At 32.6% G+C, this 72,089-nt stretch overlaps 3 protein-coding genes and 1 long non-coding RNA gene across 4 annotated transcripts; 2 read left to right on the forward strand and 2 right to left on the reverse strand.

The window, feature by feature from the left end:
* Positions 1 to 2,651: 2,651 nt before the first annotated feature.
* LOC133185007 (uncharacterized) lies at positions 2,652 to 21,755 on the forward strand. Its single transcript, XM_061320071.1, has 16 exons — positions 2,652 to 2,696; positions 4,143 to 4,292; positions 4,670 to 4,746; positions 5,250 to 5,321; positions 5,752 to 5,935; positions 8,108 to 8,245; positions 10,244 to 10,317; positions 10,713 to 10,784; positions 11,018 to 11,132; positions 12,281 to 12,342; positions 12,897 to 12,921; positions 15,228 to 15,275; positions 16,784 to 16,921; positions 17,480 to 17,497; positions 20,423 to 20,581; positions 21,721 to 21,755. The coding sequence occupies exons 1-16, from the start codon at positions 2,666 to 2,668 to the stop codon at positions 21,753 to 21,755; spliced, it is 1,398 nt and encodes a 465-aa protein (XP_061176055.1). The 5' UTR covers positions 2,652 to 2,665.
* A 9,251-nt stretch (positions 21,756 to 31,006) lies between these two features.
* LOC133185943 (protein crumbs-like) lies at positions 31,007 to 34,003 on the reverse strand. The gene is made up of 3 exons (XM_061321232.1): positions 33,713 to 34,003; positions 31,783 to 31,899; positions 31,007 to 31,259 (listed from the first exon to the last, which is right to left on the reverse strand). The coding sequence occupies exons 1-3, from the start codon at positions 33,933 to 33,935 to the stop codon at positions 31,108 to 31,110; spliced, it is 492 nt and encodes a 163-aa protein (XP_061177216.1). The 5' UTR covers positions 33,936 to 34,003; the 3' UTR covers positions 31,007 to 31,107.
* A 252-nt stretch (positions 34,004 to 34,255) lies between these two features.
* Positions 34,256 to 41,125, forward strand: LOC133185944 (uncharacterized). The gene is made up of 2 exons (XR_009720979.1): positions 34,256 to 34,309; positions 40,935 to 41,125. It is a non-coding gene; the product is annotated as an uncharacterized LOC133185944 (long non-coding RNA).
* Positions 41,126 to 46,440: 5,315 nt separating this feature from the next.
* Positions 46,441 to 48,107, reverse strand: LOC133185945 (tenascin-like). Its single transcript, XM_061321233.1, has 3 exons — positions 47,833 to 48,107; positions 47,392 to 47,508; positions 46,441 to 46,683 (listed from the first exon to the last, which is right to left on the reverse strand). The coding sequence occupies exons 1-3, from the start codon at positions 48,047 to 48,049 to the stop codon at positions 46,535 to 46,537; spliced, it is 483 nt and encodes a 160-aa protein (XP_061177217.1). The 5' UTR covers positions 48,050 to 48,107; the 3' UTR covers positions 46,441 to 46,534.
* Between the last annotated feature and the right edge of the window lie 23,982 nt (positions 48,108 to 72,089).

The following is a 72,089-nucleotide window of genomic DNA, read 5'->3' on the forward strand; positions in this document are numbered from 1 at the left end:
AGTTTGTATGGAATTCCATATACGACAGCCAACTGCTTACTGCTTACTGCCAACTGCGAGTTAATTACTGCCAACTGCTCACTGCTAATGCGAACTGCCACTGTTGATAGATGATATTGCCTGTTTTGTTATCTTTAATATCTTTAATACGCATGCTTGAATAAATCCTATGATAGCAAGAATATTACAATAATAACAAAAATTGGAGGATTCGGGAATTTTAAACGGCGAAGGCGAGGGAAGAATAAACAGGAGGAAGGAGTATTTCTTCTTAAATATTTCCACATTTTCTGGCAGACAAATAATTTAATAGCTTTTTCTGACGGGGAGAGATTGAAGGCTTATATAACGTCAGAAAAATGGGGTTAATAGGATCCTGAGTAACATTTGTCGGTATTAGCATTTCTACCAGAAATACTAATGAAAAATCATAATACAAGGCATTAATTTTAATCCATGTAAAAACAGCTGATCTAAGGCAAGGAATCGATTTCCGTGCGGGGGGTGGGGGGTGGGGGCACAACCTACAGAAATCCCTTGACAAGTAATAAAAAAGGTCACAGGGACCATTATTAAGGAAGCACTACAGTAACTGTATATTATATATTGGCAGTTTATTGAACACACCCACAACCACCACCACCAATGTTTTTTGGTTTTTTTTTTAATCTAAGATTTTCCATTAAAACGATTTAAATAAAACAAAAAAAAATTCACAAATACAGGTACCTTTCATAGGGTAAAAAGAAGCACTAAAAGATATTACTAGATATTTTACCCTAGCAAAAATTACGTTATTATATTTTTCAGTAATATTTCTAGTATGAATTATGTTATTATAATATTTATTTATGTTTATATTTATATGAATTATATAAATTATATATTTAGTAATATTTCTAGTATAAATACATATACCAACAAATACCTACTAAAGGTTTGTTATTTTGTCGTATGTGACCCCGCCCCCCCCCCCCCCCCAGGTCAAAACAGCTATTGAATTGTTTGCCAGCAAGGACATGTGGGAATTAATAAATGTTTTATTTTTAAGAGGAAATACTAGTTCTTTTTATTTACTCCTCCCTCCCCGTCAAAATTCCTAAATCAGCATTTTTTTTTAAATATTGAAAGAACTACACACGCTAACACTAATTCCTCTTTACATATTACATCCATTTGACACTTGATAACTCATTTGAAATTGGTAATAAAATACATGTAACTATTTTTATTGTTTTTGTCTGTACCCCTCCCTCCCCCCCCCCCCCCCGGTGAACCAAAAAAAAAAAAAAAAAAAAACCTTTGGCATGAATTTGTGAAATAACAATTCATAATATCTGTAAAAAGAAATTGTTGTTTCACCGGGGGGGGGGGGGGGGGTGAAAATAGATATCATTTTCCCGTTGATTTATATAGTGATAAACACAAGTTTTACCAAAATTTTAAGTTTAACTCACTTCGCCTTTCCATATAAGTCATGTTTTATGAAAATTCACATAAATTTCTACATAGATATAAAAAAAGGTCATTCAAATATGTTCATAGGATTTATTCAAGCATGCACATAATTTTTAGATATTAAAGATATCAAAATACAGGCAATATCATCTATAAGCAGTAGCAGTTGGCAGTAAGCAGTGAGCAGTTGGCAGTAAGCAGTTGGCTGTCGTATATGGAATTCCATAAGTTTGCGTAAAAAATATACATATTTTTTTGGTTAACAAAAACATAGAGCAATGACCAACTATACCTTAACAATACACTTTTATGAGACAACATTTGTATCTTAAGTTTCCGTACAAAAAATGAAGTCCATTTACTCAAGGGTCATATCACAAGCATGATATAAATGCCAGTATTCATCAGGAGTTGTGTGCATGGAGTAGTGGTTAGCGTGCTAGTCTCAAACGAAAATGATACTCAGGATTTTTATTGCTAGGGTTCGAACCACACGAAAACCACATTATCCGGGCTTTTTGAAAGTAACAGAATGATTTTTACCGAGAAAATTTTCTTCAGAAAAGTTTTGTTTTGCATAATTTCAGAAATTTTAATAATGAGAACTTTACTCTAAATACTAAATTCACAAACTGAATATAATTTTTGTATATCTGAATCTATAGGATATTCTGCACGCCTTTTCACCCATATCCTTCCTACTGTTTAATTTCCTATTATTTTGAATAGGTTACTCGATCCTACTTTCCTACACAAATCACTTAAATTGCAGAGGTATCCGGGAATCGGTGCTGAATTTTATAGAAAATTCATCTGAAATTACTTATGCGTTTGCCTATTCCGCATGCTCATGAAGTAGAGTATACTCGAATAATTGCTGAATACGTAAAAATGCAACATTAGAAAAGAATAAGTGAGCAATTTTCGTTTTACTCAAAGGATCGATAGAAAAAAAAATTCCTCGATGTTGTCGTCAACCAATCTATTAACAGCTTCGTCAATTAAGTTTTTTTGTTTTGTTTTTTGTTTTTGTTTCTGTTTTTCCCCTTTCTATCCTCACAATCATCAATACACCTTCATTTCTCACGAAATCTGAGGTGTAAGCCATGGTGACCCTTTAAGAGGATCACTATTTATCTTGAAGGTGGCATTTAGCGGAGATCGTGTTATTGATAAAATTGCCCATACCACTTTATCAGGAAACAAAATGGCAGCCATTTATAATGTTTTAGCTTTAGGTGAGTAGTTTTTTTTTTTAATTTTCAAGGGCAGTATTTGAAATACCGCAAACTATTTAAACAACTATCTTGTTTTCAAAAAGTGTAATATTCAAAAGAAAACTCTATTCTTTGCAAAAGAAACACACAAAGCTAGAGGAAAATCCATGCGTTCTGCTATCCCAGTTTCCTCTTACTTCAGTTTATCATACTACGTGGGCCTGTTCAAGGATAAGAATATCTCGATTGTATCAAATATTTCTTTGATAGACCTGTGCTTAACATGCCACTCAAACTGTTCATCCATTTAGAAGCAATACATTTAAAACGATAGACTTACATTAAACAGCTTATTTACATTAAACAACTTATTTAAATGAGTTTTCAAAAAGTGTAATATTCAAAAGAAAACTCTATTCTTTGCAAAAGAAACACACAAAGCTAGAGGAAAATTCGTGCGTTCTGCTATCCCAGTTTCCTCTTACTTCAGTTTATCATACTACGTGGGCCTGTTCAAGGATAAGAATATCTCGATTGTATCAAATATTTCTTTGAAAGACCTGTGCTTAACATGCCACTCAAACTGTTCATCCATTTAGAAGCAATACATTTAAAACGATAGACTTACATTAAACAGCTTATTTACATTAAACAACTTATTTAAATGAGATGATCTCTAAATTCAAAATTCAAAATAAACTTTCCTTTCGAAAGTGATTTGTGGAATATGATCATCAGAAACAAATGTTTAGATTGATCATTTTTACTTATACGACAATAAAAACATACCTAAAAACTGTTAGAATTGTGAGAGAGTCATTTTTGTTATCATGCAATTTCGATTTAACAATGTTTTGTGTGGATGCCTAATATCTCAAAGGTTCACACTTATCACTTTAGTGAATCGAAGTTTTCGAAGTTATTACTATAGTTCATAGTGATCATTATAGTAAATCCAAATGTTAATGTGTCAAAATTATTTCTATGGAAAATCAAAGTGTCAAATACCACTATGTCGTATACCATTTTGGTATACAAAAGTTTAAGAAGTAATAACTATAGTAATTCAAAGTTTGAAATTGATGACTACAGTTCATAATATTCTGTGCATGATAAAAGTCTTATTTAATTTCAAAATATATGTATTATTCAGTGTTGCAGATTTTCTCATTTTACCAAAGAAATCTGTTGATGTCAATTATTAGCACTTCTAGCACATTAAACACATTTCATATTACATACGTATATGAGTTTGTGACAATAAATTCTTTGAGAAGGTCATTCCATGTTACAAAAAGAAAATTATGTCCCCCCATCTCCCCCCAAAAACGAGTTTGAAATGCATGCACTTTGATTTTTTTTTTTTTTGGTTCAAATCTATCCTTACCACAGACGAGAAGTTGATCGATATACTACAGTGCTGGTACTGAATTCATACAAGGGATGACATTCATTAATACCTTTCAGTTCTGCTTTATTCTTCCTTTGCCAATGCTGCCGAGAAATTCTGCGAAGACATCGATAAAAATGCTTGTGATTTACTCCAGAGAATGCGGCCTGATATGTGCCAGGATAGTTGTTTCGCAGATGTTTGCAAAAAGACATGCAACATGTGCCGTGAGTATACAAAATATTGGCTACACTTAAGCAAATCAGTATTCCCTTTTTTGACACTTCTAAAATTGGAGCAAAGTAGTTTATCAGATTATTTTAAGAACATAAAAAAGAGCACACTTGAATGTGAATAATTACTAGTACTCATTTCAATATATTCAAGAAAGGTACATTCTTTCTATTTAGAATATATAATTATTGCAAAATATCTTTTATTCTAAATTTCTAGTATAGAAATAATAATTTCCTTTTTCTTTCTTTTGCACAAAAATAAAAAAAAATACATATAGTTACCTCTATCTGTAAACTCACTAGGTTTAGTAAGTATACTTGAAATGAATTAAAGTCTCCAGTAAGCGATGCTCTGTTTTCATTTTCAGCTTTAGTGTGTTATCAGTGCAATAGGGAATTCTATCCTGAGCTGTGTAAAAAGAAAATTCAGTGTAATGAAACCCAGGTAAGACTCAAACAGCAGCGGCAGTTAGGGGGTTAAGGAAATCAGCAAAAAAGAAAAGAACGTTATCATATACAGTTGAACTTCGGTATCTCGAACACTGATATCTCGAATACCATGGATATGTCGAAGTGATTTGGAAGTCGCTTATTCCTTAAGTATTTTACCCCGGATGTCTCTCTCGGTCCCATCGGGTTTGAGATAATGAGGTTCGACTGTATTTCAATCTGGTTACTTTATACCAGTTCTCCATATTTTATGTAGAAAACTGTAGGATTTTGTGACATTTTCTGTAAATAATTTTTGAAAAATAAATGCAGAAAATATGACAATGAAAGACGTTAAAATACAGCATAAACATTAAGCACAATTTTAAGTTACAAAAATGATATGCATTCGTTATGATTGAAACGAGAAATAGAATGAATTTCCAAAGAAGTACTAGCTTGTGCTAGATATTTAGTCATTAAAACAGAATATAAAGTGGTGTGCATTATTCTTTGCAGATGTGTGTTGCCTCTCAGGAACTTTCGGTGGATTTCCTCCCTGTTTATGTTTCTGGTTGTATGGAAAAACAGGTAACTCTATTCAATCTTTCAGGTATGCGTTTATCAAGTTTCGTTGATGGCTTGAACGTTTTTCAGGGCTTTTTGTTTTCTTTGTTCCCGTTAAGTATCAACTTTTGTTCATTGAATGTAGTGGTATACGATAATGTGGAATGGAATCGTTGACTTAAAAAAGAGAACTTCGTAGAAAGTTCTCAAGACTTCAGAATTAATATGTACTTTCTTGTTGATAAATTAATTAAATGGCTGCATTTTAAATCAAAGTTCATTCTCAAGCAAGAAACAGAACTGTTGTGTTGAAGGTGACTAGTTCAATTTTCTTAGATTTTCCCACAGCCATTCAGTTCCCTATATGTTATCAACAACTTTGGTATATGTCATATGATACATGTATGTGAATATAGCCAGCAAAACTAGATGTAATTTATCCTTTTTGTTGCAGACATGCCTTGATATCTTTGGGGAAATCAACACGGGTGCTACAAGAAGATCTAAACTAGTATTCGGACCAAAAAGAGACTACGCCTTAAACGGAAGTTGTTGCAGTCAAGATTTATGTAACGAACACGATCCTCAAAATACCGCAACTGCAGCACCGTCAACTATAACAAGACCGACAGCTTTACGTACGCATTAAGTATCGTTGCATTTGAAATTTTATGAATTAACAATCTTTTACTGAGTACTCACTATAGCCAGGTACAAACATTCCTCCACAGATACAGATCTTTCTAATGGCCACATGCAAGTAACAATATGTATCAATGATATAATTTTTAGATAAAAAGTAAACGTTTTAATACACAAGGATAAATATTTACATCCACTGAATATTTCATAAGAAAGCCCGATTCCGTAAATCAATCTTTGACCCTAAAATTGTTAGAATTTTTTTTTATTTTAAAGAATCATCTGTATGAAAGATTTATAAGAAATGGACTCTTCCATCAATTAAACATACGTATCATAAAATGCAATATTATACGTACGAGGGGTGATCAAAAAGTTCGCGAACTAATTGAATAACTTCCATAAAAGAAATAAAATTAGATTTCGATGTTTATTATTTTTTAAAGTTGTCCTCTCCGATTTTAATGTACATCTGCCACCGTTCTGCCCATGTGCGAATCACGTGATCCAGGCGGTCACGTGACATGCTCTGTAGCGTTCTGTTCACAGAAGCTAACAAATTTTTCGGAGTCTTATATTTTTTACCATGCAACTTATTTTTTAAAACAAGAATTGTCCATTTGTCATAAATGGCCAAATCTGGGGGAATAGGATGGGTTGATAAAGATATCTTTTCCAAGAATGAGCATGGTGACCATCACAACCCGACTTCTCTGTCTTGGGTGCGTCGTTTTTCCATTGTGGATAAAGTATGGGCGCCTTCTTTTTATCATATCTGATGTGTTTAAAGTCTGAAGTAAAAGGTGCTTTAGTGATATAATCATTATGATATTCCTAAAATATTCAACTATATTTCTAACTGTAACTTGGCGATATTTTATAACAAATTGCTCAACTAAGGACACATCTTACTTTGTAAGGACACCAGCTTACTTTCACTGGGCACCAGAATAAACATGAATTTTAACAATCTCCCATCCTTCACTAAAACAATCAATCAAATTAATGATTGAACCTCTGACAAGTCTTTTGTCTTCATAAACCTTGAACAAATTATTATATGCTACTGCAAAGGAATTTCCAAGATATACTTTAAACTTTATAGCCGTTCGTTGCTCGAGTACGACTGAGTCAGCCATTTTTTGGTACAAGTCACCTACATATTGACGTCATTTTCACATTGTGACGTCACATATGGATGACTATTTGTGTGCCAAATTTCATTATGATCTGAACAGTGGTTTTGTTAATATAGAGAAAGTTCGCGAACTTTTTGATCACCCCTCGTACATGTATTTACACCCAATTTATACGAATAATTTGTACATAATGCAAATCTTCCTTGTTTGTTAATACGGGGATTGAATTAAAAATTTGAATTTAAAAGAGAAAATTATATTAACCACTTATGGGGTATTTTTTCTGCAATTGTCGCAACCGTTTATCTCCGTATTAACAAACAAAGAAAACATTCTATTGTTTAAATCACTCCCCGCAATTTAATTATTTTATAAAGAACATAGATAGATAAAAGGACGGTAATCATTTTTTTCTCTATTCTGTTAGAAAAATATTGTTATTGTAAAATATAATAATTTGTTTTAGTTCACTTATTACTGATATTTATGATATCATAAAGAAACGCTTGCTGTTTTATGATAACGAGATAATGTAGGATACCGGTAAATATCCACCTGTACAGATTTCTTGAGCAGGGCTCTTCCATCAATGAAACATACAATGATGTATATATCAATAATGCAGTATCAATATTTTACTTACATAATTCTACTTTATTTGATTATTTGTATAGATATAAATATAAACAATAAAATATCTTTCTTTGTTAGTAACGGAATTAATGTTGCAGATTTTGCAGAAAAAAATTAACAACAACATTCATATCACTTAAAAAGAGTGATATTGTCATGCATTATGATGAAATCTCTACCATTTATGATGTTGCCTTAGTGGATTTTGAAATTCTAACAATGTTTCAATAATCAATTGCTACACAGCGTTGTGAAAAATCATTTCGATGGATCCCTTATTTTATAATTATTATATGGAAAATGTTGAAATGTGGTACATGTATACCCTACTTAAAAATGTTTGTGCATATGACGTTTACTTAGTGACGTACAGAAATGTATATTTATTATTTGCAGCTGTAAAATACGACGAATTGTGTGAATTGTCAGACTTAAATACAGAAATGTGCCAGAATCTCTCGAAGGTGGACCGAAATCTCTGCTCTCGTCCATGCTTCGCTCAAAAGATATGTCCAACTACATGTGGAACATGTCGTGAGTTTCCCATTTAAAGAGTATAATATAAGAACTCCGTTTGATTCATATCAAAACAAACTACTTCACACCAATTTTTCATTAGCACGAATATATTTTTATTGGGTTCAATGATTAGTTTGTTTAAATTTGTATATATATTTATTTCACCCAAGGTTCTCCAAAATCAAAAATTGATGATCGAACCAAAAAAGAAATAAAGTTACTTTATTTCCATTTCGTAATGAATAAAAAATTTCTCTATGTTACCCCCATTTTTCTCAGTTTTGTTTATTATAAATAATCTTTAGTTTTCATTATGCAGCTTTTGTCAATAGTTCTATCTAATCATTTATTGAAATCATGTTACCGTGAAATAGTGAGATAACGAACAATATTCAAGCTCAATATCCATTAAAACAATACAAATCGGTAGCAGGGCAAACACGAACCTTCATAAACATCAGGGGTGGGATCAGGTGCCACGGAGGAGTTAGCATCCCCTGCCAACCGGTCACACCTGCCATGTGCTCCTTGTCATGATCGGGAAATAACGGGAAAATCCGTCAACAATTCATTTTGTAAATAATGGCCTAACAATAAGTATGAAAAACGTCAGTCAGCATATGACTTAATGAAAGATTGTATATACGAAACCCCCGCTTTAAAAGTGGGGGCACTAGTATATAGTGACAGGGGTGTACGTCCATACGTCCGTCCGTTACACTTAGGGGTAGCCATCCCTTATCTTAGAACAAAAGTCTTAAAACAACATCTTAATCTAAAAACAAAATATATTATGGGTTTTCCATAGCAAAACATGGACTTTGCAATTATACTCGATTAAAGGGGATGAACCCCCGCTTTAAAGCGAGAATATATAGTGATAGGGTTGTCCGTCCGTCCATTACACTTAGTGGTGGCCATTCCTTATCCCCAAATCCTTCTATACCACTGGATGCAATTTGATGAAATTTTCATAAAATCTTTATAACATAGTGGCATTGTGCATCTTCTATTTTACGTTTCGATCGGACACATATTTGAGGTTTTCCATTGCAAAATCTGGACACTGTCATTCTTTCTATAATATTGGGGTACTCATCTCTCATCCGCAACTCCTCTTATACAAGTAATAAATTTAATGAGACTCTTACGGACTCTCTATTAGATAGTGTCATTGTGCACCTCCTGTTTCACGATTGTTTGGGGTTTCCCTTAGCCAAACATGGACTTTGTCATTCTGTGTACACCTGAGGATATCCATCACTCCTCTTACACCACTGCACACAATTTAATGTAATTTAATGTAATTTTCAAAGAAACTTTATTACATATTGCCATTTTGCATATCCTATTTTACGTTTCGATCAAAACGATATTTTGGTTTTCCCATACCAATACATGGACTTTGCAATTATACTCGATAAGGGCGACTGAGATTTTGTTAACGCAACTCCTCCGATGTGACCGGTCGACAGGGAATGCTCACTCCTCCATGGCACCTGATTCCACCTTTGATGTTTTTGGAGGTCTGTGTTTGCTCTGCTCCTGATTTGTATTGTTTTAATAGACTTTGAGCTTGAATACTGTTCGTTGTCTCCATAGTTCACTATACCCCTGAATAAAATTCAATGGAATTTTCACAGAATCACATCAACATACTACCAAAAAAAATACACTTTGCCATTATACTCATATGGGAGGGGATATCACTTTGTGAGCTCAGTACTGACAGTTTCTCTAGTTTTAATTTCAAACATTTATTTCACTTAAAAAAAAAAAGAAACGACCCAAGAATAGAAAAGTTTGTTGTTAACAATATCAATAAATATGTAGTAATTATTTACTTTTAGCAAAATATGTATCTTTTTCAAGCACTGATAGGAGACATGTAAACATTTTTTTTTTTTAAAATTGAACATTTCGGTTGAAATTTTAGCCTTGAATGAGATTTCGTTTATTCTTTCTTCTTAAGAATTTCTTTGAGACTAGAATTCCAAAATGTTCAAATTTCAGGACTTTGTTACAAGTGTGTTAATGTTAATGATCCAACAAGCTGTGTCAAATCGCAAACTTGCCGCAAGAACCAGGTAATAACCAATAGATAACATTTTATTGACAAGTTTGAATAACAGATTTTTAAAGAGTATATGTACACCTACGACATACATAAAAAATATATTATTTTACCTATCCGAATAGACATGTGAGCATATTTCTTCAAACACAATTTTTCACTTAAGTTGTTCTGTATGATAAAATGTTCAGTAAGCTACTGACCATATATGTATACTATTTTTTTTTAAATAAGTGTACATTTTATAAACTTTGTACTGCATTTTAATGATTTGAATTAAATCTCAAACACATATCTTAGAAAAATAATAAGGAAACATATATAATAGAAGACAAAAGACATCTTATTACAATTCAAAATGTTGAATATCAATCTGATCTTCACTATATTGTCTTACTACTATTGCAGCAATGTATTGTTTTGCACACACTAGATGACAATTTCAATCCAACGTACAAACTCGGTTGTGCCGACGTTAATGTAAGTATTTTAAAAAAAGAGTTAACAATTATATTACGTAGAAATTAATTCTTTTCATTTCACTCCTGAAGAGGTACTTTGACATATGGTATCATGTCGTCTTAACTTTGAAAAAGAAAACATGTTTCACTTAATTAAAGCAATTTCGAACTCAGTACAGATTTATCTATATTTGATCTCAATCCTATTTATCATTTTTGATGGTGGTATAATGCGACAATTTCTTTAATCAGATATGCCAGGCTTATTTTGGTGGAATAGGAACAGCAGGAATTGCGGGTGTGGCTGGACGCAAAAGAAAGGACGACGGACTGGCCGGACATTGCTGTGACAAAGACTACTGCAATGGTAAAAATCAATAATCTTATTTCATTAACTGCAACATGATCTTGGGGATCCTTGTATCTATCAATCACAGTATAGACAAAATGTAACAGAAGCAAACAAACAAACGAACAAAAACAAAAGCAAAAGAAAAAAAGTTATGCTTCTGCAACTGATTAGAAGACGTTTGAAATCATGAAAAAGTAGGCACAGAAGAAAAATTCTGTGGCTTTATGTAATTGTAATATTTTTTAGAATGTCATATGGGTCACTTAAATGTCCTATTGCTAACAGTTAAAACAGTCTGAGTTCTTGCGTGACCTGCATATATATACTACCTCCTTTGAATATGTTTAATTTCTGTCTACGACCCACTCTGTCAGATCTCTCTGCAAGATAATATTAGAAATAATAAAACGTTCGTTAATACATATACCCTGAACACATTGATCATGATGTTACTTCAAACCGAGTCCAATGTCACAAAAAATGTATTTTTAAAAAATTCAGAATCTTCTTTTTGTAAAAATTACAATATTTTATTTATAATCATATACAAGCGTATGGAAGTAAAATTTTGTACCACTCCATCCCTTTTCCTCTCTGCAGATATTTCTATCATTTAAATTAAATTTATATGCAGTGCCAAACATGCATTTAAAGATATTTGCTTTTCATAAGTAGATTTTTTCTATAAATGTAATTTGAGAACTATTTATAAAATTTAGTGGTTAGCGTTTGCTGAGAATGCTTAAAATGCTCGTGTTCAATTGTTTGTTAACTGATGCTAACGCTAATGATTTTAAATATGCCTATTTCCCTAATGTTGATGCTAATAAATTTATAATATGTAGGAAAACAAAATAAATATGTAATATTTAATTATAAAAGTCATGGCCATATAAAGTTTAAAGTTTTGCAAAGAATTGGAATAAAAAAAGTCAGATTAGAAAGACCCAGATGGCATATCTGGAAAAAATACATATACATGTAATACTCAGGGGAATCGTTTATGCAACTGAAGCTCTTATATTTTATAAATCTGAAAGTTTATTGACATTTGATTAAAATTTAAGAATTCAAAATTCAAATTCAAAAATTTTAAAATTATTTAAATGTAATTTAAAATAAAAAATACTGAAGTAATTTTAAACAAGAATTTTTATTTACAGGTCCTCCTCCAACTACGACGACAAAAGCAACGACGTCACACAGCACCGCGGGAATGAGTACTGTCACATGTATGTCATGTTTCTTGTATTTACAAGATCCCATCTACACGCATCAAGTATATGATAATTAGCGAAGAATTAAAATAAAAAAAAAACGGTAATAAATTCCTTAAATTAAAATCTTAATTCAGGAATTTACAGTATGTCATCCACCTTTAACTTTTCCTAAAGTCACTTCAAGATCACATTATTTTTTTTTCAACTATTGTTACAGTAGAACTATTAAATCTAGTTTACAGCGTATCTGTGTTTTATGAAAATATACTCTTTCGAGTTTGGAGAGAAATTTAAGACAAATATCTTTATCATTTCCTATTAAATAAATATTTCTTTCATATATAAATACAGAAATTCAGGTAATAATAGAATACACACAAGTCAAATAAAATACTATATAAACGTTTTATTTTTTAAAAAATTAAATTAAATTTCCATGACCACCCTTTTTGTCTCACTTGAGCCGAAGGCTCAAGTGAGCTTTTCTGATCAAAGAATGTCTGGCATACGTCTGTCATCCGTGTCTCTAGACTTTTCATATTTTCGACTTCTTCTCAAGAACCACTGGACCAATTCATCCAAACGTGCCATAAATCATCCTTGGGTGAGGGGGATTTAAGTTTGTTCACAGGAAGTACCACGTTCTCTTTCAAGAATTTGTGAAAATTTGGTGGCATCTTTTAGAAATCTTCTTTTCAAGAACCACTGTGCAAGAAAAGATAAAAATTGAAAGCTTCATTACATACTCTAGATTCAAATTTGTTCAAATCATAACCCCCCCCCCCCCCCCCCCCCCGGGTAGGGCAGGTCCACACAAGGGGGTTAAAGTTTAACATAGGAATATATAGGAAATATCTTTAAAATTTTCTTCTCAAAAACAGCTAAGCCATTATTAGTCATATTAATACAGAAGTATCCTCAGATAGTGTCAATTCAAGTTTGTTCAAATAATGACCCCCAAGGATAGGGCGGGGCCACAACAGTGGGTCAAAGTTTTACATAGAAATATATAGGTGTATTGGCTAAGGGGCATTTGCGTAAAACGCGTTGAAGACTTCAAATAGTGGAATGACCTGAATTCCCTTTGGAATGGACTAGCAATTAAAAAGATAAGGGTTACAGAAAAATAAAAGTAGAAAAGTTATAAGCACTAGTGGCAAGTATCCTAGGGAACTGATGTTAAGTTCTGGATGTAGTACAAGATTGAGACACCCGGTTCTTATCTATCAATAGGAACCTAGAGGATAATGCGATGCAAGTAGTACGTTACCCAATTCCCGTCTCTAGATAAGAGAAAATTTTTAGAACTGTGTGATTTATCCTCAGAGCAGTCTTAATAATCATTCAAATCGTTAACATAGAGTAAAAGGAAAACCAATATATCCCTTCTATGAACCTGATAATACATGTTACATAGGAAATATCTTTAAAAATCTACTAAAGAACAACTATAAGCCATTATTAGTCATATTTATACAGAAGCAACCTTAGGTATTGTGGAATCAAGTTTGTTCAAATTATGACCCCAAGGGGTTGGGGAGCACAACAGAGGGTCAAATATCTACATAAGAATATATTGAATCAACATTTTTTTTTGTTTTCATCACTTATTTACATTAGACAAAATTTCAAAAAAAAAAATGCAATTCGTGTCTGTGGTTTTGTTTTATTTCATTTGTTTCTTTGTTTGGTCAAATCCTTATATAGAGCAAAGAGTAGAAATTAGACCAAAATAAATAAAGCAGTCCTTATATACGAAGAGCTCATTGCCATTCAATATTTTTTGCATATTTGTAGTAACAAACGCAACCCAGAATGTCACAGTCCCTGTTACTCAAACTACTGCTGCAATTGGTGAGAAAATTTTCCTTTAACAATTATATCCAATACCAACCAGATGGGAAATTCTTCTAACCACTTTTCTAAAGTGATTGATTCTCAAGACTTTTTACTGACCAAAACGATATTTTACTATCTTGATTCTCTCTCTCTCTCTCTCTCTCTCTGAATGGTTTAGATTTTCCACCCATGAAAGTTTCTTTAAGGCGGCTGCGTGGTCAACAAATTAGCTAACAGATTCACTTAAAAATATGAAATTTTCTTCTTTTAGCCCTAACCTACTTTTTAGCAAAGAAAAAAACCCAACATATTCCAGCTAAAATACTTGATGCAACTTTCTATATTTTTATACAGTCTAAAAATGGCCATGAGCAAGGAGCCCTCTTAAGACATATTCGCCTTCTCGTCGTCTGTCTTTCTCCGCAAAAGTGATACAGGATAAGTCTTTGTTAAAGTGAAACGTGTTATTTCAATTACTAAATTAAATATAAAATTCCTAAAGTAATGTTTTTGAAAAAGACTTTTTACAAAAAACTGATTATGCACGAAGCATTGCTGATTTGACCACGTTAAAAAATTAGACATATATGAACAAAATATTGCGTAAAGAAAATCTCTTTAAATCTCTTATTTATAAACAGAAAGTGTTTTTACTTTTAAAACCAGGAGTTATTCTTTTTTATATAATCTTAAGGGCAGAGGATACAAGCAAAAAAAAAAAAAAAAAAAATAGATGCATGGATCGGTATATATTTTTGGACTAATTTTGGATATAAATGATGCATATATCAGTTCTCTGAAATATTAGGAAATTGTTGACTTTCTAAGATGTTTAAATTTCTTCCTTTATGCCATCACCTTTGTAAATCTACAGTGTTAAAAAGAGTTATTAAGTTGTTATTTTCATGATATTTGATAAAAGTTTGTATTATCTATCCTTATATCAGGATCAATTGCAAACAATATTTAAAAAGTAATGAAAATTGTTGATAGAATCTGAAATTTTCTTCTTCTGGTGTTTTTCCGTTCTATTTATTTACAATGTTTGCAGTCACACTCCCAACATTGCCAGTCCCAACCCAGACGACTCCTGCACCAGGTATGAAAGCTTTTAAAAAAGTACGAATAAATTCAAATTAGTATCTGCAAAACGCTGATTCAAAACTTTTTAATTTATTTTACAATTTTTAGTAAATTTAATGTAAATTAGTTCATACCTTTTTTGACATTCTGCCATGAGTACATACCATTTCCGGTATTTTCGTGGCGTAGAGGATAGAGTCGGAGAGTAAGGAGTTGAACCTTATGTCGCAGGGTCGAATCCAGAATGTGACATATGGAGACCTGTCCTTCGGGTGAGACCATAAAAAGTGAGGTCCCGTATTGCAGTAGGTGCTATCACGAAAACGATCTCTCGCTGCTCAATGGCCTTAAGTGCCGAATGCAGCCCTCTAGCGGCAAATGTTGGCGTCCCAGCATGAGTGAAAATCTTCGAAAGGGCCTCTGGCAAAACAACTATTTCCCACATCTTCAACTCTAGCAGAGTCCGATGCGAAATCAATAAACCTAAATTCTCCAAAAAATTCATTGAAATCCCTTTAACTTTTTTTCAATATCATAAGGATAGACAACAGAAAGATAAAAAGAGAAAGAAAAGTAGCTTGATTGTATGAGAAAGAACAGAGAGGCACACGAATACATATTTAGATGTTTAAGTGGTTATGAATTTAAGCAAGAGGTTTGTCACATCCTCCTTTATGAAGAATTGTGGAATCCAGTTAAACTTTTTATTTCAGCCAAGATTAAGGCAAATATAATTACAATCAGTTTTGTACATTTGCATATTCTATGCCATATACACTGATGCTATAAACTAAATCTAAATTATTTCTGGAACAGACTATACATGTAGTTGCAAGGGTAGTGTAACATTTAATGTAACTCCATTTTTAGGTAGTAGAACGTTATCACTGTTAAATATGATATAAAAAGGTAAAAATATGACTTTTTGTATTTCTAGGAGAAATACTGAATGTTTTATGCATCATCATTAGTTATTTGGGTGATTATGCCAGAGAAACTTCGTTTTGTCCTTAATCCAAATACTGCATGCGAATGTTTGCTTTTGAATTTACTTATGAACTCCATTTTGTTCTTGAGAAGAGGACTTTTTCAATTTATTTTCATGCAAAACTTGAATATTCACTGTAATCTCATCAAACCATGGGATATGTGCAAACGGGAATATTTTCGAAATTTGCCTGTATCGAAATGAGTTTACCTTTTGTTATAGTGAATAGTGAAGGGGTGTCCGTCCATAATAATCTCACCAATTCAGGGAATGCGGCACTTTATTTGCACTGTGCGGACGAAACTCAGTTAAATTTGTTGAAAATATATAAACTGTTATTGTAGAACAAAATATGAAAAAAATGTAGACATACAGTAAGCGGTAAACTATAACCATTGGACAATGTACATCAATATCAAAAAACTCCAACAAGCATTTATTTCAAGACCGAGTTTTTGTCTCTGAATTTTTTAATCTTTTCTTGGACACTGGCATTTGTGTTACATTGCGTTAAAATAATTATCATCCTTTTATAGATCCAGCATGTGCAGATGTTTCAAACAGTTGTGCCATTGTCTCCCATAGCATCCTATGTAACACAAAGGATAACTCATCTCTTACCTACGCCATTGAAAATTGTCCCAGTACTTGTCACCTTTGTAAAGAGTATGAAGGTAGGTCATGTCATGATGATGAAATTTACAGGCATTAATTTTTCAATTTCATTTGATGCTTAAATAAATTTGATATGACTTTGTGAAAAAAGTTGATGAATCAGAAATTAAGTAAATATTAGTATGTAAAATTATTTGTGTTTGCTTCAATTGATATTACATAAGAAAATTGAAAGAGTAAAAAGATAAATTCTGGAATAAAGGACTCTCATATTTGTTAAGAGGTACTTAATCGGAAACATTCTATTTGATGATTAAGAAGGAAGAACGACTAATAATTTTATACGAGCATGATATATTTAAATGTCTTTTATAAGTAAGATACAACTGTATACTTGAATGTACGTTTAATTTGAATGTAAAGAAAAATGTATAATTAAGGTGATAATAATATAATGCTTAAAGTTTGCAATTAAATTAAATGAGAGTTTTCCCTTTTAATTATTGCCAAACTTTATTAATGCAATAACCACTCCTACATGTGAAATGGATTTAATTTACTAACTAATAATGATGTTGGGAATCTTATTTACTGCTTGATATTTTTTTTCTTTTCAGCATGGAAAAATTCACAAGGTGAGTGGATGATTTTGTGTGTGGATTTAGAAAATATTTTTGGTTAATTGTTTTCATATTTTTATTTATGATCAACTCAGACGCAATAGTACGATGTGTTCACTCATTCCCTCAAATGCTTTTGCATACACATTGTCAAGGACTTTTTGGCGGTATCATTATTAAACATTTGGAGAATTTCTGTGCATAATATGTAAGTCATATTTGGATGGTTTTCATTAATAACTATACGAAACCTGAAATATATACACGTACAATATCTTCGAAAAATATAACTTCGAGATTTTGTATATAATTCTATGGTCCCTGTTGAAGTGGAAGTTTGTAGACAACGAACATAGATCAATATCATAAATATAGTAGACAAAACGAATCGTGAACAGGCACCCCTGGAAACACCAGAGGTGTGATCAGGTGCCTAGGCAAGACAATATCAGAAAAAATAACGCTCTAGAAAAAAAATCACTGCTATTAAGAGAATAAAATAAAACACAGAATTTATGAAAGATACAAATGGATTCTGCTGGTGAACATTACAAATGATCTTGGTGAAAAGGTCCTGTGTGTAGAATGCGTCATAAATACAGAAATCAATTCTGCAAAGATTACCAAACATACCAGCAGCTTAAGTTATATATTATTTTCAGAACGTTTTTTTAAAAGAAATATGCAGTTTCTGACGGTTAATGATATACTAGTAAATCACGAGAAGGAATAATAATTGATTCCGTTAAACTTATGATGTCAACGTTTCAGTTGAAAGATTTTGGAAAAATGTAATCTGATAAAAACTTTTGTCCGTTATCCTTTTGGATACCTTATCCGCACTCCTCTTAAATTGCTGAATAAAATTTACTGAGACTTTCAAAGAATCTTTGTTACATAGTGCATTGTGCACCTTCTATTTAACTTTTTGTTACGTTATTTCGGGTTTCCCATAGCAAAACATAGACACTGCCATTCTTTCTATAATACTGGGGGAACCCATCTCTTATCCGCTACTCCTCCTATACCACTAAACAGAATTTAATGAGATTTTCACAGAATCTTTATTACACAATGTCATTGTGAAACTCCTATTTTACCGTTTTATTGGACACATATTGCAGGTTCCCCATAGCAAAACATGGGCACTGCATTTCTTTCTATAATGCTGGGGGTAGCATCCTTTATCTCAACTCCTCCTAAACCAATGAATAATATTTAATGATACTTTCACAGAATCTTTATTACATAGTGCCAATGTGCACCTCCTACATTATGTTTTGATCGGACCAGGGGTATTTGGGTTTTCCAAAGCAAAAACAAAAAAAACAAAAAAAACACGACTTCACCATTATAAACATATGGGAGCGGCGGGGGGGGGGGGGGTCATTTGTGAGCTCAGTGCTCACTGTACAGATCGTGGTTTTCAAGATACGAAGACATTCACGAATAGCGCGCTAGACCGCTCGGCTATCTAGGCAAGTCCAAAAACTTGCTTTCGATGCCGATGGAATTCTCGTGGCGATGCCCTACACTACACGGTCATTGAGAATGGAAGTGAGATACAGTTATTTGGACATTAGTTTATTAGAGGATCGTTGCCAATACACGTTGTAATGAAATTAATTTTTATTTATAAAGCACATTTTACAACAATTCTTATACTAACATAACTGCCCTATATATATATGATCTCACGTGATTTGTGGTTGGATATGATTTTTTAATCCAACGAGTTGTGTGTTTTTATCCCCGAGCCTTTGCTAGGATAAAAAATCATATCAAACCACAAATCATGGGAGATTCTTTTCATCACATTTTTTTTTACATAACCATCAATGTTTTACACCGTTTGAATATATAACGTACATTATTTTACTTCAATAATTTCCCGCGAAACCCATTTTGACGTCACAGAAGTGGGATATGAAAAAAAAATCCAATGAGTGATATCCACGGGATAAGGGGTTAATATGGATATATATAAGAAAAACGACAAATACTACTCAACACTTCCCCAACTACAAAATCGAATCCCGCAAACCAATATATTTTCAAACCTCGAAAATTTGAACCCACGAGGATATGTGATTTTACAGTATTAGTTTTCATCACTATAAATCTATGTATGTCAGCCTCTGTGTCCATAGCAACATAATATATGTTGTTTGATGACGTCAATCGACTCAATTAATGGTTAAAAATCCACGAATTATTTGAAATAACGACAACAATGCTAGAAATGCACATTTTAGATAACTTAATGTCTAGTCTCGCAATATTAAATGAAATTAAACGGGGCTTTCTCCTGACATTTCACTGCCGTGTATGATTAAAATTATAACTTTGATGTGATTCTTCCTTTGTGTTGGCTTGAAGACGCGACCTCTGTATATAGAATGCAGTGGACTATGTAAAGTTCCAACATATGATGTCATAATCGAAAATGACTTCGTCAACTTTGAGTTGTGATGACAAGAGAGTGTCATAAACTTTACACCTGATTTCAAACTGCGTGTAAAACATTGTAAGGCTATTACAAGATTTATTTGTCTTTATTGTAGTTTTTTATGTCAAGGTGATGTTATAATGGAATTATATTTTTTAAAGAAAATAATTTGTTTAATTACCCTTGATAAAAATTCGATGATTTAAGTACAATAACGAAAATGTATGCTGTGAAACGTTCATGGTTAGAGGTAGAATTTATTATTTGTACATAAAATGTCTGGAGCAGGTGATCAATAAGGATTTATTTAAAATCCTTTGAGGTAAAGTATGTAATGGCAATGTTGTAAAATTGATAACTAGTATAATTCAGAGTGGGAAATACCCTCAAATGTGTCCGTAAGTTGAAATTATTATGAAATATTTGCGAGTAAAGTTGCTAAAGCTTACACGAATAAATTATGGTTAACGTCTTATTTTGAATTATTTTAGTCTCTACAACCCCTGCAGCTACTCCGTTTCCCTGTGTTGATGCTCTCCCAAGCTGTTCGGTTTATGGTCCAGTGTTCTGTCTGGACTCTACTCCTGCGACCCGTCAATACGTCATTCAGTATTGTGCCCTGACGTGCAACCTGTGCACAGAATACTTCAGTATGTATTTTAAAATATCCATATACATGTACGTTACCAAAAATATAAATCAATGTCACAATACTCAATTACTTCATATTCTTCTCAATGATATCTAAAAACTATTCTGTGCTAAAAAATAAATATTTTATAAAACACTTCTCAATTTTTAAAAAAAAAAAAAGATCCTGGTGTGATGCATTGGCATTTGATTAATGTGATTTACCACACTAATAAAATTGACTGTATTGTAAGAGATACATTTGAATGCAATTAAGTTTAAAATTTGAGAAATTAATATGAATAAAAAATCGATATATAAACTTTTGTTAATAGATTTACTTGCAAAACCCAGCATTCCTTGATTTTGTATGAGTGAGAACAAGTTCGTTCATGAAAATTTACAAATAACATAGTATGTATACTTAAAACATTTGCAGAAATAGATGGTGGCTTAAATCATATTTCACTTCCCTCACATACAATGCGATTTTTCAGGTATACAAGTATCCATACTTGTCTGTCTGAATTGCTTGCTTGCTTAACAAAAAATACCTGAAGCTGATACTTGGTATAAAAATAGGTTATGATAAGAGAATATTTGTTTCAGAATCTCACACTTATTTACAGTAAATGATCACAGAATGTGTCTTGTGGTCAAAGGGCATTTGACTGGTGATGGGGGTGGGGTAGGGCAGAGATTGAAAGTGTAAATTATTTTTCATTGTCCATCACCTTATAAATACAAAAAACTATATAAATATATAGAAAATGAGATGTGATACAGGACCAAGTTCAGTCGTCAAAATTACCATCCAAAAGATTGCAAATATTAACGTTTTGTTTGATCAATGATATGAAAAATTATATGGTCCATCACCACCTTTATTTTGACAAAGATTGTCTTTCATACACATACAAAAAGAAAATTTTATGACCCATGTTGCAACCTCAAAATAGTTCTTGCATACTATTTTTCAAACAAGAACTATTTTAAGGTTGCACCAAGGGTTATTAACTTTTCTAGGTATCCTCATATAACTTATTTGAACAAAGCAACTATTTTGATAATTATCGGAAATTAGAATTGAAGATTGAAAAAAAAGACCTGGGTTGATGACACTTAATTAAAGTTTCATAAGTTGTTTTCTTTATTGCAGAGTACAAAGAACAACATGCGGCAATTAGCGGATAAAATTTTCTTGAATATTTTTTTATGTCAATAAATAAAATGTTTTTGATAAAAACCTTTCTTTTGTTATTTAGGAAAATAAGTATAATTCATTGAGATATAAACACTGTGACTGATTTATATCAAGTATTAGAGTATTAAACTTTTAAAAAGGGAATGTATTCAAATTAATGGTCTAATAAAAATCTATGAAAAATAGATTTGTTTAATAAATTAATGCATATCTCTCTCTCTCTCTCTCTCTCTCTCTCTCTCTCTCTCTCTATACGCGTCGCACCGTACATATTCGTTAAATGACACTATGATTAGGTTAGGTCGACAAAAGAATTGCCATCAGTTATTTATTTTTGCCTTACTGTGGGGGACTTCACTAGCGGCAAAATTCAATTGAGATATGTTTTGATAAGGATTAAGACATGTAGTTTAAATTGCAGATTCTTACATTTAACAGTATGATCTGGGGTTTTTTTTTTTTAGCTCACTTGAGCTGAAAGCTCAAGTGAGCTTTTCTGATCACCTGTTGTCCGTCGTCCTCTGTCTGTCCGTCTGTCCGTCTAGTTGCCCGTCCGTCTGTAAACTTTTCACATTTTCAACTTCTTCTCGAACTAGGCCAATTTTAACCAACGTTGGTACAAAGCATCCTTGGGTTACGGGGAGAGTAAAAGGAGAGATAATAAAGATGTAACAGAAATAAGGTGGGGTCATTAATAATCTTCTTCTCAAGAACCGCTGAAACTTATATGGAAGCATCCTGAGGTAGTGTAGATTTTAAATTGATCAAATCATGACCTCCGGGAGTAGGGTGGGGCCTCAAAAGGGAATCAAACTTTTATATTGAAATATATAGGGAAAATCTTTTTCTCAAAAACCACTGGGCCAGAAAAGTTGAAACTTATATGAAAGCATACCGGGGTAGTGGTGATTCTAAATTGTTCAAATCATGACCCTCGGGGATAGGGTGGGGCCACAATACGTATTACAAGGGGTATTACAAGGGATGAGATGTAGTGAAAAACAGTAGGGTCAAAGTTACTCAGGTGAGCGTTGTGGTCCATGGACCTCTATTTTTTTTTTTTGTTTTTTTTGTTTTTTGTTTGCGTGGTGTCACAGTAAATACAATCTTGGCTCCACTTCCTTAATGCAGCCTTAGAGATGATTACGATTCGTAAAACGCAGAGATATATGCTTGTCCGCTATATTACTCTGCATTTTCGTTACCTGTACGGCGCCTATATAAGCCGTTCTCTAGGTCAAAGTTCAGTGTATCAGTTTTCACCGGTGTGTATTCTATTCTACGTATTCTACATATCTATTGTTAAACTCTCTGTAGTGATAGAAGTAACTGTGTGCTTCATCCACGGCATAAGAGAAAGTTACCAAAGGAACTTAAATAAGTTGCACACATTAGAGCAGTGCAATCAAACACAAATGCACGTTAACTGCAATAAAATGTGAACGAAGGTAATGTAAGATAAGCAACACGAACACGTGTCGTCCATTCCACGCAGGTACCCGTGACAAAAAAACAGTCAGGTATATCGAATGCGAATGTAGTGCTGATATAGGAAATAGGAAAACTAATATGGCCTATGCCTATTTGTGTTCTGCTTTAACAGTGCTTCAAATAAGAAAGAGTAACAGAAGAGAACAAGGGGAAACTATCAATCTGACAGTATGTTGTAAAAAAAAAAAATCTATTCCGAAAACAAAGAGAAATAATATCAATGTACTTGAAACAAATTTTTGCTGAAAAAATGACGAAAGTTAACAATTTATATTTTTCTCGTAAAACGTAATTTATTAAAAAAATCAAAATCCAACTTGGATTTATATATATATATATATATATATATATATATATATATATATATATATATATATATATATATATATATATATATATATATATATATATATATATATATATATATATATATGTATCAATTGTTTCATCAACTTGTTTGTCAATAACTTACCTCGTTTTAGAAATTGTTCATACGTAGCACATGCTCTTGTGTATCGAATATTTGTGAAATCAACCATTCATTTGATTAAATGAAACTTAGAATCTCGAACACGCATCTGTGAGTTCGATTGCATTTTGCTTTAGCGCAGCTTCCTACATGGTTAAATTTTCAGATGTGGATAACCCTGGAGTAGGCTATGATCTAAAAGATCAGCGGAGGGGATCTTTTTTATGTAGTCTTTGGTGTCCTTGAGATTGGTTGACAATTTCTCTATTAAAGTTGTTTACAATATGAAAGTAGTCTTTAGAAGCATAACTTTCAAAGAAACAAAGTTCATTAGATGCGGATGTGATTTAAACTTGTTTATTGACTTAAGGTAGGAATAAATCAAAGGAGACATTTTGAATTCTGTATTGGGGATTAATTCCAAGGGTTTTAATTTTCACGTTTTTCTCTCAGCTGACACGATCGCAGTTCGCGTAACTGAGGTAAAAAGAATTTTAAAAAAAAATTGTCAAACCACCTACAACGGCAATATTTAAATAAAAAGAAGACACAAGTTCCGTTTAATTGCTTTAACGATAAATGTCGAATTACTTCCCTGCTTGCTATTAAAATAAGTGGTGTTGTACTACTCCCACAGTTGCTATTCCAAGGCAAAACTGGTACATGTACATGTTACGTAAAATTCTCTTTTCAAAAAAGAGAACCATGTAAGCCATCAGAGGGAAAATCTTCAACATGGTCAATGCGTTATTTCGACGATATAATATTATCCCGTATCAAAGGAAGTCCGAGAGTTATTTGAATAAATAGAATTTGAATGAAAAAAACTTGGATACCCAAACTGTCGATAAAATTAGGTGACAAGTGCTAGGGCAGGGTAATGTTATGACCCTCTGGTAATGAACACGATCCTTGTTTTTTTTTTTTATAGCGTTGGCTATTTAATCGGTATTTAATGAAAAATACAAGTCAATAACTGCAATATAAATCTCAGAAAACGTGGTAATTAAAATATAATTAAATGACGTGTACAACTTGTAATTAGTAAATGACTGCTTGATATACCCACCGGTAGCCTGTACTCATATTCTCCCCACCACAAAAAAGAGGAACATGATTTAATCTTATTCACTGTCTCTTTGAATTTATTAAGAACTTGAATACAGGGAATATTTACACCGCGAGTTATTTTCCCCTATAGAGTATTAGGTTAATTTTGACCGTTACAACTCTTACGTCTCTCTGTTTTGTAAAGATAAGGGTCCCATCAAATTCAAATTGCAGCACTGTTGACTTGTTTCCCTATACTATCGACATTTACGTTGTAACCATGTGGAAAAGAGCAGTGCCTGGTATAATTAGGGTCTTCCGTCTCCAACGGAAGACCCTTCTATTATTCTATTGTTTCTTTTTCACTTTTATTATTATTAAGGTCTTTCGTCTTCACGGAAGACCTTATAGTGATTCTACTGTTTCTTATTATTAAGGTCTTCCGACTTCCTTCGGAAGACCTTATTGTTTTCCATCTGTTTTCTATTATTATTATTATTATTATTATTCTTTTTTCATAGTACGGCCGATATCTCAGCTGTTAGTGGACGGGTTTCAAAGATTTTTTCAGGGAAGATGCATCGTGAGAATATCTCCAGACGTGTTTTTCATTTTTTGAAAAATCAATTCCGTTCGCGATTTTTGGGGAAATTTGTTTTTTTAAAATGGAATTTTGTCCGTTAATTTTCTCGAGAACGGCTAAAGATATGAAATTGAAACTCACTGACGTGATAGAGCATCAAATGGAGATATGGTGATCGACCTTTATTTTTCGTCGTTCGGACTTCCGGTCGCGAACGGAAGTGAATTCAAAAATGTTAAATTTGCAACTTTTTTGTTTTTCAATATTTTTCTTTGATATTTACAGGGTTAATAGAAAGTCTTCCAAGAATTCTATGTATGGTTTCATCATTTTGATTGATGCATTCATTGCAAAGATATGACCGATCCAAACTTTGTCGTATGTTGCGGGTTCGAATCCTGCTGGGGCGGGAGATTGTTTCTCTCTTTTTTCAGTTATAAATAATATTTTTCTCCGTGAAGACATGTATGATAGTTTTTGCTTATTTTTTAAAGCTTTGTTAACAGAGATTCTACAGAAATCCTTTAATAATTATGATCTAAGTTGAAAGACTGTGTTATATAAACGCAAACGAAAAATACCTTCAATAAAGTATTAAATGAAGTGAGATAGCATAGCGTTCTGGAGAAAAGTTCGGTCGGAAGACCACTTGTTGCCCTAGCAACAAGAAACGCATCTAGTTATTCTTATTTTTTAGACAAATTTTGTGCACGCAATATCTCGAGAACTATTCAGTGGTTTTACATCAATCTTTCAGGGATAATGCGCTTTAAAATGCCATTGTTACATTTGAAAGAATTTTGGAGAAATTCGCTTCCGGTTCCAAGTTATGGACATTTTTCTGATTTTGAAATGACATTTTATCCGCGCGAGATCTAAAGAACGGCTAAAGATATGAACTGGAGACTTGTTGGAGAGCATAGAACATGACTTCTAGATATGCGGGTTTGCCTTTTCGTGCGTCGTGAGTACTTCCGGTCGCTACCGGAAGCGAATTAGAAAAGTCAATTTTTTCAACTTTTACGTTTTTCAATATTTTTCTTTGATTTTAATAGGGTTAATAGAGACTCTTATTTTAATGCATAACATATAATTTGTTTTTAAAATTGTCTACCAGAATACATTTAGAAAATAGATTTTTTAGACAAATCTTGTGCACGCAATATCTCGAGAACTATTCAGTGATTTTCCATCAAACTTTTAGGGATAATGCGCTATAAAATGCCATTGTTACATTTGAAAGAATTTTGGAAAAATTCGTTTCCGGTTCCAAGTTATGGACATTTTCTGATTTTGAAATGAAATTTTATCCGCGCGAGATCTAAAGAACGGCTAAAGATATGAATTGGAGAATTGTTGGAGAGCATTGAACATGACTTCTAAATATGCGGGTTTGCCTTTTCGTGCGTCGTGAGTACTTGTCGCTACCGGAAGCGAATTAAAAAAGTCAATTTTTTCAACTTGTACGTTTTTCTATATTTTTCTTTGATTTTAGTAGGGTTATATTCCTTTTTAGATGTAAGTTACCGAACATAATAGGTATCAGATTCCTGGAGCGTCATATGGTGTTTTGTTGCAAAACATTCAGGACTTTTCATTAATGTGTCACTAATTGGAATAGTCCACTTTGGGGGTTAAGAGGAATATAAAATGTGTAAGAAAACTTAGCGCTGCCTTTATGTTACTTGCCCGTATACGATATGTTATATGTACAGTGTGATAAATAAACATTCTTGGGCTCGAAAATCAGGCTATATCAACATTTTTTTTTTTAAATTTCCTTGAAGTTATCACGTACATTTATTCAATTGAAGACACATTTCAAAGAAAAGGTGCGAAGATTTACTCGTGACGTTTGGCGCGAAATAATGTATCTTGACCCGCCTTTCACAAGTGGTCTGATGCAGTAGTGTAGAAGTACAGAAAAAGATTACACGGACATGTCTGTATTTGGAATTGCATAGAATAGAAAGCTGAATGCATAAAGAATAAAGGAAGTAAAAACAATAGTTTTTTTTTAGTTTTTATCAGTAAGAGATTGTTTTCTCTGCTATCAGTTATTGTTAAAACTCAAGTAACAAATCCGATGTAATCTACTAGCACTTGCACAAAATTTAGCTGGCTAGTTTTCATCCTATAATTCCGCACTATAAGAAAAAAAATAATAATCTGCCTGACACTCGTTACTTCAGGGAATGAGTGCAAGGTAAACATCGATGATGGCTGGTACATTGCGCTAGTGTAGTGGTTTCAATATTAAAGAACAAGGTTCACTTAGGGCCTTTTTTGGCCCTCTGAATTTCAGAAAAACTGAAACTGCTTGGTTTTAGTTGACGATGCATTAAATATCATTTAGACCTTTGATGACTGCGTATCTATAAAAAATGACGTAATTTTCTGGCTAGCCTATGCATTAAGACGTCATGAAATGCGTCATTTTCCTCGTATCCTGAAAATTTCTACAAAACAGCCAATTTTTAAAGCTATTTTTCGATATTTAATATAGGACGTAACCTGTGATCTTAAATATGCAACTATTAAATGATAGAAGTATTTCTGAGGATTACAAAACCTGTTTTATTTTTTTAAATCAGAGGATGCGCTCATATTATTTCTCTTCTTTTTTTTAAACTAAAACTTGCATCACTTTATTGCATCTCTTTCGCTGTTTTAAAATATGTTAGTTTCCACCGGAATTAATCGTCAACTTCCGGTCTATTGCTCGGCAACAGTAAACGACTGAAGTCTAAAACTTTCAGGACTGATAGTCAGTCATCAGTTTATTTGAATCGTGACAAAATCTTGTATCGCCGTTACTTCCGATCGTGAAAGAAAGTGATGCAAAAAAGTGAATAGTTAATGGTTAGCACGTTGGATTTTCAGGCTGACGACCAGGGTTAAATCTCCAGAGTGTCTGAATTTCTTTTATCACTTTTCAGCTTGAGTTTTTTTTTTCAGAATCGGACGGAAGACCTCTCATTGCTCGCAATGAGTTTCTAGTTATTATTATTTTTTTCTGTCCAAATTTTGTGCAGACGATTTCTCAGAGGTGGTTGGATGGATTCACTTGAAATTTTCAGAGATGATGTATCATGATCTAAACCTTATTCATTTTTTTTATTTTTTGGAAATTCACTTCCGGTCGGAAGTTATCGCCCTTTAATCGAATTTTTAGTGACCATTTTGTCTACACAAAAACTCAAAAACGACAAAAGCTAGAGTGCTGAAATTTTCAGTGATAATAGAGGACATGTTCTAGTTGTGCACCTCAGTTTTCAAATTTTCTGAAAGTGCCTAGTATGGAAGCTCGGTAGGGGTCAAAATTTAGGACATGAATCAGGAGTGAATTTTCGAGACATTTTTTATCATATCTTCAAAACTATGAATATTTTCTTAAAACACATTGAACAGAAATTGTGCAGAATTACTAGATCTTTTATATGATATCAAGAAAAAAGGGCTGACTCATCACATTAGGGGCCAAAAGGCGCAAAAAGTCTTAAATCCATAACTCTTTAACGATCAATATTTTGTTATACATTACTGAAGCAAAAATGTTTATCTGAACAATATACAACTATATATTATAATAAAAATCTCATATGTCACATAATTAGGGGCCATAAGGGGCCAGAATGCTAAATCTTTGACGCTTTATATCTCGAAAGTGGGAAATATTTTGATAAGCAATATTGAACAAAAGATGTTCAAAATAATGTTCTAAACAATATCCAACCTTTCAATATTTGCTAAACATCCCCATTAAGGAGTTGAAGGGCCAACCCCTAAATATTTCTTTTGCATATATCTCAGTAACGAAAAAGAATTTCTGAATAGTTGTTGAACAAAATGTGTTCAAAATCATAAGAGCTTTAAGGTGAAATCAAGAAAAAGGGGCTGGCCCCTCAAAATCGGGGCCGAGAGGGGCCGAAAGTCTTTCATCAATAACTCTTTAACGATCAATATTTTGTAAAATATTACTGCAGCAAAAATGTTTATCTGGGCAAACTACAACTATATATTATGTTATTCAAATCACATGTTACATAATTAGGGGTCATGAAGGGCAGAAATACTAAATCTTTGACGCTTTATATCTAGAAAGTGGGAAATATTTTGCTAAGCAATATTGAATAAAAGATGTTCACAATAATGTTCTGAACAATATGTAACCTTTCAATTTTTGCTAAACGTCTCCATTAAGGAGTTGAAGGGCCGGCCCGTAAATATTTCTTTTGCACATATATCGGAAACGAAAAAGAATTTCTGAATAGTTGTTGAACAAAAAGTGTTCAAAATCATAAGAGCTTTAAGATGATATCAAGAAAAAGGGACTTGCCCCTCAAAATAAGGGCTGATAGGGGCCGAAAGTCTTTCATCAATAACTCTTAAACGATCAATATTTTGTAATACATTACTAAGGCAGAATAGATCATCTTCACACTCCTTAACTATATAACGTTGTTGGCATCATATGTTTCGTTATAAGGGGACAATAGGGGCCAGAATGCTAAATCTTTGACGTTAAAAAGGGACATTAGGGGCCAGAATGCTAAATCTTTGACGCTTTATATCTCGAAAGTGGAAAATATCTTGATAAGCAATATTGAATAAAAGATGTTCACAATAACGTTCTGAACAATATGTTACCTTTCAATTTTTGCTGAACGTTCCCATTAAGGAGTTGAAGGGCCGGCCCCTATTATTTCTTTTGCAGATATTTCGGAAACGAAAAAAAAATGTAGAATAGTTGTTGAACAAAAAGTGTTCAAAATCATGAGAGCTGTAAGAAGATAGCAAGAAAATAGGGCTGGCCCCTCAAAATAGGGACCAAGACGGGCCGAAAGTCTTTAATCTATAATCTTTAATGATCAACATTTTGTTATAGATTACTGAAGCAAAATTGTTCGTCTTAACAATTTATTTATATCATTATATTTGAACGAAAGTCTCAGTCAAATTCTTATCTCATCTTATCAAAAATCGGACGGAAGACCCACTCGTTGCTCGCAACGAGATCGCATCTAGTTATCCTGTATTCTTGTAAGTGTTGCTGTTCACAAAAAGGTATACCGAAGATGGGGTATATAGTATAATGGAATTTTTTTTCTAGAATGCTCACTCTCAAAGACAAAATAGGATGGTCAGGAAATTGGAATAATTTTAAAGAACCTGCTGGTCTCTGTTAGTTATTTAATTCCATGTTCAGAGATTCTTTTTATTGAGTGACCTCTTGTTTCCCCGGTATAAACAATTCCACCAAATCTTTCGTAATTTGATTTTCCTGTTGGACGTGGTGTTGATGATTAATGTAATTGAATAACCATGATTTGTTTATTTGTCAAATCTCAATTAAAAACACTATTAACACACTGTATTTATTCAACCATTGATAACATAACATTACCTAAGTTAATTATAGTTTTTTTAAATTTAAACAATTTTTTGCACAAAAAGTGATTGGGATTGGGCACCAGGCAAAGCCTATTTTAGCCCTATCCCTAAGTTAATTATAGTTGTTTACTCGATGTAATTAGTCTATATAGGTGCATCTTCATTCCAGAATAAAATTTAAAAAAAATCATTTTGTGTTGAAACGACTTCTTCTTATTTTCTCTTTCTCTTCCTAACAGAACAGATAAAAACAATTCATAACTGCTCATTTATTGTTACTCAATCTGACATATGCAATCCAGATATTGTGTATTATTTATTGTGTTTTATCCAATCAGAATGCTTCTCGATACACCTAACCACTGGAAGAAGCGAGTGCAGCTGCTAAGGCAGCAAGAGTGAGAAGACCAGCACCACCACCTATAATTAAAGGTCCGCCCCTGAAACGTCTTCTGGTAGTAGTTGAAGTAGTTGTGGTAGACATAGTTGTGGTAGTCATGGTCGAACCTGAAACATATGCAAATTCATTAATTGTTCTTGTAGAATGATCCTTCAAAGCTATCTTTTTAAATGTTTTTAATGTGTAAAATCTGATCTACACTTGAAGTACAGGTAATGCCTTTGACACGTGATGTAACACATTGCAACACTTCAACCTTATGGATGATTGCTTTGGAATAAGTGACTTATCTCATTTTATTATATATAAGTTTACATGAATAATTAAATGCGAAGAAATGCACTGCAATTATGAACTATTCAGGACATGAATTTCATAAGCTTATATATACTGTTTGCTTTAAATAACAGATAGTGACTTATCATCATGAACAACAACAACAGCAACAACAAAAAATAAACAAACAAACAAAAACAAAAACTGAACCAAAACAAACAAACAAACAAACAAACAAAATGAATTTCAGCACGTGAAATTATTATCGTTTTTAATGAGGTACATGAGGGCGTTCATTTTACAGTCAATAGTAAACAATTTAACAGGTAAGCCTAATGAACTACTGATACATACTTCCGCAAGTGATCCCTGTATATCCTGCCTCACAGTTACAATAGATTGCCCCGATTTCAACTACACATTCTCCGTTTTTACCACAAGCATCGTCAGCCAGGGGGTTACATGGAGCCGCTAACAGAGAGAAAAAAAATCAAAAGTACATTGAAGAGAACTGGTGAATATATTAAATTGTGCAAAATTGGGATATTTTGTCTTTATGTTGAATTATCTGAAATGAAATTAATGAAAGGATTTGTATTTAATCGTACTTAGAATATGCGATTGGAAATGGGATTTCAAAAGAAACCCATAATACAGGGCGATTCAGCTTACATGTCCCGACTTTGCAGTTTCCAACAAAAAATATTAAGAATTTATAAAAGGAAAATTTTGCAAGAATGCAAAAAACATATCTATACAGTTTTATTAATATTACAGTTTACATAAAGCTGGATTATTATTCTTAAAACAGATATTTTTATACCGCCGAGGCAGTTTTTAATTTAATTAACGTCATTTTATAATATATTCCAAATGGCTGATATGTTTCTCAATTATTATCAGACTAGTTTTGTTTGTAAAGACCCATATTGCTCACTTTTCTTCACAATTCAGACAATCTGTTTTCTAGAATGATGCTTCTCATCTGTGTATTTTTTTTTTCAAAATCCTATTCACTAATATTGGCAATTTTCCGTTTGCATTGTACAGTTTAACAATATCATTATTTATTCATTGCTTAAGACATACATCTTATCACATTTCAACAAAAGCATATAATACAGAATAATACATAATGGCATTGTATGGCGGTTTTTATAGATTACAATTATTCAATACAATATTCAATTCAATACAAAAAATGATTTAATGGAGAATTACACCATGAGAGAAAATTTTCTCTAACCTTAAAAGCATAATGAATCAATTTCTCTAAATTACAGAGATTGTGGATGTTGTGAGCACTTAATAATCGAACAAATTTAAAAACAGATGGCTTCTGCCAATAATACTTCTTGATATATTTTTTTTTTTACAAAACTTTTCAAAATGTGGACAAATTAAAACAAAATGGTATTAATCCTTTACTTCACTTTTACATATTACACATTATTCTATTCTCCCTGAGTATTTTATTATGCCGTCCTGTCTCAATTTCAAGATTATGAGAGGAAAGTCTAATTCGACTAATTTGCTTTTTGTACATAGAAGGTATAGCGCTCTCTTTACCACCAATTTAGTAAAAAAAAAAACTGACTACATAAATTTTGATGATGTTATCAAAATTTTGAAAAAAAAAATATATAAACAATATGATATATTGTTTTTTTTATATTATAATTAGAAATATTGTTGGAAAAAAAACATTATAGATAGTTTCTAAATCAAAAGATTAGGAATACTTTTCATTCACTCATATTTCACTTTTAGCAAAGAATAAATTGAGAATAAATAAAACTAGTTTGTACGTAATATTTTCGTAGAAAAGTCGTTACAAAACCTAAAAGAAAAAAAATCTCATTGACAATTCACTACTTTACCTTCGATTAAAATGTTTGTTTGAAAATCCTATTAAAATATATTCCTGTTTCAAGAAACTTAAGATATCAATGTTATATATGTTTGTTGGTTAATAGAAAAGTCTGTCCTTATATAAAAGTTTTCTATATCATCGAGTTTGTGTCATCAGGTGAACATCTAATGCCCCACAATGTTGTTGATTTGTTATATAAGAAACATAGTGAAGGTTATTAAACAGTGTGCTTACATTCTCAGATATAAATTTATCAATAAATTTAAACGTTTTCCAAAAACAAGTGAGCCTTTATTTCGAGGATCTAAATAAAGATTCCAATGAATACCTTAAATGTTATGTCATATCAAGTTTATTTGCACTTCATATTGAAGTACATACATATATAAGTGTATCAAAAGGATTCCTTACGAATACAAAGGGTTAGAGGAAGTCCATCAACACCAGCTGGAGCATCCTGTGGAAAATAGCCGGTATTACACTGACACTGGGCATCAGCTACGACGCATGTTGATTGTGGTACACAGTCATTGTTCGTGGTGCAATTTCCAAACAGGATTTGTGCTGAAGAGAACTGGAACTGCATGAACAAAGCAAAGCTGAAAAGGAGCATCTGAATTGACCACATTTTCATATGCTCCAGGAGGACAGAGTCTCAATACAATTTAGCTTGTACTTGTAGACTGGTATTTGCAACTGCTCAAATTAATGTTATTTATACAAAAGTTATGAGGAAGCAAACCCATGTGATCAGTTATAAACAACTACTCTGTACAACTCTAATGATACCTAATAGGATGGACGATCAATGATTGACAAAGACCCACGCCTCTGTCTTGTAGCCAATCTATGCATTCTACTCGTTTAAATATTACTGACGCATAGTCAATATGAGCTCTAAAATTTATTTCAATTATCACTGTGTGGAGAGATGAGAAAGTTTCATTTTCTGACTTCAAAAGCGATAAAGCAGACACTTGTTTAACTAGTGGATCAACCCAAGGCAATGTTTGTATATCTCATCAGATTAACAAATTGTATGTTAATTGCATGTTATCAAGAATCCAGTTAGATATTATTGGTGAATGTTTTGTTATCTCAAAATTGAACAACATTTCAATCCGTATCCTCTCGTACCGTTTTTGCATCCTTACATATCTTGCATGTATCCTATCACGTTTTACGTTTAAAGCTCTGTTATTTTCCATTTATCGTGTTTTGCGTTTTATAGGTTTTGCGTTTAGTGTTTGCATTTGGAAGGCATATCTTATTTTAAAGTCTTTTTGCCAGAAACGTTGAGGTATTCTTATGTCCTTTTTATCTTTATTTTCTTTTCTACAATGTCAAAAATGCATTTTTTTCGAATTGTGTATAAACTATCATTTAAAGCCCTGTTCATATGAATGCGTATTAAATTTTTATTTTGAAGTAAATTAATGCAAATCAAATAACATTCAAACGACAGCAACTGCAAAGTAAACTAATGCGCATTAAAATTTGATAATATTTAGATATTTATGATGTTTTTTGCAAATTACGTCACTTTATGTAGAGCAGAGATGTACATCTTACATAATATCAAAATACCTGTGGATATTTTAGTGATTAACATAATTTTCTTTGTTTCTCATTCAGAAAAGCAAAAGTACCGGTCTTTTATTTGACCACTGGTATGTGGCTTGTGACTTAAATTTGCTATTATGAAATATATGGAGATAACGAACCGTATTCAAGCTCAAAAGTCCATTAAACATTACAAAATAGGAGCAGAGCAAACATGGACCTCCAAAACATCAGAGGTGGGATCAGGTGCCATGGAAGAGTGAGCATCCCCTGCCGACCGGTCACACCCGCCGTGTGCTCCTTACGTATGCGTCAAAATTTAATTTGATTTAGCTTCGCTTAGAGTTCACACGAAGTTAATGCAAAGTAATTTGCTGCGCTGTAATTTATTCGAATTATAGTAAATATTTGTATTAAATTTTCCCTGTGAAAGCGGTTAACTTTAATTTGCACTACATTGTAACTTATGCCCTGTTCACACGAAGCGTTTAATTCGAATCAAACGTAAGTTACCGGAAATTAAATTTATAGATGTATTTTGTAGAAATGAATGAAGAATTATTTGCTTGCAATATTAAAGTTCAGGTTACCATAAACTGTTACTTACAAAACTCAAGAAGGATTATTTATACAATTTTTTTAATATCGGTTGCTATATTTCTCTATTTTGGTGTGTAAAATATCTTATTAGTAAAGTGAAGAAAGAAACCGAATTAAAGTATTCCTAATGCTTTGCCAAGTGAATATAATGTGATAGCCTTAAAACGTGATTAATTAAATGGCTATCTCCAATATCATTCTACCTTAATTCTGATGAATAAGGAAGCTATTTTTTCATATCTCTATCCTCTTTAGTCAGTAATTTAAATTCACACCCCTAAGATAAAGTAAAGATTTATTTTTATTGTCTTTAATTTATATATTAAATAAAAAAACTTAAGATGATACATAAATAATCACTTAATCGTTCTCCGTTTTGCAATGCACAATTCAGACCTATTGCTCTAAAACCGATTACCAAACTTGTGCAAAATAGGAACACGCTATCAAAAAATTAAACCTATTGACTTCAAAATATCCCGCTCGTTAGTGAAAGTAAAAGAATAAAAGTGATATACGTCACGACCTACACATAAAGAAACTTGAGGGAGAGTCACTGCGGTTAAAATTCGAGACGCTTTTTATAATACAAGTATTTTTTCACAACTTCTTCTGAGTATTTGCTCACCCAGTAATAGTATGAATGTTAATTGTCACTATTCACATTTTAAGGAGCTTATATGGATAAGGATTATAAGGTTTATAAGGATAAGGATATATAAGGTTTATAAGGATAAGGATTATAAGGTTTATAAGGATAAGGATTATAAGGTTTATAATAGGGATGTCAATTTCGTCGATAATTCATATTCGAATATTCAATGAAAGTATTCGAATATATTCGAATATGCGATAAAATAAATAAAATCTGGTTTAGTTTAAATATGTATCATCCTACTTGAAAGGTTTAGAGTAGGTATACTTATATTGGAAGTAAAATTGTATGAAGACTTTTGTAAATGTAGAATAAGGAATTCCATTTGATATTTATCAATGTTTGAAATAAATATTTAATTTAAATGTAGAAAGGTACCATTTTATTAAATTATACAATCGTGTTTTTATAGTAGCTCCAACTGAGGAACCCGTCGTCTTACCAAAGGCAGGATAGTCGTATACTGTTTAGATTTCAATACGTGCAATTAATTACAATTATCGGCCTAATAAGAAATATGATCATAATCTTTGATACAATGTTTTTAAAATATAAACAACCATTTCCAGAGATAATTTTCATAGGTAATTAACTATTTTCCCGATAATGAAAATAAAATTCAGGATTAAGTATAACCCGTGATAATCAAGTAAATTACACATTTATTCTGAAATTAAGGACATTGGCAAGGTTCCTGGTTATTGTATAGAATTTTTCAAGAACTTTTGAGTAGGTTAAAATGTACTAAATATGCTATATTCTGGATCGTTTTACCTACCAATCCAGCATTCTTTTTTAGATTTTTTCAAATTAGTGTTTTTACAATTCTTAATGCATTTTCCTATGTAAAATGTTGATAAAAGGGACCTACATAATTTTTCACCATAATATTTCTTCAAATCCCATTTATTTCATACAGTTTTTGTATTATATACATTATTGTAACTTCATTTCCTATGACTTCTAGATATTTTGGTTGAAAATATATATATAGAAAAAAGACATGGATATACCGGCACCGATCATCATTTTTCAGTTGCGTCCCTTAACAGCTAAAATAGGTCAAGTGACCGGTTGATTGTTTTTATCATGTAATTGACTGAATTGATTGAAATACATTGTCATAAAAATATTGGCATGGATTTATTTTTAACTTTTATTCGTAATTACGAAATGCTGATTCGTTCACACGACCTAAGAACTGTTCTCAGTCGGCATGGTCGACCTACCTTTCAGCATATGTCACATCTTTGCCCTTCCCAGCATACTGAGCAAAACTATGGTAAATGACGACCTGTTTGCTCTTTGTCCCTGAATACAATGTACAACAAAGCCATTACTACTTTTCTCTCTTGCTGTATAGATGATTCTACCCGTTGAAGGAAGTACACGTGCTTTTGTTTACCTCTATAACATACGCTTTACTGGTTTTCACCGCTTAGAGAATTCTACACGGGAGATCACTCTCAATCACTATTTTACAAGTGAAAAAACCCATGTATTAAACCTTTTTTCTCCGGAAAGCCCTGACTTGCCAATGTCCTTAAGCCCTTTACAAAATTTAATTACAGGCAGCACTCTTTGTCAAGATGTACGTGATGAAAACTCTCCTTTATCGAGGACATAAGTTTGTACAAGTAGGACACAAAAAAGCGTCCAGGCAAAATCACTCTTGATGCAAAATTAAGATGTCCTAACAATTGTTCCAGTTCTTTTCGAGTACAACTCTTTTTGGACAAAATATTTTGAATGAACTTTAATATCCTATCGATTTTGTCTGTAGGTAATCTTGCCTGCATTTTGATGGTGTCTAATGTAATACCTAAGTATTCTAATTGACAGGTGGGTCCGACAGTCTTTTTGTCAGATATTGATAAACGTAGTCGATGGAAAATAGTACACAAAAGTGCCATAGTTCTTTCACCGCACGCGTCCGGTTTATCTATAGTTAGAAAATCGTCTAGTAAATGTAGAATGACATCAACACCATAGTTGTTTTGTGCAATCCAACAAATCGCTGAGGACAAATTGTCAAATAATTTAGGACTTGACCTGCATCCAAAAGGTAGACGTACATAATGATAATAAGAATTTCTCCACTTGAAGCAAAACAAATGATATTGTGTTGGAACAATAGGGATCTGTTCAAAGGCATCTGTCATATCTGTTTTGCACAAAATGCTTCCTTTTCCATATTGTTGTATTTATTTATTGCATCGTCAATTTTCACGTAACTTAAAAAAACACAGTTCTTTATCAATTAGATCATTGATGCTGGGTTCTTCTTTGTTGTGAGGAGAAGATAAATCAAATATCAAGCGTTTTTGCCAGAATAATTATGTGTAGCTATTCCAAAGGGACTTACTCTATATCTTTCAAAAGGAGGAATTGAAAAAGGGCCTTTGACATATCCTTTCATTAATTCGGTATGAAGTCATTCGTCTACTACTTCTGGATATTGTCGAGCTGTCAAAGAGTTTTTACATTCATGAGTATGAAGATTATCACAAGACACTAAGGTATCGAACACATGTTCCAAACTTGAGCACAAATACTGGACGAAGTCGAAATCAGGATGGTTTGAAAGTTCAAGTCTAAGTCTGTCAGTGTTAATGTTTGTGAGGGAATCTAGTCATTTAGATGTAGTAGGAGACGGAGGAGTTTTGTTTTTGCTATTTTCTGACTTTGATTGTTGACACACTAATTTGGAATGACTTGCTTTGCACAATTTGCAAGCATGCAAGTAACGGCAATACGGTTTAGTACAACCTTTGGTGGAGTTGAAATAATAACATATTTGTTCACCTTCTTGAAACTTAACGTCACGGCCATGTACGTCAACTGCATGTCTAATTGAGCGATGGGTCATTGGCTGTCGTGTGTATTGATTTCGTCTGAAAGCTTTTTGTGGACACGTAAGGGCGATATGAATGTTAGAACCACAAAAGTCACAACATTTTACAGGTGAACCAGCACAAACCAATGTTCTTAATTCATGGTCTTCCTTAGACCAGTCGACCTTGACATTTTGTTGAAGCAGCATTGAAGCACACTTATTAGAGAAGATTTGATGGTATTCATAAAACCGTTCTGGCCAAATATTAGCCGTCTCTATGATATGGGCCAGGTACGAATCTAATTCCTCTGTTCTGCTTGGGTATGCATTGCACATAATTCTCTTATATCGTCCAAACGCCACGATAAATTCGTGTTAAATTTCTCAGTAACCTTTCGTCATTTTCTTTGACTTTCTTGTGAGCAGGAGTGGTATAGTTTGGTATGAGTGAGACGTTTAAATTGACGTCCTTACCTGCTACTATGTCCGATCGAACCTCTGGAGATACCAAATCAACGGCTGAAATTTGTGATGAGAGAGTTCCTGGATCCGAATTAGTCATAGCAGTGCTTAAATTAAATGATCTCCCTTCTGTAGTTTTGCTCATTGTGTTGCCTAAAGTGGAAATGGCTTGCTGACAAAGTTGTAAAGAAGTTAGAAGAACGTTCTGATTGTCGACCGCCATTGTTGTTGTTGCCGGAAGTGAAGTCTGGGTAGGTAATAGCGTACTAGACGGTCTTGCCAAATCCGGATTTACATTAGTCATCTGACCTGTCTGATTTGCATTTGGAATTGGTATGGAAGTGTTAGCCTGTATTCCTACAACATTTCCCGACGACGAATCAACAGGAACAGGATTGCTAGCCAGTAATCCGGAAGATACAGCATTAAGTTGATTAACATTGTTCACGTTGTTTCCAACATTGTCCAAATAAATTCTTTTTAACACATTATGTGAGAGTTGCACATTCAATACAATACCGATATCCGCTAATTTTTGTTTCAAAACAGCTACTTTCCAATTGGAAGGATTGTCAGTTTCTTCCATTTGCACTAAGTTTGAACGAGATCGTGAACTACGACCCGTAGCCATTGTTCAAAGTTCAGAGTTCAATCACAAAAATTGATACAATCCAGAATGTACCGGTTTTAATATAGTACATCTATGATAAAACACTGCTAATAGATAGTTAAAATCGTAAATTCACCACGATTGGTAAGTCCGCACAGCAAGGATGTCATAAGATTTAGATAATATTTCACAGGATAACAATGGCTACTGACGCTGTAATATAAACTGAAAGCGAGGCTGTCTAAAAATAACAGAACACATAATGAGGTACCAAAAGGGAAATTAACCAATTCCCTCAGCATTCTGACAAGTTACGATATAAATATATATAAACAAAGATTATTAAAATAATCAACAATTAAATTTATTAGGATAAGTTTTCTCTTCACGTCTTTTAGACATTCTAAGAAGGTTTGCCTTTTGTTGTCCTCGATTCTATATCCGATTGTATTTAACAAATAAAAAAAAGTATGAAAGTACGTTTTGTATTATACATAAAACATTAATGTATAATTCATTAACATCTTAATCAAAACAAAATAATTTAGTAGATCTATACGTGAAAGAAATCAGGCGATCAAAATTGATCGCTTGTAAATTAAAGGGGATATCTAATCAAAATTTACTAATCGCAGTACTTCTTTTAATGAAATCTGAAAAATACCGAATATTCGAATCTTGAATTCATATTCGAATTTCAACTCATCGAATGAATATTCGAATGTTCGAATATTCGTTGACATCCCTAGTTTATAAGGATAAGGATTATAAAGTTTGTAAGGATTAATGTTATAAACGATTAATAAAGTATACATTGTATTATGTAGGTCGTGGCCACAAACGCCAACTCAAAAATAAATAATTATTAGAAGTTATACTCTTCATTGTCTTTAATCATTATTTGCAGGAGATTTTAGCCTATCCGTTGATACACAGAAGCTTGTGATGTTATGGGAAGTATTACCTGCTAATAATAGTCTTGTTCTGCCGCCTACCTCCGGGTCAATTTTCAAAAGTAAACATATTTAAGTGATTTTTTATATTTATATATATTTCTATGAATTGTGAAACAACAAGAGAAACTCTGTAATTTTAAAATTTGTGTTTTTAAACTATAGAAAATCAACGGAGAACGCGAACAGATAATATTTCAAAAACATCCCCCTCCCCCCTCTCCTTGAAATGAAATATGGAGAAGAGCAAACACGGACCTCCAAAAACATCAGAGGTGGGGTCAGGTGCCATGGAGGAGTGAGCATCCCCTGCCGACCGGTCACACCCGCCGTTTGCTCCTTGTCATGATCGGGAAATAACGGCAAAATCCATTGACAATTCAGTGTGTAAATAATGGCCTAACAATTTGTATGAAAAACGTCAGTCAGCATTTGACTTAATGAAAGATTGTATTTGCTGACAAGGTCATTGTATCGACCATAGAACTTACGAAATGATGACTTTAAACGAAACTGCTGATATTCTTGTTTCAACAACTTCTTTGTCAATAACTTACCTCGTTTTAGAAATTGGATATAGGTAGGGCATGCTCTTGCGTATCGAATCAACTGAGAGATATATACCCAATATGCAGGTGATAAAGGTATATTGCTGCATAATAAAGGGAAGTTGACGATTGAAAAGTTAGAGTCATCACGTTTATCATAAAGCTTTGTTGCTAAATTACAACTAACCTCTTTTTCTAGTAAAATATCCAAACATGAAACAGTTGTGTCAGACTCTGTGGTATCTTTTATTTCAAGCTCACTGGGATATATCGTGAATGGAAATAATTATTGTTAATTGATAATACATCGTCAATATATCGAAATGTCGAGTTGAAGGCCATAGCACGAGATTTCTTTTTCTCATGTATAAAATTTTGAATAAATTCTGCTTCAGATGAATGCAAAAATAGATCTGCTAACAACGGGGTGCAGTTGGTAATCGGGGGAATACCAACAGATTGTTGGAAGACCTGGTCTTCCAAATACGACACATAGGCATCGAAAAGAAATTGAAAGTGGGGTGGCTAATTGGAAGTGGGGGGGGGGGGGCTAAACCAACGTAAAAAGGAAAGTTCCAATTTTCAATGCCTATGTAATATCTATCTTTGCAAAAAATGGGGGGGGGTTAAGCCCCCTAGCCCCCCCCCCCCCCGCCTATGCGACATAGTTATTGTCGATCAGAAACTCCATCATCTTTTTAATTTCAACTTCAGAGTACTTGTGTGTACAATCAGAATGTTTTTTAACAAAATAATTTTGCAAATGACCAATGACACAAGGTAAGTAAATTACCGAGTTCCATTTTTATTAAAAAAAGCAGCTGTCAATTTTGTCAAAAGCCTGAACTTTAATTTATCGTTAAGTCCTTTTTACAGATATTATGAATATTATGTAAAAAATTCATACCAAAGGTTTTGTTGTTTCACGGGGGAGGGGATATGTTTACTGCCCCTCCCCCCATATAAAACATCAAAAATGTTCATTTTATTACCAATTTTAAATGAGATTAATATTGAATGGTTGTACTATGTTAATCTAACATATCTTTAATTTTACATATGTTAAAAATACCGAAAGATATAAAGGTTATTTATCCATATGCATGAGTACTTAAAAATCTGATTGTGTTCGAAAGCCTGATTTTAATAGATTGTACTTTACACTCGCTATTAGCCTTTACTTAAACACTAGGAAGACCTTTGTGTATCAACTATACATGTGTTACTGCTTCCAAACAAACGAAAAATATGGTGTTTTTTGAAACAGACATATATGTAACAGTAACTTGATCCGAAGACCTAGATCAAATCGAGTTGACTGGCGCGGTTCATTCGATCCAATGAGACGCTAAGCGTCGAGTTTGATTTGATGATCTGCACTTACCATTGGGAATTGATTCTGTTGTTATTTAGATACTGTTATGATGAAAAATTCATTATGTACGCCTCTATTTCTAGCTAAGTATATTTAAAGAAATTCTGTGATCAATTATACAACGTTTCACGCACACAGGTTCAAAGAACTTTTTATTTGCATGAAAAAAAACGTCATTTATGCTACGTCGTCAGTTTCGGAGAGTCGTGATATGGATTAAGAAATTATTCTGTACTTGCTATTTTTTTATTACTTCATTCTTGAAAAAAGTATACAAAAAAATAAGTAACTTCTCTCCAATAGATCTTAAAGGTGCACAGGTATCCTTCCCCTCCTTCACTTTTTTTTCTTTTTTGCTTTGAACTCCGACTATTATTTGGTAACACGAAAGGATTGAAGCAGAGAGTGAGCACAAAATAGGTTATAATAAAGGAAAGTGTTGAAGTTCAGCGATCATAAGTTCGTGATGAGAAAACTTCAATCTACAAACTCAGTTGTCCATTTAAAAATTACATACTGAGAGCAGAGGGTACCAATGAAAGCATCAAAGTTGGGATCAGGTGCCGTGGAAAAGTAAGTACCCCATGTGGACCGGTCACAACCCCGTGAGGCTTGATCCCTTTATTTTGATTGGGTAAAATAGTACTTGTATACAATTCAGGATGAAAATATTGGCCTAACACTCTGCATTAAAAACAACAGTCAACATTCTGCATAACGATATTTTGTATTCAAAAAGGGGGTTATAGTGTCGACCAAAGAATTTGCGAAATGCTATATTTCAAATGAGATTGTCGATGCGCTTGTAACATCAACTTATTTGTCAGTAAGAAATTGATCGTGCGAAGAATTTCTTACGAATCAACTGGGAGACATAAACAACATATGCAGACGATAATAGTAGATTTATTGCATAAATAAAGAGAATTAGAAAAGTCGAAGTCATCACTTTTACCACAAAAAATAGTTGCTGTTTTGCCATCAATGTCTTTCTCTACTTAAACACCCAAATATGAAAATGACGTGTCAAACTGTGGCGTCTTTATTACGAGATCAGTGGGATATAGCATAGTATGAATGAAAATGAATATTGTAAATGAAAAACACATAGTCAGTATATCTATTTGTTGAATTGTAGGCTATAGCAAGAGACTTCGGTTTTTCATGTAGAAGTTTTTGAATAATTAAATTCTCATCATAAGAATACAGAAACAGACCTGCTTATAAAGGGGCACAATTAGTATCCATTGGAATTCTAACAGACTGTTGGAAACCTGGCTCCGAGACCATAAACGGAGAACAGACTTAAGTCAGAATTTCGAATCAATTTAATTTTTAAAATAATTTTGACAATGAAACAATTTTTTCTCCATATGTATAGATTTTAGTAATATACACACCTGCAAAGTTTCATGTAAATAAGTTAATTAGAACTCAAGATATTTAAAATCAAAATTTTGACTTAAGTCTGTTCTCAGTTTATGGTTTTGAGGCCTGGGCTAAGAAGACTACATATATAATGTAGAAATTTTAAATTAGGAATCCCACAATTGTCATAATATCGAATTCAAAGTACTTGTATGTAAAATCAGAATGATTTTTTTCAAAATAATTTTCTAGGTGACTAAATACAAGATATGAGTGTTCATTGTTTATTGAAAGCAGTTTTCAATTCGTATTAATCGTCAGAAATACTTTCTGATGATTATGCTGGTCACTTTTAATGCTGAATTTCTCATGTTGAAACAGATTTTGAAACAGAAAATTTCTTCCTATAGTGATTCATTTTTCATATCTAAATTCAATAAACTGTATGAATATACCGTTTTATTCAGACATTGATTATGCTGTACGTGTACTAAAATTGACGTATTCAAAATTTAGCGCAGTCACCGGGTATGTCGGAAGTGGTCGGCGCAATCATGAATTAGCTGTACTAAAGTACCGCTAAAATAAAAAAAAGGATATTTATTCAGTTTTAGACAAAATAGTTTACTCGAATATTTTAAGCAAATATTAAGGTATGATTATCAGTGTTAAAATAAACGTGTTCACCTAGCCGTATTTAGCCTTATGGTAGGTCAAAATCGATTGACAATTTTAACGATCTTAATGCAAATAACCAACAAAAAAAAGTCGTTATTACCCACCAAATACAGTCATTAAGGGTATTGCGAATCACCTTTTTACATTTTGACTGCAAACGATTTTATTAACAGGTTTATGAATGGTTGTTTGGTATTAAAGGAACGCCAATTCTATGAAAATCAGATCTACCTTATAGGGTCAGTCTATCTTCGATACAGCAACCTTGACAGGGGTTATATTTACATAACCTTTTTAGTGTATTGCGGGTCACTTCCGGATATTTCGAATCACCAAGTAAATGAGTTAAAAACGGTCAGATAACAACATAATAATTAATGAATTAGTTGGTATGTCTCTAAATATAAGATGAATTATTTTCTTGTTGATTAATATTGTTCTTGTTTATTTTAAAGTTATTAAAGCCCCCTCTGCAGTCTCCCTATAAAACAGCGTTCTCTGACGCTGATCATGCAGAAAAGCAATTACCAACAACATAATGGTTCCAGAAATTACTTAACTGTAAATTGTTGTCCTGTAAATATAATTATGCAAATTTATTTCTCAATCTGAATTGTTCTTTAATGCAAAACAATTAACATTGAAAATGTAATACTTAATCATAATTCTATGAGTAGGCTACCAAAGAAAAAAAAAAGAAAAATGATATTAATAATGATGAAAATAAAAAAAAATATTAAAAGGAATTAAAGCAACTCATGTTTAAATATCAAGAATATCAAGTATGGCATATATTACTGCATAACTTGCACATATATGTGTACACATGCATGTCTGTATTTGTATCATAAAATGATCAACACTGATCAAGTGTATACCCGGACTAGTCTTATTACAATGTAGCTCTTGCTTTGTAAAATCATTACTTTCATATGCCCCTTGCTTTTAAGAAAACCAGTGTTATAAAAATATATCTGACATATAACAAATGTTAGAATGTGCAATTCCTTCGGCTGCGGTCATGTACACACGTGGTTCAAAATATTCCAAACTTTCGGGGGCTACCAATGCTGCCAAAACTAATAAATATATAATGTGTTATCAAAAGCAATTTATGCTCATGGAAGGTTTTAAAATTGCCGTTCTATCAATAACTAATATACTATGTTTCATCCTCCAACAACAATGAATTGACACAGCTCGCTGTTTTTAAGAAAGAGTTAATAATTCATTTATTAACAGAATTCATGAATTAGCGCATCGTTGTCTGCGCGAAAGCCGCTGAAATATGAAGCCCGTTTTTTAAAGTACACATACAGTATATAACAACACAGAAAGTTAAATTTGATTACACTATGAAATGCTTTATTGAAGAACAACTGCTTTCCAGAATTAAATTTTTAAAAATACCAACGATATTTTGTCTCGTAAAATTACTTTCTTGTTCTTTTCTATCTTCCTCGTCTAAACAGAAAAGATAAAAAGATTAAATGCTGTTCATTTTTTATTTATATAAACTGACAGATACTATCCAGATACTCCGCATCATTTATTGAGTTTGATACAACAGAGCTTCGGGAAACACCTATCCGCTGGATGAAGCGAGCGCAGCTGCTATTGCAGCAAGAGTGATAAGGCCAGCACCACCACCCAGAACTGCCGGAAGAATGTTAACTTTTCTCGTGGTAGTGCTAGTTGTAGTTGTACTTGTAGTCATCATAGTTGAGGTTTTAGCTGCAAAAGATATATATATTCATTGATTAATATAATAAAATGGGGTTTGTTCCCGTTTTGCACAGATTTGAATTACAGGTATTGAAAAAATGTGTGCAAAACGGGAATTTGTCCAGGTAAGATGGTTAATGGTTGTTATTAATTTGTATTATTTTTTAAATTAGCAAACAAGAATCGATAAATGTACTACAGGTGAATACTTTGATATGCGAGAACATGTTGTAGTCTTGTTAAATGGTTATCGTTAACTGTGTTGTTTTTAATATATAAAATTGATCCCTTCTTCATCTACAGGTAAGGAAGTTATAATGAAAGACGAACACATCGTTACACTTTACCTTACGGATGTAAGTGACACATTTGTTATACTTTAAGCTTACATGAATCAGGTCTACACCGTCAAAAATTGCTCTGCATTCCGAACAATGACATATGAAGATAACGAGCAGAAAATATGCTCAAAAGCCCCAATAAACAATACATATTGAGGACAGAGCAATCACTGACGCCTGAAATTCATGTAAATTTTAGTAATGATATGATGGTCCATAAGCATATGATGATTTTATATACCGAGAAAAGAAAATGAAGTACTGCATGCATAATTATCTTTTTTCGTGACGTCATTTAGGGTTGTACTTTTTACTTTCAAATGCATTTCATAATTTAATTTAAGATCATTGAAAAAAAAAAAAACCTGATACGTACTTTCGCATTCGACTCCCGTATATCCTGGGTCACAAACACAGTAGATTCTCCCCGCACCAACTACACAGTACCCATCGCCATTACAGGCATTTTCATCCAGCGGGTCACACTTAGACGCTAACAGAGATAAAATCAAAAGTACAAACTACATGGTAGAGAACTAATAATAAATACATTGAATTCTGATACACAAATTCTTTGTTATTTAATCTTTCTGGATTATCTCAAATAGAATATCATATTGTTGAATTGTTTTGTATCTATTCGAAATTTAAATGTATGAAGAAATTTAATAAGGAAACTGCAACGATTTTTCCAACGTTTCCTTTATGAAAAGATTAAGAACACTTTTCATTCACTTCATGGTTCCGTCTGTGCTAATTCTACTGCATATGTTAACACCAACTTTAGAAGTAATAGTAAATCAAAAGGATTCCTTACCAATACAAAGGGTTAGAGGAAGTCCCTCAATATCAGCTGGAGCGTCCTGGGGAAAGTAGCCTTCTTCACACTCACATTGGCCATCGACACATTCTGAGTATGGTGGACACTCAGCGTTCGTGGTGCAATTTCCAAACAGGATTTGTGCTGAAGAGAACTGGAACTGCATGAACAAAGCAAAGCTGAAAAGGAGCATCTGAATTGACCACATTTTCATATGCTCCAGGAGGACAGAGTCGCAATACAATAAAATTGTACTTGTAGACTGGTGCTTGCAACTGCTCAAATTTATGTTATTTATACAAAAGTTATGATTGCGTAAATGCATGTGAACAGTTATAGACAAATAAGAATCTAATAGTTTTGAAGAGGACGGACGATCAATGATTGACAAGTTTGTCAATTAATCAATCTTTACATGCTGCATAATTACATGTTACTAGGGGATAGCCGATAACAACTTTTCTACTCAGAATAGATTTTCAATAATAACAGGGCGGAGAAAAGAGAAAGAGGCACTGCCACTTTCTCACTTTTTGAAAGAAAAAAAATCTGTATAGGAAAAGAAAACTATACACTCAATAAACTGGTGGATTAACATTAAGTTTCCAGAGGTCTGTGTTTGCTTTGCTTTCAAAGTTTGATCATCTTAATTCTTTATGTCAGATTAATAGGCTGTTTTGAAGGCTTTTAACAGTACTTAATTCTTTTAAAATATATACTACAATACCCATAATTAGTCTTAACACCAGGTAGGTCTGCATCGAATCGTTTATTTGGTATACTATTAAAATAGTTATATCCACCAATTAGTTAAATAAATGTTTTTGGAAGAGAATTTCAAAAATATTTTCCCTTATTTTTTTATTATTTGGGACTGTCAAGCAATCAATCATAAATTTTGAAATTATATAAAGACAATTTTTACAAGATAAACATAATATGCTGAAATGTTTAAGCACGAGATATATCTATAGCGCACATTCTTGAAAATATATAAGTATGTAGTGCTGATATTTTATGGCAAACTTACATTTTGGTATATGAAATATATGGTAATAACGAACAGTATTCAAGCTCAAAAGTCCATTAAACAATACAAATGTTGGCGCAGAGCAAACACGGACCTCTAAGACATCAGAGGTGGGATCAGGTGCTATGGAGGACTGAGCACCCCCTGACGACCGGTCACACCCGCCGTGTGCTCCTTGTCATGATCGGGAAATAACGGCAAAATCCGTTGACAATTCAGTGTGTAAATAATGGCATAACAATCAGTATGAAAAACGCCAGTCAGCATTTGACTTAATGATATAGATTGTATTTGCTGATAAGGTCAATGTATTGACCATAGAACTTACAAAATGATGACTTTAAACGAGACCGCTGATATTCTTGCTTCAACAACTTGTTTGTCAGTAACTTACCTCGATTTTGAAATTGGTCATACGTAGAGCATGCTCTTGCGTATCGAATTAACTGAGAGATACAAACCCCCTATGCAGCTGATAAAGGTACGTGTATATTGCTGCATATGTAAGGGAAGTTGACGATTGAAAAAGTTAAAATCATCACGTTTATCATAAAGCTTGGTTGTTAGATTACCATTAACGTCTTTTTCTAGTAAGATATCCAAATATGAAACAGTTGTGTCAGACTGTGGTATCCTTCATTTCCAGTCACAAGTGTGGTGAAATAGACAATATAGAACATCTTCTATATAAGTGTAATGATTCTTCAAATATATGGAAAAAAGTAAGTGAATCATTAAAGTGCAATATTGGCTGGAAAAATATAGTTATTGGGTTTTTTTAAGAAAGTCAGTTTCAACTCAACATAAATGTTTAACATACTCGTTTCTTATATAGCTCTGAAAATATTTAAATGTAAAATGAAATGTCGTGTAAATTGTGAACCATGTCTTACTGAAAATTTGATAAAATTTGAGAAAAGCTATTTATTCATGTACTATAATATCATAAAAATGTCACAAAAAATTCTAAACTAGCTGAAATGTGTATAAATGTTGAAAGACATATGTAATTTTTAGTTAATAGAGTATTTTTTCTTCATGTAAAATATTTATTATTAATTATATAATAACATGAAATCCAATGCTTCTTGGGTAGCCTGACCAAAGAAGCATGTTAACAACTGGGGTCAATATGGACTTTGGAAGGCGAATTGGAACCTCCACGATAACACGGATTTCATAAGTAGTAAATTTTTATACACATCACCTGTAAATTTTAATTTTACCTCGACCCTCTTGTATTATCTGACCGTTTAAAGGGAAAAGAAGTCAAGAATAACTCAACGTTTATATTCAAGATTATAATCGGATATCATTTGTGCTGTATAATTAGATACTATGAAACGGAAAAAAATTACGGAATACTTTTAGATCAATTTTGTTTATAGAAATTTATCAATTTTTTCATTGTTATATTCTGAAAAAAAAAGAAAGATTGTCATTGTACTATTATTATTTATAATATCAATGTATATATAGATCTATGCTATCCAATCCAGAGAACCGTAGGCACACCTGGTGCGAATTATAATGGGGTCTCTGAGGAGACTTTACCCCAAAATATCTTTATGTAAAATCTGAATAAAAGGAAAAAAATCTTTCATATCAAGCTCACCGGGATATATCGTATCGAAATAAGACTGAAAATAACCATTGTTAATTGACAATACGTCGTCGATATTTCTACTCAGCGCTGTTAATGCGTACTATGAAGAAATGAACGAAATATAAACGTGCATAAATACATACCTTTTTAAACTGAAATTATTTTTGTAAAGTTACCATGTTATCACATGACTTTAATATTATTTGAAATACATTTGTATACTCCGCTATGTACTGAATTTGATTTGGTCACATTATTTGAGTCACGTGATAAATGCATGTAATGTGTACTGTATGTAGGTCACAAACAAATTTCAATATCGCAAGGGCATATCCTAGTCAAAAATTGAAAATTTAAGCAATTAATTATTTCTACATAACTTGTAGTTTATGGAAAGTGCTGCTGCTTTAAATAGAATTCGCATTTTATTAGTTTAAATTTCAAGTTATTTAGCTCTAGTCGAAATATGCGTGACCTTTACCAAGTATTTTATGTATTCATTAAGTTATGCTCTCAATTTCAGGAAAGCAGCAGCACTTTTCAAGTTAAGGTAGCTAGGGACACCTGACCCCAAAAAAACCTACCAATAGATTTTGCTGAAATTTTCACATGGTGCAAAGGAATGTGTAATGAACATTTAGTGGAAGTATGAACATGGCATTGAGGGTTAATTACGGAACCAGGGGATCATGAATTACCTCCCCTTTCCAGTCACTCCAAAAATCATAATACGATATATATATTACCCATAAAAAATTATTATGCAATATGCATTCATTATCAAAAATTACTTTTAAAAAATTTTGTTACTATAAACTTATTTTAACAATGGATTGTCTGAACAGAGATAAATTAAAAGAATAGTGCTTATAAAATGTTTTAAATTCAACAAATTTGACTATTTTCATGCACACAAATTTGACACTTTTTAAATTCTAAAAAAAATTCTGTCCAATAGAATTTTTATTTTTTATCATTACATGAAAGATTTATCTAATACCATTCTTCATTCAAAAAATCTTGGTCACATTGAGGGCTAATAAAGGTACCAAATGGTCCACAACTATCCCCCCCCCCTTTTTGTTTTCCCGTCATGAAAATAAGAATAATGATTGAAGTGCTATTAAAAAAAATTGCAAAGTAAATTAGAAAAAAAAATTAAAGAAATAAATCAGAACAACAAAACAATTATTAATAAATGAATCATGAAAATATTTATATGACATTAGGCGAGATCATAGAGTAATGACATGATGAGTTACCTCCCCTCTCCCCTCACTCTAAAACTTATAATTTATCCAATATTGAAATAATCCATGAAAAATTAATTGTTAAATATATGCTTTATTTTTAAAATTCTTCTTAAACAAAATTAAAAATATGAATTTATAGGTCAACAATAGATTACTTGAATAGAAATGTAATTTTAAAAGAAAACACATGTAAAAACTCTTCAACCTTAACAATTTTGATTACTTTCATGCAAACATATTCTATATTTTCTTAAACAAGATCTAAAAAAGTCTGCTCAAATAGATTTTTTTATATTATCATGTGAAAAATTTCTCCAATACTATTCCTCACTCAAAAATCTTGCCACATTGAGGGCTAATTAACTAAAGGTACCAAATGCCCCCTATCCCCCAGCCCACTCCATTTTCCAGAATTGAAAATGAGAATCAAAATGGGTGTGCTTTTAAAAAAATACAAAACAGAATGTGACTCAATATTTAATTGATACTACAAAAACCTTATTTTATGTCAAATTTAAATTATATTCCACTTGAATAGAAGTAGGGATTGAATAGAAGTATTCCACTTCTCCCAGTCAAATAAATATGACTATTATAATGAACTAAAACACCCATATTATTTGCATTTAATTTTTTTTCATTGCAATGTCAAAAAGCCCCTTGTTACATGTCAAATATATGCACCTTTGCCAGAAAAAAAAACATCCTTGGTCATGCTTACTGAGACAAAATAAATACATTTGACATAGATTGCACAACACACATAATTCTATTGCATAGAAAAAAAAGAATATCATTGAAAAAATATGATCAGCAATCTTTCAAATTGAATAAAAGTAATTTCATTCAATCAAACATATAGGAGCAGGTAGAATGATAACATTGATAGTCTAAGGAAAACATATTGTAACAGGGACCTTGACCTGAGACATACATAAATTATATGTAAAAATTAAAAAAACAAAATGACAACATGAGAACAGCCCATTACTGCACTTAACACTTCATACAGGACATTTTATATGTTGAATGAAAATGAAGAGTCTACATGAATATGTGGAGCAGCTGATTAACAAACATGACACACACTCACATAGATTATGCATAATAAAGAATAGTCTATATGTTGAGCGGCCTATTACCGAACCCAACATAACACTTGCACAGTAGATTATGCATAAATTTTTTGAAAAAGAATAGTCTGTAGCAGCCTATTACCACACCTGACATACATGTAACACTCACATAGTACATTATTCATGAAAATTTTTAAAAAGTCTACCACACCAGACATAACACTCACAGAGTAGATTATAAGTGAAAAATGACTAAAAGTCTATATTTGGAGTGGTCTGTTACAACTTCAGATGTAACACTCAAACAAGTCTTTAGAGATAATATGAAATTGACAAGAAAAGTAGTCTCTGTTAGTTCAGTTTCATCAAGTGATTCTTGTCCTGCTTTTTTGGAGAAATGGGAAGTCATTCTTTAGTCGAGCTGCAGTAGTTGAATCATTATCAGCATGAATGGTGTGGACCTCATATATCTTATACACCTTACTTGATGAAATTATCTGAAATATAAAATTTAACATTATTAACTGGAATCCACATCAAAATATATTCCCCAAAATGTCTATATCCTATATATAAAATTGCAGTAAACTTGTATATGTACACGTATAAAACTATTACTTGCAGAAGTTTACACCCCATAAATTGCCAATTTTTCTACGCTTATTAATTTTGGCATAACAAAATTCAAATAATGACTTAACCAGTATCACTATTATACTAACAGCAAGACCCCAGGTCTGCTATTCAGCATCAAAACTGCATTCCAGCTGGTCTGGTTTTAGCATTCTTCAACAAGATTCCTTGGCCTGGTTGCACAATAGAGGCCGACATCTATTTTTCTTCAATGTGGTGACACCATAGGTGGAGTGTTAAAGGTACTGAGAAAATTTAATACATGGGTTGGTCCCATACCAGAATGTACCATCAAGTTGGCTAAAAAAATAGATAAAATAAATATATATCGGCATAAACAAAATTTAATTATGGTTGATTGGAAAATGAATTTTTAACCAGAAAATCTTACACAGAAACTGGACTTATCAAGAGAAATGCCCATGTTGCCTGACCAATATTCTATGCAGCAGTAGTAAAATAAAGGATTGAATTTCTTAAGACCAGCAAACAACATGCAAACAGTTTCAATATATACCACCTTGTCAAACGTTTTTTTCCAGTGAAGAAAAAAATGCCCCCAATCAATTTGGAAATAACAATAAATAATCTGTCCTTCACTGGCATGTTAATAAATAATCTGACACCCATAAAATTTGCCCCCCCCCCCTCCCAATCAAATGGCAGTTCCTTATATGCATTTACTAAGGAGAAGTTTTATATTCATGCTGAATTACAATTATGACAGAAGTTTGAAATGGAATGTACATCAAGTTAATCATGTTAATATTTATTTGACTTACCAAGAGGTACTTTTGAGTTGATATCAAAGGCCTCTCTATCGTATTCCTTTCCCATGGAAAATGTGTTGGTAAATCCACAAACAGTACAGTACTATCATGACTATCGGTCACATTTAGGCCCAATGTATCGATACAATAAAGTCCACAACGTTTTTAAGGTTGGAAAAAATGCAAACGATTGCCTTTATCTTGTGGCTGTAAGCATATAAACTGGTCTGCCAAGTTCGTCAGCTCAACAACTATGATCTACATCAGCCGTATCGTCTGCTTTGGAATAGGGGGTGTAAGTCGTTTGCGACATGTGTACATACGAATATTTCATTTCATGAAAAAAAGTTTTATAATCGCTGTTCTGTTTGTTAACAATAACATGTCATATTCTCTCATTCGCTCTAAAATACTTGATCTACCTTTATTGTTGAGCTGTAACTATTCCCGGGAACTTTTCTCGGTGCATGAAATGTTTACAACTGCAGTCCGCCATATTGAAAAAAGGCGCATTTCCGGAATAAGCGGACCGAAAAATTCTTAATTTAGAATTCACTTATAATGTCACATGATCGCTATCCGTAGCTACTTTAAGGAATGTTTCCTTTATGTATATTCAAAAAATGTCAAGATCTTTAAAGGGTATGCCCTTGCGAAAATGCGATTAAATGAGGCACCTCGGCATAAAACATGCAAACCCTCTACACAAAAACACGATAGAATTAATTCAATACATTCTCTCGATAGTTGTGAATAATGGCACTAAACAAAGGTTTCAGATTTGTATTAATGGTATACGTAAGATTTGCAAATAGTATTCTGTTTAATAACAAAATGCATTTTTCTCTGAGGAAGAATTACTTGATCCGCCTCTCACTGCACATAAAATGCGTCAAATTTTACAATGATGACGTCATGTTGGCAAGTGCATTGCGATCAGTGACTTGTTTATATCTTGCTGTGTGTGATTTAACTAGTGACAAAAATGAATGCAGTGGTAAGTTTTGATGTAGTGCATTACTTTTATGCTGTTTAAAATAGCAAATTATTTCATTTTTTGTTATTGTGAGGAGTTGCTATATTTGTGTGATGTCACAGTATACATTTCCCATATAAATTAGGCCCCGCCCCCTTATGCAGCCTTTAAAGAGTTACGTAAATGTCGAGTTGAAGGCCAGAGCAAGTGGGTTTTTTTCTTTTCACGTATAAAATTTTGGACAAATTCTGCTTCATATGAATACAAAAATAGGTCTGCTTATAACGGGGCGAAATTGGTACCCATGGAAATTCCAATAATTGTTGGAAGACCTGGTCTCCAAAAACTACATAGATATTGTCAACAAACTCAAGCATCTTTTTAATATCAACTTCAGAGTACTTGTGTGTATAATCAGAATGGTTTTTAACAAAATAATTTTGCAAATGACCAATGACAAGGTAAGTATATTAATGAGTTCCATTTAAAAAAAAAACAGCTGTCTATGATGTCTAAAATCATGGAATTTAATGTATCGTTGGGAATGGTTGTATAAAGTGTTGAAAAGTCGTGCGTTTAATGTTACTGATTTTGTTAAAATTTTGTGATTTCAAATTTTTTTTTTATAATTTCCTTGGCGTTTTTAAGTATCCACATCTGATTTACACCACTTCTCGAATATGCTGTTGTACAGTAAAACATATGTCCAAATAACTGTATCTCACTTCCATTCTCAATGATCGTGTAGTGTAGGGCTACGCCGCGAGAATTCCATCGGCATCGAAAGCAAGTTTTTTTTATTAACTTTCTAGATGGCCGAACGGTCTTGTGCGCTGTTCCTGTACTGCTAGGAGACAGATTCCGTAGGTCGAAAGTTAAACCCCGGGTTCGGATGGAAGTGGGTATCTTTGTAAAGTGAATTTCTTTCTGCTTTATATATAGTAAATACGCGTAAGAAACATTTTGAATATGTCTTGAAATTTTTACTGTATAAGAAAGTATTTTCAAATGTATTTCTCTAATGTACATGTATGTCACTTACAACATGGCAACCAAACCATGCAAGCATCTTCGTATAATACAGCTGTAAATTCCGACAGCTGTCTTGAAATTGTTGAAATTTTCTTTTTTACTCGTCTTTTGGTGAAATTATTATACAACAAAAACTTACAATAAATATCAGAATGAATCATTTTTTTTGTAAAATGGTTATTCATTTGTTGATAGTAGTATTGAAAATCTTTAACAATATGGCCACTGGATCCAGAGTGACTTGGAATATTAATCGTATTACATAAGTTTTTTTTTAATTTTATTCAGGCATCATTTTTGCATATTTGAGAGAATTTTAATTTTAAATGCGGAGTTCATTAAGCTATAGAAATCTGATAACTATGACATGAACTCTTATGTCAAGTCGGACCAGCTGGCATGCATCACAAATTACACAAATTACACAAATTACTTCACTATACAAAATATCTGGTTTTCAGCATTGGGAAAAGAACCAAATTTTGACTGCCTACATGCAAACCCCGAAACGAAACTCTGGGTGTATGTTTATAATTCTACGTGGATTAGAAATCCCTTAAGTGTTTAAGGTCGTGATTATCAAAGAAAATCATTTCACCCAGTACCGGTGTAAAGACAAATAATGACCCCCATAGAAAAATGACCGAGGGGTCATCGAAAAATGACCCCCTTTCAGTAGACAAATGTAATTTTTGTAGAGAAAGAAACCTAAGGGTGAGTTTTCTCCAATCTACAAGAAACTGACCCCCTTTGAAAAATGACTCCCATCCCAACAGAGTGATACAGAGTTTTAAAATGATGATTGATTAAAGGGTTTGGGTCTCAACGGGTAGTTTTCTTGCGTATATCTGATGAAGACTGGACTAACAAGTATTTAACAACATAACATGCGTTTCTTTTTATTAGACTTATTGTTATGCCAGCGCACAATTAAAATTTCACAATAGATAAGTCACAGTGGATGTTGGTTAAAGCTGTAACCAAGTCGTCCAGAACGTATGTCAGGATGCCGTATTGTTATCTCTATTATTTTTCTGAGAATTTTCTCGGAGATGTCTTGGACAAACTTAATGAAAGTTTTCAGAAATGGCGAGCAGGCGGGCAGCAACTCTTTATTCGGTTTTTCAAACTGATCACCGTTGCCATGGAAACAAAAAATGTTCACGGTTGGTTTGGATAATCTTCATAAATCTTCACAAATGCATTTCCATTTAAGACTTTTAAAATTGTTTCCATTGCCATGAAAACGGTTGAAAAAACTTTTTCTAACAACGAACGAGTTAAGTAACGTATACAATTCCAGTTTTTTTTTTCTTCCGGGAGGTAGAAAATGTCCTTTTACGTGATCATTATGTATGGGTCTTTGTGTATATAAAAAGGATGAAGATAACAAACCATGATTAAAACTACAAATCTGTGAACTGGACATAAACACGGACCCCTGGAATTCTAGAGATGGGATCACTTACTAGGAGGTTTAATAATTGTTAGGAAACAAAATACTACCCAGTGATAGGTTATATTTGCCAAAAAGGTAAGCTTACAAGGTCATTATAACGACCATAGAATTTAAGGAATGCTGACTTTAAACGACTTTGTTGAAATCCCTATAACATCAACTTATGCTTCTGTTCAAAACTTGTCGTACTCAGAGCATGCTCTTGAGTAGCGAATAAGTTGGGACACATAAACACTGGAAGGATAGATGTTTCATATTTTGCCTCATAACTCTTGCTTGCAATAGCAAACATGCTAGTCTTTATTTTTATAATCTGTTTCATATTCGATATTTTACTTATCACAGAGAATGTTTATGGCAAACTAACTATCGGGATGACTTCAGAATCGGCTTTTCCATCGCCCACTCCTTCCATGTATTTACATAGTAATATTCCAATATCGCCTGCATATGGTGTTTATATCTCCCAACTTATTCGGTACGCTAGAGCATTATCTGAGTACAATCAACATGAAAATAGAGATAATATAATGAAAAATAAGTTGATGTTACTGGGATTTCAAAGCCTCAATCAAAGGAAGCACTTCTAAAATTCCTGGTGCATTGAAATGACCTTATTAGTAAATACAGTTTGTAATTTTAGAATCTTGATAACTTAAACAAATTTACAAAGAAATCCATGAAGAAAATAACTTTTCTAAATATGGTATATCATGCAATAGTATGGTGCCGTTAGAGCCCAGAAAAGAATTACAATTGTTCGGACGAATAAGATATTAGTTCTGACATGAAGATAATAGTTCTGACAACTTAGTTCTTATTCGGACAAACACAATTTTTGTGTAAATAAGAATGTTCTTTCTTTGAAAGAATTATGTACGAGGTTTTTCTGATAAAAATCTGGACATCGCGTTTTTTACAAAAGAAATACACACACTGAGCTAAAATTTTGAGGAAGTGATTATTATCAATTTTAAGTACATCTTGCTATTTTTGATAAATTATAGGCAAAAGTAAGGATTTTATTATACTTTAATGTACACAGGTTATGGTCCTAGGGCGTACAACCAAAAACGCATTTATCAGGGAGTATTCGAGTATTATTTCGAAATAAAAGTATTAAATGGATAAGCTGGAGTAAAAATTATCAGATTTTTAATTCACTATCTATTTTGTCATCATTTGGAAAATTTCAAGGAATTTGGTTAACTTTTGGCAGTTTTTCGAGACTCTGAGATGGGAAAGTGGTAAACGCAACACACGAAAAATGGTGACCTTTGATGACGTTACGGTGCACCAAAGAGCAGTTCAGTTGTATTTTGATCGAGTAATGACGCCATAAAAGACTTAAAATGATAAAAAAAAAAATTGCAAAATACAAAATATCACTAATACATTAAAATACAAGTGGAATTGGAATTTTTTAAGCGGAAGCTTTTTGATCGAGTCCCCCGGTAGATCAAAACGTACATACAATCAGTAATTTGCAATAATGAACAATGCCATCATTGCAGACAGTCGGAAAGAGACTGCCTATTAATAGTTCAGTGAAAAGTGAGAGTATTTTCCATAACTTACTATAATACAAGTTTTCATAAGGTCCTATATGAGTGCGAGATTTATCTCTCGATTGTTTATGGAGGAAGAAGAAGGTACTGTTTTAGCTTTATTGTGCCCTAAAAATTTACTGTCTTAAAAAAGTTTTGAAACTAGCTTAAATATTTGTTGAATATATGTCTGCGATAAATCAGGAAAGAATATGGCATGAAGGAGTACTATTCTGGAAATATGACGTCATTAATTTGATGCATTTCTCTATTTTAAACAGAAAAAGCCTCAAAATGACCCACTTCAAGGGTTACATGTATTTTCCTTAAGAAAATAGTGTCCACAGCCGTCGCCCACTTTAATTTTTGTATATGTTGTGTAAAATTTTTTGAAAAATCACATATCTCAAAATCTTTGTGGGCGATGCCTGTTGACAATATTATCTGAAAGAAAATTCCATTGAAAATTGGTGTTTTCTGCAAGTTTTTAAGAAAATACGGGAAAATGCACAAGTTTATGACGTCACAATAAGCCTTTAGAAGGCCATATGAGAAAAAATAATTTGTATGATCTTTCTGCATGGAATTTCAATGATTCAGAAAGCATGGGTTTTAATTTTTTACATCACTTTCATTTTTAAGAAAAACACAGGGAAAGATTTGTATTGAAACCGTACCTTGTTCTTAATAAAGGGGAACTCGAATGTGCGCGTCAGTAAAATTCCCGACATTTAAGTAGGGAATTGCTTTTTTAAGCAAATAAAAGATGAAACGTGACGTTGCTTTAGACATTTTGAGGTTATTATCCGTGCGCCCTATAGATAGTTTTCGATAGGCCTGAATTTGGCCGTCATATTGGAGGTCCAACGAGCGAATATTCCTCTTTGAGCAACCAAATTTAAACTTGTATGGCAGAAATATAAGGGCAAAATCTTTAAAATACCAAAATTACGAATTAAAGGATTTTTTTGTTAACATAAATTCTTAAGAAAAATTGGATTATCTTCACCCATTTGCCCAATATGGTAAGTTTAAATTGGTTGAATAAAGAAGAGAATCGGGCTTGTATACCTCCAATATGGCGTCCAACGGGAGATAACTCTTGCTAAAATTTTGGCTATCGAAAACTATCCATACCGATACCACACATAATATAAAATCCCGTAGTTTGTTTATTTGAGCATACACCTCTTTGAAATTTGCTATGTTAATGATAAAAAGAGAATTAAAAAGCAGGGGAAATTTTAGAAAGCAGTGTTGATTATTTTTTGCTCTAGAATACTTGTCCACGAATTTAGCGGACAATCCTCGTATACTCGTATGCTATAAGAAAGTAGAACAAATTGTTTTTGTTCTAAATTGTTCGGACAAACTGGATATTTACTTGTATAATCTAGCGAATTACATATTTATTCAATCAGTTATTTCTCTAAAACATTACGTAATTCTTATTCAAATTGTGAGTCGCTTTTGCTATTTGCTATATGTCCCAACCATACATGTATGTACACTGTTTAAATCATTGACTTAAAAAAAAGGCACTTGGTCGCAACTTAGTTAACCTGTAGATAGAAACTATAAACAATTCTCTCTCTCTCCCTTTCTCTCTCTCTCTAGTCGAACGCGTGGTAAAGTGGTTAGAGCATTTGCTCTAGATTTGCACTGTAAGGACTTGATCCTTACTTCGCGTTCAAAACAACTGTGCGACGTGGTGAACGGTCTTTCGGATGAGACCGTATAAACCGAGGTCCCATGTTGCAGTAAGTGCACAAAAAGATCCTTCATTGCTCAAATCCGTTAGTGCCAACAACAGGTTTAAATTTGCAGTGGTTTCGTCTCAATATGAGTGAAAAAATTCTCTAAAGGGATGTTAAACAACAAAAGATCAAATCTCTCTTCCCCATCTCTCTCTCTCTCTCTCTCTCTCTCTCTCTCTCTCTCTCAGAACAACATTAGCGGAAAAGAAAAAAAGAAATCTTTTTTAAAACAATGACACATTTGTAAAATCAATATGGAAGAATGTTTACATAGTTGATTGAAGTTGATTAATGGTGTCAATTTATCAAAAAGACATTTGAAAGATTTAATGAGATCATCGCTGTAGCCTCAATTTAGCTCAGGTGAGCATTGTGATCATGGGCATCTTGATTGATAATTCTTAATATATAAAACCAGAAAGAAAAATATCCCTAATAAAATCTACAAGGGGTTATCTTTCTACTAGGGTCATTTTTCGACGTTGATAAATGACTCTCGGTTATTATTCTATGGCAGTCACTATTTGTCTTTACACCGGAATAACGGAGGATTTCGTCATTGTGGCAGGAAATTTCCCCAAATTTATTAAAAAAATAAAACTTAAAAATAATTTGTTGTTTATTCTAAAGATAGAAAAAAATGTATATATATATGGGTAACTAATCATATTTATATAACATCATTTGGCGAACAGTTGTAAAAATTTTAACACACTATAATAAAAGTAATCTTGATATAGAAAATGATTCATTTAAGCCAATCTTTACAGATGCCTTTCTGCAGTGTTGGTGGTTTAATATCAAAACATTTTGGCAAAACAAATGATCCAAGCTTTATTAATCAAATATCCAAGTATAATTTTCTTAGCAGAAACACATCTTGATCCCAATTATAATTGGGTTCCTTTTACCATTTTACTTTTTTTGTACTCATAGGAAAATTACAGAATAAAAGGTACCTCGGAGGATTGAGAATCCTTGTTACACAACATCTTAGACCCTTTGTAAATATTTTACAAAATACAAGCCCTTACTTTCAGTGGTTAAAGCTTGAGAAAACTTATTTTGGTTTTGATCAGTACTTATTTATATGTGTTGTATCCATGCACTATCCACCCAGTGGGTCAACTTATATCCAAGGATTTGAAATTGATAATCTGGACAAAATTAACAAAAATATTGCAGATTTCAAAGCTAAAGTAGATATCTTATTGTGTGGGGATTTTAATGCTATGGAGTCAGATTTTATTTGTGATGATGATCATCAATTCATTCCTTCATATCATAGCTACAACACTAATAAAATCATATTCTAAAGGAAAAGTAGGGACCAAATCATTGATGGTTGAGGACGAGATCTATTTGATTTCTGTACTGGAAATCAGGTCCGAATATCAGAGTCTTATAGGATATGTCTGTTCAGTTTACATGTCATACACCTAATGGTTCAATTAATGCAAGTATTGTTGATTATGTCATTGTATCTGAAGACTTTTTTGAACATATTTTGTATTTCAAAATAGCAGACTTTATTCCAACATTCTCTGATATACACTGCAAACGTGAATGGTCTTTATCTGCTAAATCTATAGATATACTACCTGAGAAAACAACACACCATTTTTTTTTTTTAAAATACAAAACCGTTATCCACCAATTATATAAGGGGTGATAACTCAGAACAAAACTTTCTAATTGCTCTCTCATCCAAAGATATTCAAAATAAGTTATCAAACTTCCATAAAAAATATGAAAGTATATTCATTTTACAAGAAACTGTTGATGAGGCATCAGATAATTTTAACAATATTATAATTCAGGCATGCAGCTATCAGCTCTTTCAACAAGAGAAAAATTCCCAAATCAAAAAATGTAAAATTTAAAAAATGGTTTACCAGTAATTTACATAGGCAGCACATGAATTTAATCAGCTATGATACATGTAAGATAATTTCAAGGTATCTCACAAATCCACAAGTAAGAAGTCACCACTATAAATTATATAGAGAGTATACAAAAACTAGAAAAAGAGCACGTAAAAAGTATCAGAGGTCAATATTGTCCCAGCTGGAAAACTTGCATGAAGAAAATCCAAAAATGTATTGGAAACTATTGGAAACATATAAATGACCTTAAAGAAGGAGACTCATGTTAGGCAGACAGATCAGAACATTTTATTGGTTCAGATACTTGGCGAAATCATTTTCAGAATTTAAGTAAATCCAACGAATTTTATTTCGAGAGATTTAATTTTCTCCAAAAAAAAAAAAAGTCTTGAGCAGTTGGAATTTGCAAAAATATTCATTACATTAGATTTTCCTATTAAACAGTCTGAAATATCTCAAGAAATTGCTAAACTTAAACAGTAAGTCCCCTGGTTTGTTAAAATGTGGGCAGCATGTTTTTTTTCTATTCATTCTTGTTAAATTATTCAATATGTTTTTTCCTGCGGTAGATATCCCAAAGCATGGTCATGTGGATATATATATCCACAATACTTACAGTTATCTAACTTAATGCCGCTCTTTTGCGGCGAAGTCGAGAAAACTCTAAATCTCGCGAGATTTCCGGGGCATGAATTACTTAGTGACAATCGAATAATTAGTATGCCGATAGTACAATGTCTTGCAAAGGGTTGAACTTCAAATAGTAGGTTGTCTAATTTGGAATGTTTAGAGTTTTTTTTTTTTTATCAGCTTCCAAAAGTAACGATTTTCAGAAAGAAATGGTTGAATTTAATTAGAAGAGTCGGCTTACTGAAAAATTATCAATAAAAATGTAACACATGAGGACTAGATTCTCTTAGAATTTATAAGCGTGGTTCAGCGAACGTTCCGCAAGATATTTCACCAGGACTTCTTTCATATCTGCCCTTTAAAAATACACAATGCTCGATCTCGCATTGTATGCAACATTACCCCACCTCTGTTGATTTTTTTATGAAATCCTGGCTTACGATTGGTTGAAGTCTGTCACGTGAAGGGGGTGTATTACTTATACCTAGTCGCTTGAAAATCAATACATGGTCGATATGGAGATATCGTTCTTTTGTAACGTTCGAACAAGTCGAGTTCACGCGATTTGCCGAGTGTCTGTTGACAATTTAACAGTTAACTAATGTAAGTAACGAAGATGGAACCTTTTCCTCCCTCTACTGACAGTCTTCAAAACTGTCAGTACGTTATTACAGCATGAAACACTCGCAAAACAACATTACGTCACATAACGTGGCGTCATAATAGGCATTGTATGAGTGATGAAACATATAGGCCTAGTGAGAAAAACAATTTTACAAACCACAGACAATGCATAAATATTTTATCGGTGGGGTAAATTCGTTACATAGTTTTGTAGTGACAGGGTACGGGATGATACCTGGTTAGTAAATTCCATACCTGGCTCGGCTTCGCCTCGCCAGGTATGAAATTTACTAACCAGGTATCATCCCGTACCCTGTCACTACAAAACTATGTAACTAATAGTACATTGCCCCAGCTAACAGACGTTTTCTACCTTCACCTCGAAAGAGTTCCATTGAGTTAAGTAATCGCGATATTAAGTATTGATGAAGGTGGTGATAAGAATTAGCCAAGCAACTATAGAGGAATTATTATAACAGGTGTAATAGAAAGAATCTGAAGAGTATTTTGAACAATAGACATAAGACAAATTTCTTCCTGAAAATAAAATTATTGATGATTGTAAGATAGGATTTACCAAGAAAGTTAGAACGTGTGATCATACGTTTATTCTAAAATATATTTTTGATATATAAATATTGCATTGAAAAGAATGGGAAACTCTATGCATGTTTTGTAGATTTTCATCAGGCTTTTAATACTATATACATACTGGGATAAATGTTAAACTTCTTCATTTAGCAGTTGGACAGGGGTTTTTCAATATCGTCAATGAAATGTACCAAGAAGTATTTTATGAATAAAAATCCATAATAGAATTACTTTTTTTTTTAAATTCAGCAAGGTGTTAAGTCGAAATCTATTAAAAATATTTGTTAATGATTTGTCCAAATACGTGGATAACTCTTTAGATTCTGTTACTCTTCATGATCACATAATTCACTGTTTAATGCATGCTGATGATTTAATCTTGCTATCAAGCACCTCAAATGGTTTAAAATGAAAACTTAGTATTTTGGACAAATGTTGGAGTGACTGGTGTCTTAGTGTTAACTTATCCAAGACAAAAATTATTATTTTTCATAGAGCTGGAAAAAATGTCAGAAAATTTTTCTTTTCAAAATAAGTTAATTGAATGTGTTCAACAAGACAAATATCTTGGTGTTTACGTTTTTTTCAACTAGGTTTCTTTAACCTTTGCTCAGAATGAATAATATAAAAAGGCCTTGAAAACATGTTCAAAATTACAGATTGAAATTATGCCTAATGAAATATATGGAGATAACGAACAGTATTCAAGCTCAAAAGTCCATTAAACAATACAAAATAGGGGCAGAGCAAACACGGACTTCCAAACATCAGAGGTGGGATCAGGTGCCATGGAGGAGTGAGCATCCCCTGCCGACCGGTCACACCCGCCGTGTGCTCCTTGTCATGATCGGGAAATAACGGAAAAATCCGTCGACAATTCAGTGTGTAAATAATGGCCTAACAATTAGTGTGAAAAACGTCAGTCAGCATTTGATTCAATGATAAATTGTATTTGCTGACAAGGTCATTGTATCGACCATAGAACTTACGAAATGATTACTTTAAACGAGACAGCTGATATTCTTGTTTCATCAATTTATTTGTCAATAATTTACCTCGTTTTAGAAATTGTACATACGTAGAGCATGCTCTTGCGTATCGAATCAACTGAGAGATATATACCCCGTATGCAGGTGATGAAGGTATATTGCTGCATAAGTAAGGGAAGTTGACGATTGAAAAGTTAAAGTCATCACGTTTATCATAAAGCTTGGTTGTTAGATTACCATTAACGTCTTTTTCAAGTAAAATATCCAAATATGAAACAGATGTGTCAGACTCTGTGGTATCTTTTATCTCAAGTTCACAAGGATATATCGTATCGACATAAGAATGGAAATAGCCATTGTTAATTGACAATACGTCGTCGATATATCTAAATGTCGAGTTGAAGGCCACAGCAAGTGTTTTCTTCTTTTCACGTACAAGATTTTGGACAAATTCTGCTTCATATGAATACAAAAAAGGTCTGCTAATAAAGGGGCGCAATTGGTACCCATGGGAATTCCAATAGATTGTTGGAAGACCTGGTCTCCAAAAACCACATAGATATTGTCAATCAGAAAAATCAAGCATCTTTTTAATGTCAACTTCAGAGTACTTGTGTGAACAATCAGAATGTTTTTTGACAAAATAATTTTGCAAATGACCAATGACAAGGTAAGTATATTTACGAGTTCCATTTTTATTGAAAAAGCAGCTGTCAACGATATCAAAAAGCCTGGACTTTAATTTATCGTGGGGAATGGTTGTGTACAAAGTTGAAAAGTCGTAAGTTTTAAGCTGTTGATTTTGGTAAAATCTTGTGATTTCAAATTTTCCAAAAGTTCCTTGCAATTTTTAAATATCTACATCTGATTTACACCACTTCTCGAATATATTGTTGCACAGTACTCTTGAAGTTTCTCCTTCACCACTGTTAATATCTTAGTGAGGAGTAAAGATAGAGGCTTGGTTGAACATTTACTGGAACCCGCTATGTATCTGTGTTTGTAAGGATTTTTATGAAGTTTCGGAATCCAATATAAATATGGTAATTCGAATTCAATTTGGTTGTTTGGAATATTAAAAATATTCAAAACTGACATATGATTTTGAAGAATTTCTTCCTTAGAAAGGGAACTATGAGTATAAGTTGGATTACCACTTGTAGAATTAAATCCAAGTTCCTCTAAAATACATTTAATATAATGAGCCTTACACACAAAGACAATGTTGTTACCTACTTTGTCAGCAGGGACCACTACGTACTGATCATGTAATCTATCTGATTCTTTTTTCACTTCTGGATTATTGAATACAGAAGGATAGATGGTTTTCATATTGCCTCTCAATCTTTTAATGCGCGATTTTAACATACCTCTGATACATTTAATCCATTCTGACAAAGTGTCAATGTCAATATCAACCTTCATTTTTTTTATCATAACATTGCTCTTATTCTTCAGTATGGTTGTGAATTTTTTTGGGGGGGTGGGGGTGGGGGGTGGGGTGGAGTGGGGTGGGGTGGGGTGGGGGGCTTTTAACCCCTTGGCCCCAAAATAAAAAAGAAAACAAAGATATTACAATGGACAAATATTTAACAAATTAAAATGTGAAAATATGTATATTCATTACTGCAAGGCTGTTCTTGTTGTGCATAGAAAGCCATCTTATTTTGCAGTTTTATCCGAGCGAGGTAGATTTCCACTGCATTATCAAATTATTAAAGCTATGCTAAATTATTGATTCTGATTTGAAACATTACATCCATCTTTTTTTCCTACTCAAGGAAGCGTATTCAGTCTCAAAAAGTATTTTCCTACACTTTAAACCATCATGGTTTGCATCCATCCAAACAATATTGGGTCAGTTATCTGATTTTAAAAATATTGACATAAAAACAAAGTACTTATTCATTTCAAAAGTTTTGTATTCTGCAAAGGTAAGAAATCGAAAATATTCGAGTCGAAATCTCTTCTGAAGAAAAAAATAAACAAGACAAAAATCTTAACAGTTAAGTACACAGGCATCAGGTAAGTATAAAAAGGTTATGTGTGTGGCAAATTGTCTGAAAAGGACGTTTATCGAATGGAATAACCCTCCCCAGTTGCCGAAAACGGTTTTATTTCTCTACTTTGATTTTAACTTGTTATTAAACAATTTTTCAACAACAAGTATAGTACTTTCAAATTGTCATATATCTTGTACATTTCATGCTGACTTTGATTACGAATCATCGTATCTCAAAAAGAATGAAATACATCTCTAATCAATAATAACAGCAATATAACAAGTTGTTTTTTAACATTTCAAAGATATAAACTTATTTTCAATTATTCTGAGAAGACTGGAAGTGAAAATATTGAAAGTATCAGGCATGGAAAGCTTTCCACAATGATCATACATTTTGATACTTTGTTTTATCGATAAATCATCAAAAAAGTGTGCTATTTACATAATTAGGTATTTAACGTATAATGTAAAGTAATAAAATATGCTTTACCTTCATTTTCAATTATCTGAGTCCTCGCGTAATCGTGTTTAAATTATTTGTGTATTTTTATTTATTTATTTATTTATTTATTTTTTTTTTTGTTACATACGGTCCTCTGGAAATAAAACATGTAACCAATTGTTATACGAGGTTTTGTCATATGCCTAGTTTTTAGACTTCTGGTTGGCGTAGAAGTACGATTGTTTTAAAGTACATGAATATTCATTTATTTATTCTAAGATAACCCCCCCCCCCCGCATTTGATATATTTTTCGACTTTTGGAACAGCAGCGACGATTTATATTGTCTTATGATCACTAATATTTGAAAACTTGACACTGGTATTGTCTGTGATCAATGACACTAAATATAAAGTATCCTGGTTATTTATATTACTGTTCATAAAAATATCAATTTCTATTGTGAAATAGTGTTTAAATTGTACATTTATATAAAGTTGAATTGCCTTTTGGGGCCCTCGATTGGTAAATAAGGTATCTTGCATCTTGTATCTTCTACTAGGTTTGCTGTCCAAACCAGTAAAAACCAACTGATAATCCATTGATCAACATAAAATAGATATCACAAGGGGTCTAAGATACTGGCTTGTGGCACTTCACACTTTACTATGTCTTGATATGATGAAACACTGTTTTTTCCCTGTTCGATATAATTTTTTTTAAAAAAAAGAACCTATCGACAGATAATACGCCATTGGTTTGTAACAATTTATATGTATGTCATTGTTGAACTTGTCTAAGGACTTTCAAAGATCTAGCATAACCATTTCAGTAAACAGACCTTTTGAAGTCTTAGATCTTATGTAATCAAATTAATGTATCAAACAAATATTGGAAGATAATTTACTTCTTAAACTAGATTGAAATTCGCATAAAATACCATGTTTATCTGATAAAAACTAACAAGCTGCAAATGTACAATTTTGAAGACAATACTTCGAATACTAAAAGGCCTATAATTGCCTATATTATAGATACTATTAATTTTTTTTTTTTTTTTTTATTTACATTTTTCTCATATGAAACAAAGTGATGGTAAATAAGCATCTTTACATATATGAGATACTCACACACGGTACGCTCACTCACTCACACCATCCACATCCATTATTCACACTTCTTATATAGTCAAAAATACATGTAATAAATACAGTTTGTCACTTTTTCCTCTTTAACCTTGTACATATATTTTCCAAATTATTAGATATACATGTTCTTTTAACATAGCTTCTTAATAACATCTCTTCCATTCATTGCAAAAAAGATATCCATCCATAGTTTTTGTTTTTGAGTTAACCTTTTCATCCAGGAAGATTTTAAAGCAATTATAAAATTATCTATATTGACCATTTTTAGACCCCCAGAATGATAATCTTGTGTTACAAGGGATCGCTTAATCTTATCTGATTTAGACTTCCAGATAAATTCAAAAATATTTTTTTGCAAATCAACTATAAGCTCTTTTCTAGGAGATGGCAAGGAAATAAATAAATGATTAAGTTTAGGCATAATAAGAGTCTTAACAACAGTTATGCGACCAATTGGAGTTAGGATTAATTTTAAGTGGTTTAACACTAACAACCTTTGTACCACCTGGTTTTGTAGAGAAGAAATTGACAAGTTGTAAGAGTCTTTAAATATGTGGGTCTTGTCTTAATTAATGTCATGAATACAAGTCTTTTTTGACTAACTTCACCTTAAGCGCCCCCTTAACATAATCTTTACCGACAGTTTTAAGAACAAAACATAATGTTAAAGACCTATTCATATTTTGAAAAAGGTATATGATCTTGGTAACTTACGAACTAAAAAAAGGTGCAATACTAACAAAATAATCTTTTAAATGATTCGCAACAATTTTGGAAGATTACATCAGGCGATTGGCCAAATATGAAAAAGAAGACCTTGACATTTTGTCAGAATGGATTAAATGAATCAGATGGATGATGAAATTGCGCATTAATCGATTGAGGGGCAATATGAAAACCATCTATTCTTCTGTCTTCCATAATGCAGAAGTGAAACAAGAATTAGATTACACGATCAGTATGTACCGGTCCCAGCTGACAAAGCAGGTAACATCATTGTGTTTGTAAGGCTCGTTATTAGAAATGTATTTTAAAGGAACTAGGATTTAATTCTGCAAGTGGTAATCCAACTTATACACATAGCTCCATTTCTAAGAAGGAAATTCTTCAAAACCATATGTCAGTTTTAAATATATTTAATATTCCCAACAACCAAAATGAATTCGATTTACCATACCTATACTGGATTCCAAAACTCAGTAAAAATCCTTACAAACAAAGATACAGATATTCCAGTAAATGTTCTACAAAGCCTCTTTCTTTACTCCTCAAAGTATTAACAGGAGTGAAGGAGAAACTTCAGGAGTATTGTACAAAAGTATATTCATGAAGTGGTTTAAATGAAATTTTAAACTTTTTTATTTGATACCTCAATGTAACTTTGTGTATGGACAAAGAATTGTCCACATATGATTAGGGGGTAGGTTTCAAGTTTGTATTTTGTGTATTGTGCGTTTTTCTATATCTTTCTGAGTACGCTAATTAAAACAAAAATCGAAAATTGCTAAAATTAGTTATTTTTTAAAAGATCATTTTATTTTCTTTGAACATAAAAAAGTAAAGGGTGGACACTCGTCATCTTGGATCTTAGGGGGTACCTCGATTGACACGTGCCAATGATTTTAATCGATATTTTCATTTTCCTAACTATGTCGGACGAGAAACTTCGAAAATTCTATTGAATGACATTCTATCGTCTGCCGATTCACATATGCCTTTTAAAACTTTCAGTGATTCAAAATGTCTTCCTAGCACTTTAATTGAAAGCAAAGGAAGTGATGAATTCTAAAATGCAGCGATGTCTTTTGGAATTGCATGGAAAGTCTAAAAAAGACGTTTTTTGATGTTTCCATTCTCTTGATTTTTATTCACAAAGAAATACGATATACTAGTATTTGAAAAGGGCTAATTTCAGTGATTTTTTATTTCTATTTTAATTACTGCATTCAGACAGGTAGAGAAAAGCACATATTATACATGTATCAATCCTCGAACAAAGGGTTTTTGCTGATGCAAAATAATTTGTTAAATGAGAGGTCAAAACATAATTGCTACAAATTTCAAATACACAAGGACAGTCTTTAATTGCTCAGTTAGTAACGCTGTTCTGTATTGAATTTGGCATTCAGTCTGCGGATAAACGCAATGCATAGTGAAAATCTTTTTATTACATTCTCATGATGACAAAGAAGTTCTGTTGGCGCGTTTCCTCTGGACTTTAAAGGTACCTAACCAGATGAGGAAGCAAGTGCAGCTCCCAAAGCAGCAAGAACGGCAAGACCCATGACACCACCTCCAAGAATTATTGGTAAACCTCTGTATCTTCTTGTAGTTGTGGTCATTGTTGTAGTAGTAAAGTACGGGAAACGAGGATCCATAGTTCCCATTGATGGGCTTCTGGCTGCGAAAGAAATATCAATTTGCTCTTTATATCTTAAAATCAGATTTATCCTCAGTTTCCATTTTAAAGTTTCTCTTAGGAAATTGTCATTTTGTAGAATTATTTACTCTATGGTCAATTCTAGCCAACACGTGTACGCTTTTAAGAATAAAAGTTATAATTACGGCGTATTCTTTATACATGTATATATATAAACATAGAGAGAGAGAGAGAGAGGTTGTGCAAAATAAAATTGAGAATCAAATCTAACATATTTACAGTCACATCTTTCTCCGTAATATCCGGGTTCACAAAGGCAGTAGAAGAACTTAGTTCCATATCTATATCCATCAGCGCCAATTACGCATTCTCCCCTTCCGCTACAATCCGTATTGTCACCTTCACCGTCTCTCGGGTCGCA

Source organism: Saccostrea echinata, unplaced genomic scaffold, assembly GCF_033153115.1.
Source record: "Saccostrea echinata isolate AGI-Se365-2 ecotype Australia unplaced genomic scaffold, CSIRO_AGI_Sech_v1 ptg000012l, whole genome shotgun sequence".
NCBI lineage: Eukaryota > Metazoa > Mollusca > Bivalvia > Ostreida > Ostreidae > Saccostrea > Saccostrea echinata.

Excerpts from the sequence above, each read along its gene's own strand:
- LOC133185007 (XM_061320071.1), top strand. The coding sequence starts at position 2,666 with ATGGCAGCCATTTATAATGTTTTAGCTTTAG. Across the intron at positions 4,293-4,669 it reads AAAGACATGCAACATGTGCC|CTTTAGTGTGTTATCAGTGC; the intron begins GTGAGTATACAA and ends TTTCATTTTCAG. Across the intron at positions 5,936-8,107 it reads AACAAGACCGACAGCTTTAC|CTGTAAAATACGACGAATTG; the intron begins GTACGCATTAAG and ends TATTATTTGCAG.
- LOC133185943 (XM_061321232.1), bottom strand. The coding sequence starts at position 33,935 with ATGAAAATGTGGTCAATTCAGATGCTCCTTTTCAGCTTTGCTTTGTTC. Across the intron at positions 31,900-33,712 it reads TCCTCTAACCCTTTGTATTC|CGGCTCCATGTAACCCCCTG; the intron begins GTAAGGAATCCT and ends TCTCTCTGTTAG. Across the intron at positions 31,260-31,782 it reads TACAGGGATCACTTGCGGAA|GTTCGACCATGACTACCACA; the intron begins GTATGTATCAGT and ends CATATGTTTCAG.
- LOC133185945 (XM_061321233.1), bottom strand. The coding sequence starts at position 48,049 with ATGAAAATGTGGTCAATTCAGATGCTCCTTTTCAGCTTTGCTTTGTTC. Across the intron at positions 47,509-47,832 it reads TCCTCTAACCCTTTGTATTG|CGTCTAAGTGTGACCCGCTG; the intron begins GTAAGGAATCCT and ends TATCTCTGTTAG. Across the intron at positions 46,684-47,391 it reads TACGGGAGTCGAATGCGAAA|CTAAAACCTCAACTATGATG; the intron begins GTACGTATCAGG and ends TATCTTTTGCAG.